The 68206-nt window shown below is 40.2% G+C and overlaps 2 protein-coding genes across 12 annotated transcripts in view; both read left to right on the forward strand.

The window, feature by feature from the left end:
• LOC140562345 (protein phosphatase 3 catalytic subunit alpha) overlaps positions 1-21321 on the forward strand; it is a 106462-nt gene extending 85141 nt beyond the window's left edge. Inside the window, exons 9-14 of one of the 2 annotated variants that reach the window (XM_072687892.1) lie at positions 5033-5158; positions 5451-5522; positions 9396-9480; positions 10517-10614; positions 17943-17972; positions 20881-21321. In XM_072687892.1, the coding sequence (XP_072543993.1) occupies positions 5033-5158; positions 5451-5522; positions 9396-9480; positions 10517-10614; positions 17943-17972; positions 20881-21080 (611 nt within the window). In that variant the 3' untranslated portion in view covers positions 21081-21321. The remainder of the gene's footprint in view (positions 1-5032; positions 5159-5450; positions 5523-9395; positions 9481-10516; positions 10615-17942; positions 17973-20880) is intronic. The other variant, XM_072687893.1, reaches the window with a different exon arrangement.
• Positions 21322-32400: 11079 nt separating this feature from the next.
• LOC140562348 (uncharacterized) lies at positions 32401-60646 on the forward strand. Of its 10 annotated transcripts, none has more exons than XM_072687897.1 (19): positions 32401-32608; positions 35403-35441; positions 36055-36093; positions 36699-36737; positions 37351-37389; positions 38812-38850; positions 40273-40311; positions 41747-41785; positions 42394-42432; positions 43392-43475; positions 44781-44813; positions 47174-47209; positions 47904-47939; positions 49770-49802; positions 51640-51672; positions 52934-53044; positions 54110-54134; positions 55467-55546; positions 58669-60646. In XM_072687897.1, exons 1-19 carry the CDS (start codon positions 32557-32559, stop codon positions 58680-58682), a joined length of 849 nt encoding a protein of 282 aa, XP_072543998.1. In that variant the 5' UTR covers positions 32401-32556; the 3' UTR covers positions 58683-60646. The 10 variants fall into 10 exon arrangements, with proteins under 10 accessions (XP_072543998.1, XP_072543997.1, XP_072544002.1 ...); XM_072687896.1 differs by having other exon boundaries at positions 41747-41776; positions 43374-43475; XM_072687895.1 differs by having other exon boundaries at positions 32402-32608; positions 43374-43475.
• Positions 60647-68206: the final 7560 nt, after the last annotated feature.

A 68206-nucleotide genomic window follows, 5' to 3' on the forward strand; every position in this document is an offset into this window, starting at 1 on the left:
ACGAGGGCTACCTAGATACGTTTAACGAGGGCTACCTAGATACGTTTAACGAAGGGCTACCTAGATACGTTTAACGAGGGCTACCTAGATACGTTTAACGAGGGCTACCTAGATATGTTTAACTGAAGGCTGACCTAGTGCTGGTTACTTTTCACCAAAGGCTAGCTAAAAAGTATCTACCACTTGGGCAGCTAGTGTTAGCTGGTGCTAGCTAGTACTTTTAACGAAGACTAGCTGAATACTTAGTAGAGACCAATGGCTCACTCACTATTTACTGCCCTAGTGCTAAATACTTTAAACTGGTGCTGGACATTTTTTAACAAAGGCTAGCGAAACACAGCGAAACTGCTAATAATTTTTTACTAATACTAGCTAGATGCTAACAAAGCAAGTGCCAGATGCTCTTAACGGGAGCTAGCTAAACGTGCCAAGGTTGGGGAAAAAAAAAAGAGCAGCCTTCACCTGACCGGCCCACTGACCAAATTCCCAAACTTCCCAGTGACCAGTGATCAGACCCTCGTTAGGTTGGTCAGGGTTTGCAGTGTTTGAAGTCATGTCAGGAAGCAGAGCTATCCCTTAGCTTTTGTTTAAGTTTTCTAAAGCCAGAAGACCGTCAGACCAGAGACGAAGCTGGAAGGGAAGCTGACTGTGAATCAACTGCGCAGTGGTTGTGAGCTGAGAACAGAGCGCGTCCTTCAGAGATGGCCACCTCTCAAAGAAGCGCTCGCTTTTGTTTTGACGCGCTCGGTTATTCTTAGCTTTCTTTAGTTGTTTTGCTTTGCTGCTCACTAATCTTTCTCCAGCTTTAATATCTGATCCAAGCTCTGCGAAGGCAAAGGTAATGAGCTCAAAATAGCTTTGCCTTGCTTTACAGTGGGAGAAGAAAGCAGCCACTACCCCCGGCTTCGCTGGATAGATGGGAATACATTAATGCTGTTCTGGTGGAGGTGGCGTGCGTTGCGGCAACGTAGCTGCAGTATTACCATTGCGCTCTAATCGCTGTGTCCGTTTCAGCTGTTCTGCTTCAGTCCGATATGTTTATGCTAACATGCTGTGCAGCATTTTCCTTTCCACTGCAGGGTTCAGTCCCGACCAGCAACCCTGGATTCGCTATTGTATAATGGCCAGCTATTAAACAGCTGCTATGTTTGCATTGCCGTGCCGTTTTCACGATTTCACTATTTCACCGACGTCGGCTTCGTCACGACTTCAGCACATTTGTTGTAAGGCTGAATGAAGCAGACATTCATGATGGAGGATTGGAGGTGATGGGGGATCGATCGCAACGAAGTTGGGCTGTGGTGTGGGTCAAGATTGATGGCTGATCGACCGCTGCTGTGAATCCACCGGCAAGGGCAGGGCACCCACTCTATCTTTCACTCCCCAGGCCCTCCAGCTGTCTATCAGCCCCCGCCCCGCATGCCACAGCTCTGCCCATGCAAAAGGAGTCAACAAGGCAACCCACTGCCAAAAGCACGGGCAATCCTGTGCCGGAGAACGGAGAAATGGTAGCCGCGAATAGGCGGTTCTGCTAATGAACAACTAACCAGTGTTTTGGTCTTGGAGTGGAGGAGTGTAGCACGAATCAGCAGGGGTAATGGCCGCCGTCCCTGCCAGCACACTGAGCTTGTTCCAAACATTGATTAAAGCACGGAGGGTTCCTCCATCTGTCAATGGCACAACAGTGGGGGATTCCAGATAAGAGATGACTCTGAGGCTGGTCCAGGATCAGTATTAGGCTCTAGCCGCAGAAGAGCGATAGTAGATGATTCAGGAGCAGTGCGTCAGTGTGCTCTTAAGAACCTGTTTGAGGACTGCAGAGAAACATGGAGAGGTTTTCATCACAGTCACCATAATGTTGAGAAATTGTCGCAAGGTTGGACAACATTGACAAAACTCCCGTTTAGCCTGAAGAGACGTTCACTGCATTGTGGTGCAATGTATCCATCATTTTATATATTTGTGCTGTATTTGTGTAAAAGGTGAAAAAATCTAGTTATTCCCCCTTAAGATCACAAGTAATCCGTGAATAAACTAGAGTCTATTGCAGTATGTGCAAATCTTCTGATTGGTCGGATAGGAACGTTAGTTTTGTGGGTGTTTGGGTGAGTCCAAAAACATTCGGCTAAATGGTGGAATGCAAGTAGGTTTGGCTATAGAAGCGGTGTCCACAAACCTTTGGCTAAAATGCATGCATCCATGTTGTAGCTAAGTGGTTGCTAAACAGTTGTTAGGATATATTTGGTGTTTGCTATGATGTTGCTAAACGGTTGGTAGGTGTTTGCTATGGTATCCCTGGTGGTTGCTATAGTGTTGCTATGGTATCCCTGGTGGATACAGGTGGAACACTTAAAATTAAGAAGATACTAAAAATAATGGCCTATTTGTATACCTGGTGGTGGCTATAATGTTGCTATGGTATCCTTGGTGGTTGCTATAATGTTGCTGTGGTATCCCTGGTGGATACAGGTGGAATACTAAAATTAAAAAGATAATAAAGAAATGGCCTGTTTTTATACCTGGAGGTTGCTATGATGTTGCTACGGTATCCCTGGTGGATACAGGTGAAATACTAAAAAACTGAAGAGGAACAGTAGTGTTATGTATTGCGCAACACACTGAACACAGAATAGCGAGCTTCACACTAACTTTACTATGTCCATAGCAGCTTAGCTTAGCTTATCGTAGCTTAGCTTGATTAAGAGCAGGCACGCTCTGTTCTGAGAGAGGTACATCTCACCACAGGTAGCTTATTGTGCAGCACTGAACCACCACTGAACGTTCAACCAGTGCGGCTCAATATTTCCAGCTGTGGTATTTATTTATTTATTTATTTATTTATTACACACATTGGTGGTAAATGTTAGCACAACATGTCTGGTGCTCATCACAGACTCAGGCCTGCATGAAACTTGCATCATGTTAACACTAAAGAAACAAAAAAAAGAAAATGTTCAGTTTACCATTAGGCTGAATAGTACTTTAGCCTGAGTCTGTAGAAAATGCAGGCTTCTGTGGGCAGAGCACTGATGGATCACTTGTTAAAGGTCTGATTCACTGTTGTCTTCAACATAAAGCACATTCCAGCATTCCACCACCGTGTCCCTAGAGAGAAGTGGGTTGTTTACCTGCTCGCAGGTCATGGGGTCATTTGGGCTTTCCTGTGCAGACTTGTAATCTTGGGTCAAAGGTTTAGTCATGGCCAGGTCAGTTATGATGACTGTGCTCTGGAATGAGGGAGGGGTGACCCTGGATCGTACTTACACTCTCTGATGTTTAGTATGCAGCAGTGTTCCCAGTGTGACTGCAAAGATACCACTGTGGTACTTTAAGTGTCCATGTGTGAAGACAGGTAGCTGATTGGCTGATTAGGACAGTGCATATTTGTATTATAGTGTAAGTTATGACTGAATAGACATGCTGTATATCCTCAGCCTCTAAGTCGTGTTTGCTAATATCAGCAGTATTGAGGAGTGCATGACTGTATTGTTTCATTGGAGCTGTTTGGGTGGGCTCAGGAGCCACCTTGTGGTTAAATTCAGAGCTGCATTTATTTAGCTTTTTTTTCCCCCTCTTCCTTATTCGGACCCACAGAAGGATGTGGACTCATTAGTTCCAACTGTTTATGAATATAATATCATATTATTAGTTAGATATTAGTAGATTTAACATTTCTAGCATATTTCGTGCATTACCCAAGAGAAGTTTGACGTTAAGTAGAGACACATGCCCTTGGGTCTTTTTCGTCTGGCTTGCAGTTGACAGTTGGCCTGCACTCCGCACCACATGACAACCTGCTATTCTCACTCGAGAATGAGACTGTGGGTCAGGGGAAAGTCCCTCCCAGGGAGCTGGAGAGCGCGGTGTCTGCTTTCAGTATCTGGGGCACACAAGGAGGAGTCGCCACGGCTGCTCCAATCTCTGTAGACGCAGATTGGGAGCAGTCTTGAATCACGCAGATAAGACTTGAGTGCTCAGCCCTTTAATGTCGCTACTTCAGTCTTTAAGCTCCTCGTCTCCTTTAACTACATGATTACTCGGTGCCGCTGCTGCAGATATCTTGATATGTAAAGGACAACAACAAGCCTTTATTTAGGTCTGAAATCTGTGTGATATTATTGCAGTGCATCCACAAATAAGGGTAGCATCATGGTAAATGCACATGATTCCTAGAAATCTCCAATTACACAAGTGCTCAGTGTGGATAAGCACACAACCTAACCTAACCTTACCTCTACTATACCCAGCACCTTGCTACTGTCATATTCAGATCTTGGCTTTGTGCTCTTTATCTCATAGTTAGGTTGTGTGCATGTCCACACTAAGCACATTTCTATGCATCTTGTGCATTTACCATGAAGCTACCCTTATAGTTGGATGCACTGCAATAATATCACACAGATTTCAGACCTAAATAAAGGCTTGTTGTCATCCTTTACATTTCAAGATATGAAGAAGGTTAACACTCACTCAGGGGGCCCATATCCTACTGTTTTTTGTTTGTTTGTTTGTTTTTCTATAGTTGTCTTTGCGATGCATATGCTGTAACACTCCTGAGAACTGTGAAGTGAGTGGGCTGGTCTAAGCTGCAGTATGCTGAATCAGACATTTTGACGGATGATGTAAAACCGAAGTGCGCTTTTCTAGGTGTTCTATAGTCAGTGCTGTTCTGCCTTTCTTTTCATGGGGCTGCCCAGAAGCCATTGTTGCATATAGCTGCTTTAAAGGCTTTATAATTTTATTAGACAGAAGGTAGAAATTACTTATCTTGCTTAAGAATTACTACCTGTCTGACTCTGTAAATAAACAAAGGTCTTGAAAGTCCTGAAAAAGAGAGAAGTGAAGGTGACCTGCACGACACAACGCTGTTCAATGATGCAATTGTGTGTGTGTGTGTGTGTGTGTGTGTGTGTGTGTGCACGTGCACGTGAGAGAGTGATGTAGAGCATGGAAGCACACTGAATGCTGATGATGTTTGAAATGACACTGTTTACAATACATCCCCCTCTCCTCTTCTTCCCTGTACACATAGCTGCTGTGCTGAAATATGAGAATAACGTCATGAACATTCGGCAGTTTAACTGTTCCCCTCACCCCTACTGGCTGCCCAACTTCATGGACGTCTTCACCTGGTCTTTGCCCTTCGTCGGGGAGAAAGGTTAGTCCTTCCTGAATGCACACAGACCTGATTAAGGTGCCTCATATAGTCTGATTATACTAAGGCATGGTAAAAGATTGCCCTCCACAGAAACCTCTGATGCTGTGGTTTGGTCTAGATGTTCACAGTGATTGGTTAGACATCTCTAATGTATTTTGCCGCCTTCTGTAAGATGACCGATTCCCAGTATGCAGTAACTGTTAAGAATCCATATACTGCGCACTGTTTGGTAGACCTTTCACAAAACAGCTAGATGCATCATGTTCTCTTCCTCTGTTCTTCTGGTCTTCAGTCACTGAGATGTTGGTAAACGTACTGAGCATCTGCTCCAATGATGAACTGACCACAGATGAGGAGATTGATGGTAAGTGAATACATACACAGTACACACTTGCCCACAGGAGGACCTCACTGTGTCCAGATTCTTCACATTAATGCAAACCTTCAAAGCAAATCGACCCCTATTCTTAGATTCTCAGGAAGAAGAGCAGGATTCACTTGCCAATGCAGCTCTAGCAACGTCTGCAACCCCCTTCCACATCTAACATACCTGCTCTGAATTAAACATGAACTTGAACTCTGGGCCAGCCAAGAGCTTTCAGCTTAATATAAAAGCGAGTAAACATCAGTTACGTTGAGTCATTTGTGTAATGCTCATTAGCAGCTGCTAGCTTTCACTCATTAGTAGCAGCACTATGGAACTATGGAAGGTCCATGGATGGGCTAGTGGGCCTAAGACCTAGCTTTCACTCATTAGTAGCAGCACTATGGAACTATGGAAGGTCCATGGATGGGCTAGTGGGCATAAGACCTAGCTTTCACTCATTAGTAGCAGCACTATGGAACTATGGAAGGTCCATGGATGGGCTAATGGGCCTAAGACCTCATTACGATGATGGTGGACCATCTAAAAATCACTGATGATGCATTATCTGTAATCTGTTTTTTTCGATATTGGCCACAAACGCCACTGTTAACTAGTGCTGTAAAGCTCTAGTCCCACTGTCCATCCATGGCACTAACCTTTTACCATCAAACGTGAAGAAACAGGGACCTGAATCAGATAGTTCTGTATGAGGAAGTGCTTCAGCACGCTGGGATGTGTAGCTGCTCTCGTATTCTGTTTCATAGCCTCTTGATCTCCTCAGCAGCATTTCACCTGGATCACGCTTCATGTTGAAACAGGACAATCCAGAGGAAAGCCAGTAGGAGAGCATGCAGAGTTTAGTGCACAAAGCAGGACACAAATCTGCTGAAACTGAACATCAAGCTCATTTAAACTCGTTTCATCTGATCTTACTGTCTGAGCAAGCTCGGGGTGTCCAGGGCTGAACGGCTAAGATCTAACGAGTCCACCATCCTGTAACACTAACATCTCTTCATGCTTTTCATGCACTCTTCCACTTCTCCTCTCTGAAACGTTAGTCTGAGTTTACACTTCTTTTACGGTAGCTCGTTTTCTCTTTCTTCTCTTCACTGATTTTCTCTTCATCTTTTTCCTCTCTTTCTCTTTCTTAGATTACCTCACTTCTTGTTGCTTTATCTAATCAGTTTCTTTTCTATTTCCACAGCTGTTCTGTCAGGCATTTTCTTTCTTTTTGCTGCACAGGTCTCTCTTTCTATTGCGTTCTCTCTCTCGTTTTGTCTCCTTCTCTTGCTTTGTCTTTCTTTCTCTCACTCTCTCTCTCACGTTCTCTTTTTCTCTCTCTTTGTCTCCTTCTCTTTTTCTGCTTCTTTTTCTGTCTCTTTCTCCCCCTCTCACTTAGCTCTCTCTCAATTTTTTTCTCCCCTTCTCTCTATTTTCTTTGACATGCTTGCTCCCTTTTCCCCTCATTCTTTTTTGTTCTTCTTTCTCTTTTCTTTCACTTTTTTCCCCTCTCTCTCTCTCTCTCTCTCTCGCTTTCTCACTTGCTTTCTCTCTCTCTACATTTTTTTTCTCCTCTTCTCTCTATTTGTCTTTCTCTCATGCTTGCTCACTCACTCTCTCCCTCGTTCATCTCTTTTCTCTCCTCTTTCTCATTGCTTTCTTTCTCTTCTCCCTTCTTTGCTTTTCTGTTGTTTCTCTCTCTCTCTCTCGCTCTCTCTCTCTCTCTCTCTCTCTCTCTCTCTCTCTCTCTCTCTCTCTATGCAGTCTTTCTGCATCTCTCTCTCTTCTTTCATTCCTCAGCCATCCACTGATCACTCTTCTGTTCTTTTTCTGTTCTCTTCTGGTGGGGGTGTTCTTGAGAAGGACAGCTAATCTATCCCCCCAAGAAAGGTACAGCCGCCCACCTGCCGTGCTGTGTGCACTCTGCAGCCTTGCTACCTGTTTGTTCCTTTTCCTAACGGTTTGTGTAACAACATGATGGAGCGCTGTTTCTGACAGGTGCTCATACTAACACTGCTGCCTTCCTTTTGTGTTCCCCTAAAGTAGCTCACTAGCAGTTGTAGCTGATCTGAAGATAGAGGCGTTTGTGTTTGGAGTGCCTGCATTGATTGTCAACACAGTTAGTGAATGTAATAGATAGTAATGGTGGTGATATCACATCTGTACGGTAGAGCGCTGTTGTCTGTACAGTGAAATTGCTCGGACGGCATAATGGATCGGAATGTTATTACTCTATGCTAATAGATTGTAGATGCACATCACTGTACAGTTTATATCCTCCATTCCTTCAGTGGTAGCATGCTTAAGTGCCTTCAGTTCATTCAGTCTCTTCCACATCCATCTTCATTGTCCTTTTATCATCTCCTCCAAACTCCTCCAAGACTCCTTTAATTAAGTTTTTTAATAAATGAGCCGCTGAAGGTTCAAGTATATTCAAAGAGATTCTCCATTTGTAGAATGGTACGCATCCTGTAAGATACCAAAACAGTCTGGTGGTTCAAATAAAACTGGGGAATATAAAAATAAAGAGGGTATGTACGTGAGGTCACCAGCGGCGGGAGTTACTGCAGCCACGCCCTCTGAGCTGTAGCATGGGAAGAGCTGTTGTGCGACTGACTACAAACAGATTCAGCCAGAATTTTGAGCTGTCCTTTTACAGACTGCTGAAAGCTCAAGAGGAGCTCACTGTGTAGTGAAGTCACACTCTGAAAAAACAGGTGGGGAAAAAGACTAGGTTTGTAGTTGTGAATTTAGCAACATGCTAAGTTTGATTAAAAGGGAAAGCAAGCAAAAACCCAAATGAACCAGTTTACTAAATGAACCTGAAAACAGTGGAAAACACTCCTCTGGGCCATTCACTTAGATATGAGACTTTATCCTCTAAATAGGTGTAATTTGTGCCTGAATTAGCTGGCTACACATCATTGTCCATGGACCATTGGTTCTTTGGGAATTTGGATGAATTGCTGTTGACTCTAAATGCCTTTAACTTCAGTAGATAATTAATAATTGCTTGAGTGGGCGTGCTCCAGCAGGAAAATGACATCAATTTCATACCCTCAATTGATTGAGTATCGCATAACTCATTTTTGCAGCATTTTCAATTCACGAAAACACAGTATGTTTTTTTTTTTATATATATAAATGGCTTATACGCAAGGATTAATCCCCCCCCCTCCAAAAAAAAACAGGATATCATCTTGCATACAGTATCGCAAAAAAAAAAGAAAAGAAAAAAAAAAAAAAAAAAAAAAAATCGCCCCTGTCTAAAGTGCATCATTTTTCAGATGGGCCGAGTTTTCCACTCACTGGTATCTGCTAGCATCTTGATTAAAGTGAACAGAGTTATTAATTTGAGTGTGCGTGTGCAGCGCAGTGCTGTGATTAGCCTCTGCGTAACCCTGGCTGTAAGAATCAATGGCAGGCTAACTGAATGCTTAGCATGCGTTTCACTTTTGAAGTCTGGAGGCGTAGGCTGCTGTAGGGAAGGACCGTATTGATCTGACTCCACTGTGCTGAGACAGCAAATTAAAGCCCGTTCCCTTGAAGTAAGCTTCCTGTGTTTTTGATGCTTTGGGGTAATTGTACTCTGAGGCAGCGTTCAGCTAATGCAGCTGTTTGTCTTTTTGGACATTAGGCCAGAACTCAGCGCAGTAAATACAGTGCTGAAATGGTTGTTGTTGCAATATCTGAAGCAGTTCACTTAGCTAAGATGTTTTTTTTGTATTATTATATAGCAAATGGTACCAAATGGAGGTGTGCTCTGGCTTGCCTCAACCTCCTGATGACCCTCTGTGTGTGTGTGTGTGTGTGTGTGTGTGTGTGTGTGTGTGTGTGTGTGTGTGTGTGTGTGTGTGTGTGTGTGTGTAGGTGCCACAGCCTCCGCACGCAAAGAAGTGATCCGGAATAAGATTCGTGCCATTGGAAAGATGGCCAGGGTGTTCTCAGTGCTACGGTAAGAGAAGGTTGTTGTGAATTTTCAGGGTGAATCTACAAACTGACAGGGCTAAACTATTTGTTTGGCTATCATTGCTCTAAGGATCTGATTGCATTCATCAGCAAGAGCGTTACTGAGGTCAGAATGTTTGATGATCACCACCCCACCTCATCCCCAACTCATCCCAAAAGTATTGGATGGAGCACCAACCATCATTCCAGAGTTCACAGTTCCACAGCTCAATGTTGGGGGAGCTCTATACCCCTCTAGCCCACACCTGGCATTAGGAGCCGTGGTGCCACTAGGTTCATAGTATCTGCTCCTACTCCTTATTGGCAGTACTTCTCTACATGGACTAGACAGGCTGTGTGTGTGCATTTGCACATCTGTGTCAGCAATGGGTGCAGCTTAAAGTAGCGGAATGCATTCATTAGGAGGGGTGTCCACAAACATTTGGAAAAGTAATTTTTCGTATGGTCACAGATATCAAAAACATCTTTGTTTTTGCTGTTTTCCACTTTTTGACATACAGAAATCTGGCAGTTGTTTTTTGCATGTGTCCAAATCTCGGTCATGAATGGACCAACAGAAATGCTCCAAAATGGGAAAACTTGGAATCAAATATTTTTACATTGACTTGGTTTTTCCTTGTCCTGTGAAGTTGCCTTTTTGGAGATTCAAGGTTTTTGTGAAGTAGTTATGAGATTGAGGAGAAAATAAGGACACTGCAAAGTAATGCTTATGTTCTTTTTGTTGGGGCATGTAAACTTTTGCAAAACTACATTAGTTTGGTCCCAGAGAACTTTAAATAAGCTTGAGTCTGTTAACACGTTTTGTCCCATAACAATATCTGAAACATCCGAAAGAGAAATATTTGCTGTCATTTTGGATAAATCACATTTATACAAATCATCTTTTTTCCCTAACCAAAACCTTCACTTTAGTCCCTGAGGTGCTTCGCATCTAACAACCAAGAACATAGATGGTGATTCCCCCCAGGTTTGTTTCAGACCTGTTGGAAACAATGGAGTGTAACTGTGCTCCTGTGTTTCAGAGAGGAGAGCGAGAGCGTGCTGACGCTGAAGGGTCTCACCCCCACTGGCATGCTCCCCAGCGGTGTTCTCTCAGGAGGCAGAGAGAAACTCCAGAATGGTAAGACAAACACACCCTCAAACACATCTCTACATAAGGCCAGTTCCTCCTGTTTCCTCTCGACTTCCTGGCTCTTTATAACACTTTGAACATGGTGACTTTTCCATATCACTTGCTGTTTGTGCTGGTTTACATCAATCATACATGCATGTAACTGACCTGAAATGAGCAGAGACACGTGTCTGGGAAAGTGCTCTAAAGGGACCAGGAATGGGAAAAGGTGGGACTGCTCTTAAAGATTCACATCTAGGTCAATGTTTAAGGTCCTAAATTCTGCTTTTAGGGAGCTAAAGTTAATATGAGGCCTATCCACTTCTGTATTATTCATCCAAATAGATCAGAAACTCCTGTGTTAAATTCATTTTTACAGTGTTTGTATTTAGCAGGACTGTAGGCGTTGATTTCACACCTACACTCTTACAAAATAAGGGTGCTTTGAACGGTTCTTTGAGGGATGCCATAGAATAAACCACCTTTGGCTCCCATATGTAATAGAGATGAGTGAATGTGAAGATTCTTTAGACCTTTTAAAAGGCGCTTTACACTCACTCCTCAATATTACAAACATATTTCCTCATGGAACCACAATTGGGTCTATGGCATCCCTCAAAGAACCATTTGAGGCACCTTTATTTTTTAAAATGTACAGGATTATTATAGCGATCCTATTACTAAAATAACAGAAGAGCAGCTGTACTTAAAATGCACATATTCTGTACTTGGTAATTTGCAAATACAGAGCAAAGCCTGCTGATTGGGTTGTGCAGGTGTGTCCTCTATGCTTTACTCTGTATTTTCAGTCGTTATGTCCATTAAACGAATGCCGGGTATAACATATGTACATTACGAGTAAGGTTGCTCTCCTTTTGGCATAATTCCACTCCATTGTTTCCTTCTGTGTGTACTGATGCGCCCTCTACTGCTGGTTTGTGGAATAAGCAGTGCTGTTTACTATTTCTCTCTCTTTTTCCAAGACTCTCTCTTTCTGTGCCATCAGTTGGTATCTCAAACATTTTCTTCTCTCTCTTTTTCTTCCTAGAAACTACAGGCAAAGTGTGTTGTGTGTTGTAGACATGTTTATGTGAGAGAAACACAGGATTCATTCTGCCTCGCTGAATTCCAAATATCCATGTATCTTGCATAACATAATGGATATAATATCACCGGATCAGTGCTTCAGCGTTCAGCATCTGAGCTGTATATTCAAGTACAGTGTTGTAGCACCTGTAGGGCATTTGTGGTTCATCATGTAAGAAGAGCAGGTCTTAGGAAGCGTTCATGATGATGTCATTGAGATGGTGAATCTGTCAGCTCGGTGACAGCCTGGAAAGAGGTGGTGAAGTTCATCTGGCTTCCCTTTCCCCTTCCCTTTTGTGAACCAAAACGTCCATGTATTTGCCACTTTTAGAGGTGCTGACTTGGAGGCTGTTTACACCTCCCATCAACATGCGCTTCCAGTGATTACATCACATGCTAAGATCAGGCCACAGTGGTCATTCAACACAAAAACGGATTCCTATTTCTGGATTCTCATCCAATTACGTAAGCGCAGCACTTTTCCTCATATGATTGTGGCATTATATGGGAAAGAATGGTGTTCTGTGCTTTGTCCATTTTTACTTTGAGTGGTCCCGTGTAGATGATCAGTGCTTAAGTTTTAACACAGTATCGGTAGCATATCAGTGAAGTGGTGAAGCATTCAAATGCAAAGGTAAATAACTTGTGCTGTTGAAGATTCTGTACATTATTTACATTAATTAGACTTTCTTATGTTACGTCCGTTTAAGCAGATTCAGTTCAAGTCTAACCCTGGCCCAAATTTAGCTTAGTTAAAAATCCACTTGCAGAATGTTTGTGACAACAGGTCTATTTGGATACTCCAAAAAACCTAAATTCAGCAGATTCTAAAGAATCATTATTTACACGCTTAGCGTAAGCATACTATTAAGCTAACAATACCTATTAAGTACACTGCCATCTTATAGCTCAGATTACTTAAAGAAAAAATAGTGTACTGTCTTACTTGATATCTTAAACAAATAAAGTGTTACTACATTTTTCTGAGATTTTAAGCCAATCGTGTGACTTCATACTAAGATATGCATATCCATGTGTTCTCATAACCTGGAGGCCATTTTGTCTGAAACTTTTGACCAAAAGTCAAAAAAAAGTCCCGTAATCCGGCTTTAGATTTGGATAAGTCTTACTACTTTAGACTACGCATAGTATGATTTGGATTCTGGATGTGGGAAATCAAAAGAATCATATGTTTTGTGCTACAGTAGGTAGTTAGCATACTAGTCATAGGAAATTACAAGTATATATATATTTATATAACAGGTACTGCATGTACTAAAACAGTTGAAGTCAGTGTAACACATCCATATTGTATTTCCATAGTAAAGCAGTGTACAATATGATGAATAACCTACATCATTTGTCACAAAATATTGTACTTAAAATTTGGGGTACTTACAATTTATTTAATTTTTTTAATCAGTAAAATGCTGCTGATCCAGCTAAGCTCAGTGTGCTCCCTTTAAGTTCATTTACATTGAATATCCATGTAAATATTTCATAAACACATTCTTTATAGTCTTGTTTAAATTTCATAAACACATTTAAAAAAGACATCAAACATTCACTGGCGATTGTTACTGTAGTCTTAAATTAATTAACCCAAATCAAATATTTCCCCTGCGTTAAGATGCCAAAATCTAAGAGGCTGTAAATAAATCCAAGTAATAATGGGATACATAATTAGCCTACCACACAGTGGGATAAAAAGACAATGGGGTAAAAGCACCATTACATTTGCTGCTGGAGTCAGTGTCTTCATCAGTGCTCTAAAAATGTCTAAACGTGGAGCTTAATAGATACGCTTACCCTAATTAGGTCTCCTGATGATCTACTGGATGTATTCAGATGCTTCATTACTGCTGCACCATTTATATTGCGTTGCCATGCTACTGAGAGTCAAAATAGTGTCACCAATTTAAATTTTCTCACCAGTCTTGACCATTTCATAAATAGCAGCAGCTGCTAGACAGAGCCTCCAAAGTCTCCTCCTTTACCAGGGCAATAGATTCCTTGCCCATTTAAAAAAAGCGCTGTATAAATAAAATTGAATTGAATTGAATTGAATTAAACAACATATGTGCTAAATTGCTGTTCACACGGGAAATTACAATCCGGATCTCAGGTTGACACACTGGGGTCCCAATTTAGAGAAAAGTGTAAATGGAATGGACTAAATGGAAGTTTATCTAGCAACAACCCAGACATTAAACATGTTAATACAAGGTGTAAACAAGCTCATTAGGATGCTGGACACTGTGCACTTATTATTAATAACAGAATTTTAGGGGGCAATTTCAGTATTTAATATGAATCAGTTGTTTCCTCCAACAGTTTTGTTAATACATCAGCTTTTAGTAATCCCTGACTTTGGGAATACAGATTTATCCAAGGATTGGTTCTATCATTATTATGGGTTATTAGCAATCTGCTTGGTTATTCACACTCCAAAGTTTTGATGGATTTCACAAACAACAAGACTTCATCATTTGGTGAGGTTTTGGGTGTGGATCCCATTGAGACAGGCAAGAGTCAGAGTGAATTCCTGCCTCAGCATTGGTAGAAGTCAGCGAATTGCTTCTGCTGCAGTGCTGTCGTGCTCAGCAGCACACTGGCAGTGTGTTTGTGAGTGTGCTGTGTGCTCTCTTCTATTGCTCCCTGTAGCCCCAAAACAAAGCCTCCTTCTGTTCTTCAGCTTAGCAACAAGCTCCAGACCTTCCTGTCCTGACGTTTTTTTTTTTCATGCAAGATGTGTCTGTGTCTGTACATCTCTTCTAGGCTTTAAATGGGGTGTAGTGTGGTGCATTCTTTGTGGTTGTTGTTGATGATTGATTATCATTCTTGTTGAAGTGCAGTAGCAAACGTACGGTAAGTTGAAAACGTCCCACTCTGGAGATTCCCTTTGAGGGCTTTGTAATAGATCTTGACAGCGTGTGGTCCGAAATGAGAATTATTATTATTTCACTGCATCCAGTAATAATTCAAACAGAGTAGAGTTCTGCTGTCGCTGCCACAACAGAACCTCTACCTAGTGGTAACTTTACAGTATAAGGGGAAGTGGTCTTAATGTTAACATATGTTCATGTAACACACAGCGTAAAGAGAGGTTGCCACTTTCAAATAATGTGGAACAGCAATGATGCATACATTACTAATAACTCATAAAGTTCTGCATTTCAATTCAGTCAACACTACATATTGAGTTGAGCTCAAAACAATTAATAAACATGTCCTTCATCCACCAGCTTGTTTCCTGTTTAATCCAATATGTAGGTTGGAACCTTCCCTATTACATTATGTGTCCCGATTGGGAGATCAGAATTTCTTAATTTCTCCAAGTTTGTTACACATAAGGAATTTTACTTGGTGAGAGCAACACATGTATTACATGTAATAAACAAACAGACACTTAAGTGAGGAAAAAAAACACTAAACAATAAATAGAATAAAGAATAATATGTTTAAAAAGTACTAAAAGTAATAAAGAGCTGTAAAAAATCAACATCTATATACAAACTATTATGTACAGATTAACATACAGTGAGTCCAAGAAGTATTTGATCCCTTGCTGATTTTCTTCGTTGGCCCACTAATAAAGACATGATCATTCTATACTTTTAATGGTAGATGTATTCTTACATGGAGAGACAGAATATTAAAAAGAAAATCCAGAAAATAAATCTAAGGAATATATATTAATTGATTTGTATTTCATGGAGTGAAATAAGTATTTGATCCCTTAGTATTCATTAGCAGTTCTGGCTTTTACAGACCAGTTAGACACTCCCAATCAACTTGTTACCTGACCTGAAGCCACCTGTTCTCACTAATCACTTGTGTGAAAAACACCTGTCCACAGAATCAGACAGATCACACAGATTTCAAGTCTCCAACATGGGTAAAACCAAAGAGCTGTCACAGGACCTCAGAGTCAGAATTGTTGACCTTCACAAAGCTGGAATGGGCTACAAAAAGATTAGTAAGGTGTTGGATGTGAAAGTAACAACTATTGGTGCAATTATCAGAAAGTTTAAAGAGTATAACATGACAATCAACAGACCTCGGCCCGGTGCTCCAAAGAAGATTTCGCCTCGTGGGGTGGCAATGATGCTGAGAACCTGCAACCACTCGGCAGGAGTTAGCAAATGACCTGAAGGCAGCTGGGACCACAGTTTGCAAGGAAACAATTGGCAACACTTTGCGCAACAATGGATTCACATCCTGCAGTGCCCGAAAGGTACCCCTGCTGAAGAGAGCACATGTGGAGGCGCGCCTCAAGTATGCCAATGATCATTTGAAAGATGAACCAAGTTATTGGGAGAAGGTTTTGTGGTCAGACGAGACCAAAATTGAACTTTTTGGCCTCAACTCCACCCGCCATGTGTGGAGGAAGAAAAATGCTGCCTATGACCCCAAGAACACTGTGCCCACCGTCAAGCATGGAGGTGGAAGCATAATGTTTTGGGGGTGTTTCTCTGCCAAGGGTACAGGGCTACTTCACCGCATCACTGGGAAGATGGATGGAGCCATGTACCGCACAATCCTGAGGGACAACCTCCTCCCCTCTGCCAGGGATCTGAAAATGGGCCGTGGTTGGGTCTTCCAACATGATAACGACCCTAAACATACAGCAAAGGCAACAAAGGATTGGCTCAAGAAAAATCACATTAAGGTCATGGAGTGGCCCAGCCAGTCGCCAGACCTCAATCCGATCGAAAATCTATGGAGGGAGCTGAAGGTCAGAGTTGCCAAGCGACAGCCCACCAACCTTCATGATTTAGAGAGGATCTGCAAAGAAGAGTGGGCCAAAATTCCCCCTGGTGTGTGTGCTAAACTTGTGGTTAACTACAACAAACGTCTCACCGCTGTGCTTGCAAACAAAGGCTTTGCCACTAAGTATTGAGTGTGTTTGGCAAGAGGGATCAAATACTTATTTTCCTCATTGAAATACAAATTAATTAAAATATATTCTTTAAAATTATATTCTGGATTTTTGTCTTGATATTCTGTCTCTCCATGTTAGAATATATCTACCATTAAAAGTGCAGAAGGATAGTGTCTTTATTAGTGGGCAAACAAAGAAAATCAGCAAGGGATCAAATACTTCTTGGACTCACTGTACATCTGTACAGCTATGCAAATGTTCTGCATGTTATGTATCAGTACTGTGTTGTAGTGAAGTCCAGTTTGGTTCAGTGAAATTTAGAAGCTCAGTTTAGTCATAGTTTAGGGTGTGAGGGAGTTGATGAGTTTAGACAATGGAGCGCTTGCTTGGATTTGAACTTATGATATTCTCACACTTGTTGAGCAGTAGTTAGGACATTGTATCACTCCAGAGCTAAATACACAGTTCTGAGTAAGGTTACCTTTAATGTACATGGCTTCTTGGGTCTGGAGTGGCACAAATGTCTAACTGCCTGCTTGTCAAGAGACAGGGGTCCAATGAACACCATAGCCCTTCATAGTCCGGAGTCTGAGAACAGGCAGGCCTCCCTCTTTGTGATAGGTGGCGTTTTAGCCTGCAGATTGGAAAAGAACAGTAAACCGATTGGCCCTAAAGATCTTTCACAGTGTTTAAGTAATTTAGTTGCAGAGCATTTACTCAACTTAATATGCGTTTGTGACCAAACTGAGATGCAGATCTAAAAAAGTAAATTGAGTTAACTCAAAAAACACTCTGTGATTAGTTACTCTATCATTTAAGGTGGAAAGCCAAACAGTCATAGTGCACTCATACCTAGTTAATAAACCTCTCTATCTGTTGGATCACTAGTTCCTGGCAATCATTTCAGTTCTAGCCCAAATCAGAACAACACGAGACCGACTCAAGCCGTCAGAAGCTGTTTTGATTGCATTTTGATAACCAGTGTGCCTCTCTCTCAGCCTCCCCCCCCCCCCAGTCTTCCATTCTATGTGGTGTTTTAAAGTAATGTTGCTTTTTTGTGAATCCCACCCAATCCGATCACTCCATATTTCAGTATCGACCAGTTCACCGTTTACCTTCTTCCTCCCTCTCTCTCTCTCTCTCTCTCTCTCTCTCTCTCTCTCTCTCTCTCCCTCTCTCTTTCTTTCTCTCTCCCTCTAACGTCCATGTGTGCCCTGGCCGAGGGTCGGACCACTGTTTTTTAAATGCTCTTATGTGTCCGTTTTGCTCTTTTTGCTGCTCGTTGACTTGTTCCTGGACAAATGTAACCTGCTCTGCTCACCTCTCTCACTCGTTTTGCAACCCCCTCCCCCCTTCTTCTCTTCAGCTACTATTGAGGCTATAGAAGCCGATGAAGGTAAATAGGCCAATGCCCCCCTTTCCCCTTTCTGTTGCCTCCTTGCAACAGACAAAGGGCTTCCAATGGGGTCATCCATTTCACTGTAGCTTGTGTAGAGTGTGTTGGGTGTTTGGGCAAACAGATTGTGCTGTAGTGTTCACCCAAAGTAGAGGGAAAAAAATGAAAGTAGTGAAACAGGCCACGCTTGCTTTAAAGGGGAAATGAGCGTTTAAATGTCAGCAGAACAGGATTAGATGTTTAGGGGTCTTCAGCAGCATGTACCATCACATGTGAAGTAGTCTGAAGATGCGTACATCTAGCAAGACAAGAATTAGGCAAAGTGCAAACAGTCAATCCCCTTTAAAACAACGGCACTGATGCAGTTGTGCTTTGTTTTTGCCTAAATGTTCAGTTTCACACACAGTCATTACAAAACGATCACCGCAAGAACAACCTCAACTGCGCTCTAAATAGTGGCTTTGGCTGCTATTTATGTCCTAACTGTTAGCGCTTAAGCATTTCCTTTAGACAAAGAGGTGCCCACTGTGTCAGAAGTGTGTTTATTTCATTTATTTATTCGATTACTATATTTTATTTCTTTTTTTTTTTTTTTTTTTTTGTTATTTGGCTTTTTTTCTTCTTCTATGTGGATAGTCTGTGGCTGTGCTGTCACTGTGTTTCTCTTCTTCGCTGCTAATAACCTGTGTCTGCCCTGTGCTATGCAGCAACATAAAACCTATACTCATCCTACAACATGGCCCAAAGCCCCCCCCCCCCCCCCCCCCCCCCCTCAACGCTTAGTTTGAGCAGTTTCGGACAGTTTCCTCCAGTTTGCTGCATGCTTCAAAACAGGCATAACGTGGTTAGCAAGCAACTTGGTTTCCTCAGTTCCCTGTGTGGTACCACCTTTCCTTTCCGCATACGTTTACTCCTTGTCTCCATTTTTTCCCCCCTCCTCCGTTATTTTGGTGGTAATTTTTGGCTCTCTTTCTCCACCTTATTTTCTCCTGTACCTTACATTTCCCCCTAAGCCTATGTAGTGTTTGTTTTGGAGTGTGGTGGGAAGCTCTGTTCTTGGTGGCCTCCCGCTGTGGTTTCCACTGGGCAGTGCGAAACAGCACAAGTCTCCGATTGGCCGAAAGGGAAGTAGCCCTGCGGAAACCACTCCAACCTCACGGCCCTCCAGAACTGAGACAGCCCAGCATCGCTCCTGCAGCAATCTGTACTCCAAAAACAATATTGGTGAATAGTGTGAATATTGTGGTGTTTCCTTTTATATGTGACCTTGCTCAGGAAATCTATACCTTCTCCTAAAGTGACTTTACTTCTTGTTTTTTTTTGTTTTTTTTCCTCCTTATTTTTTCACCATTTGGAGGGTCATGAGTTACTTTGGTATTTAGAAGCTCATGAAAGATCAAGCTTTATGATGTTTCATCTCATTAAGTTAAAAAAAGGATGAACGAACAGTAAACAGTAAACCAGCTGCCAAAGGTTTTCAGTAATGAAGGCTTTCAGTAGTGAAGATCTTTGGATTAGCATATTACAGTAGATACTTGCAGTTGACCTTTCTGTGCTCTGCCCACAAATGCCATTTCATGGCAACTGTTGTCAGATTGGACAAGCTGGACACAATGTTGGGAGAAATGTCATTCAACCTAATGAGAACTTGTCAAACTAAGTGATCTACATTTTCAGGGTTATTGTTATTAGTTTGGTGTGTTTATTTTTATCTACTTATTTCATGTGTTAGACCAACCCCTTGAACCCCAGGATAGAATATCTTATTAAAAAATAAATACTTACATTAAATAAAATTAAAAAATAATTATTCAATTAATACTTTTATTTCAATTTCCATCTATAATTTGGGTAACAGGGTTGTAAATGTCATTGAAAAGCAGTGAAGGGAAATGTGTAGCAGGTAACAAGGTTAAAGAAAAGTGTTGAGGGGACAAAATACATTTTTTTGCAAAGCATAGGAGACCAAAAATTCACACATTAATGCAGTAAAGAATTTTAAAAGTATGTAAGTTCTTCTAGTTTGAGATAAAGTGTAGCTACAGTGGTAAAACACTGCTGTGTGAAACTACTGTAGGAAAATTGTTTATCTGAGAACATGCAGTGAAGGGCACTTCACCTATGCTTGAAATGTCTTTCACCTTTATGTTTAGTAAGGTAAGCGTCCATCATGTTATCTGAATATTGATTGACTCAAAAACTTGATGGCAAATAGAAAGAAAAAAAAAAGCAAAAACACATTTTTGTTGATTAATTTATTATGATTAATGAATTATGATATAATGATAATTTGCCAAATAAATAATTTAAATTAAAATAGAATATGGAGAATAAGATGTTTTTGCTCGAGCGCATGACATGAAGTAGGAGGTTACAGTGAACTGATGAAGATATTTAAACATACCTTTCTTCATATTGTCTTCATATCTTATCTTCATATTTCATCAAAATACAAAACACAACCTGAGATATACAGGTTAGTTAGCAGATCATTCTTAACCCAGTATATATGTCCCAGTACTTTTGATTTACCAGCCTGCCTAGATTTGATCATGTAAAACAGCACAGTCCACAGCATTTTCTGGAAACTGGAAGCTGGAAGCTCAACACTCGCTGTGTAAAGCTGTAAACTCATCAGGTCGAGTGGGATTTTTGCCAACAGTTCTTTAAAGCTTGTGCAACCACTGTGACACATCTGTCAGGACAAACCCAGAGAAAAAGTGTGTGTGTGTGTGTGTGTGTGTGTGTGTGTGTGTGTGTGTGTATGTGTGTGTGTGTGTGTGTGTGTGTATGTGTGTGTGTGTGTGTATATGTGTTTGTATGGTGGGGTTCACCATGTCCAGATGTAAATAATGTCCTGTTTTAACATCTCTCCTCCTCCTCCCCACCCCCACCTCCACCTCCCCAGCCATCAAAGGCTTCTCGCCCCAGCATAAGATCACTAGCTTCGAGGAGGCGAAAGGCCTGGACCGCATCAACGAGCGCATGCCACCCCGCCGCGACGCGCTGCCCTGCGACGCCAGCCTCAACTCCCTCAACAAGGCCCTGTCCTCTGAGACCAACGGCACCGAGGCCAAGGCCAGCAGCGGCAGCGGCAACATCCAATGACGCGCCTGCACCGCCCCACCAGTGTTGCCGCGTTGATGAGGCTCCTCCCTCTCTTTCTCCACGCTACAGTCAAAGGAAGGAGCGCAGGGTGTGGGAATTGCGAGTCTTGAGAGCGAAGAGGAGGGCAGAGGAAGGAGCGTGAGGAGAGAGGGAGGTGAAGTGGGGAGAGGGATGGATGGATGGATAGATAGAGAGAGGGAAGGGGAGAGAGAGAGAGAGAGAGAGAGAGAGAGAAAGAGAGAGCAGAATTTTCAAACATGATTCAGAGTGACACTCTCTAGTCTTTGGATATGCCTTTAAAAATATTTTGCTTGTAGAAACCATGAAAAGTTCTCGCCGGTTCACTCTTTTTCTGAATGAGTAAGTGTGTGTGTGTGGGTGGGTGGGTATTTGGGTGGGGGGGGTAGTCTTGGTTGTGGATGAGGGGAGCAGCAGCAGGCAAACTGAGATATCTTATGTGAAAAGGCCTTTACTCATTTACTGGATAACAGATTTTTTTTCTTTTTTGTGTGTGTAACTTCTTACTAATTATTGTACGTTTACAACAATACAGCACTAAAAATGGACAGAACATAAAAAAAAGTTTTTAACATAAAAAGGGTGTACAAACTAAATAAGGACTATTTATTGATACCTTTTTTTGCTACTCTTATAAACTAGCTCTAAAGTAAATTAGGCAGTCTTAAAAGAATGTTGCAACATTGTTGAAATGCCAAAAATGGAACGTTTTATGGTTTTGTACAGATTATGCTTACCTCAGGTTTCTTTGGTGTGTGTGCTTTGATCCTGTTTTCTGTATAATGGCTAATTAGCTCGATAGCAAGTACCCATTTTCTTGGAGTTTCAAACTGGAATTTACACCTATCATTTGCAGAATAAGTTTTTTTTTTCCTCTCTTTCTGTTTTCGTTTTATTCGAGATGGGGAATAGATTTATTGTGGCTTGCTGGAATTTCTGTGAGTGTTCCATTTTCTTTTTAAGTATTGCGAACAAACAAACAAAAAAACATATATATATAAAGCACCTATATTCTGTACAAAAAAGACAAAAAACTAAAAGCATCTGCCTATGCATGTTTTATAAGATTTATCAAAGGAAATATGAATGAAATACCTTGGCTGCCGAGGCCGGTTTTGATCTGTAGTGTGCTTAGTCGATATATACTGGACATGTATACCGCCAGTCTTTACTATAACACCAGGATAAAGCTTCAGGCCTTCAACTTCTTTTGTAATGAAAGCATCAGACTATTTAATATTGGATGAGGAATCATGGTTTTTAACGCTTGTAAGCACACATGTAGTCCGATTTAGCATGTTTAGCTGTTCTCGTGACATAAGTTTGTGGTTACATGTGGAACTCAAAATGCATGATAGCTGTTGATGTCATAAAAGACATTTAGACCTTTTATTGTTTTCTGTTTTGTAAACGTGCCACAGAAACGTGTAATTTGATTATTATTATTATTATTATTATTATTAGGAACTCTGCTTTGTATATCAGTTACTAGTTTGTTACTGCTCAATACTTTAAGAAAAACAAAAAACAAAAACAAAATACTCCATCATTTTTTTAACAATTGCTTAAGTGCCCAAGTAATTCACTACACAACATTAAGCCTTGCTTTTGTAATTTAACTTCCAAACTGTTGGCAGATGACGCATGCACTCACAAACTATTAAAAAGTATTTTATAATACTGTTCAATAAAAATGTGCATGAAAATAAATCTCTTCTGGACTTGTCTTTGTGCTCGAGGACTGTTGTGGTAATGGGGGGTGGTTAACAGGTTAAAGATCTAGAATTAAGAGTGAGGTAAATCTTTTAATTATTCAATGAATGTGTCACTTGAATATCTTGTGAGATTCAATGTTTTCAATCAGAAAAACATCAGTCGAAAATGACAAGTGAAGATTAAAAAGTATTAAAAATGAGTGCTGTCAATGTTAACGTGTTAAGGCACACAAACTGTAAATGCGTTCACCTGTTTTAACGCAAATTAATCATCTTACCAAGTTTGGCCCCATCTTCCTCCCGTAGGGCACTGTCTGTACAGAGCCTAGTGACGTATTGGTGATTTTACTGCGTCGCTACTGTTGAGCTCAGAGGGTAGATTACATCTCATAAGTTTTATATCTAGCAAACTCTCATTCTCCTACTCCTCCCTCATCTCTCTCATACACACACACACACACACACACACAGAGCTGCTCCTCTCTTAGCTCTCAGCTTAATTCAACCCTGAACTGGACTGATCATCCATTTATCTCATAAAAAGCATTTTCTCTTTTAAAGCTTCTGTGTCCGAGTTAAATACAGAGAAAAATACAGAGATAGCCACACATTTATTTAAGGACGTACTAGCTAGCATTTTGTAACTTGTGATCAATCATAATCACTGAATATTGTTGTGATTAACGAGATGAAACTTTTGAATAGACTGAAACCACTAATTAAAAGTCATATCCACAATGCCTTGTATTTCAAAAGTGACGAACCCATCTTGAGGCAGATAACTTGACAGAAAACCTCCATCAATAGAGCATGGTATATTATTGATCCTTGAGGAACTTTCTGTTTTTGCAGAAAACCATGTTTAGTTGTATATTTGAGTCTTTAATGATGTGTAGTTATTGTATATATTATATAGAACGAATTCTAGAGTAAATAGTAATGGTCAAATTCTGCAGTCAGGAGTCTACTCTGTGCTTTGCAGTGTTTTTCAATTCATGGTAAATTGATTTCAGTTATGTGCTGTTGTTCACATATCTGCTCCTTTTGCTCCTTCCAAATTTCCACTGAATTTGGGTCCAGGTCCTCTGAAGACAACTTCTTTCCTTAAGTACCTGAGAGGCAAAAAAAGATTGGAGCAATAATAACAATGGGGTGGAAATGAGGACTTGGCAGCCTTCAAGCCATTAGGTGTTTTCTTTGCTGCACATGATGAAGTTGACAAAAACATTCAGAGCAAATTTTTGGACCTGCTTCAATCTGTAATGAAAACACCTCGGCTGAATTGGTGGAAAGGATGTGGTGTGGGCTAGCTCTGCTTATATCCTGTAAATATATCCACAAATCAGAGGGTAGAAAGGCAAAATCAGCTTTGTTGATGTGCTTCAAAACTGAGAAAATCAAGACATAGTTCTTCATTTAGAGTTTGGGTTAACGTCGCCTCACGTTGTCTGTCTTAATGCCTGCGGCCTGATCAAAACCTGGCTTCATGGATATGCCTCAATTTTGGACCAAATGATATCCTCAGTCGTGGTTTAAAGTTCAGCTTAATCTGGGTCTGGGAAACTGGCCAGTCAGTATTGGCCTGCACATACATTAATGCAGTGCCTTTAAAAAGGATTTATCTCTTGGAATCATGGTCAATAAAATTAGACCTTTTTAATCAAGAATCTACAAATAAATGTCAAAGATAAATCTGATTTCTACAAAGTAATGTCAATTAAATATATAAGGTAAAATAAGTGACTGACCACATAAATATTCACCCCCTTTAAAGCGACTGGAGAGACTCTGCATACGGCAACTGTTGGCCAGGTTCTTCACCAGTCCAAGCTTTGTAGGAGTGTGGCAAAAGAGAAAGTTACTGTTTTTTTCCAAAAGCATGTGGAAGACTCCAAGGTGAACTGGAAGATATTTGGCAGACACCAAACGCTGCACACCTATAACCATGTTGGTGGTGGCAGCATCATGCTGTGGGGAGGCTCTGGACGGCTTGTAAAGGTGGAGGGTAAAGTGAAAGCAGGGAAATATAGGGGAATTTTGGATGACAATCTGATTCCGTCTGCAGGAGAACTTTGACTTGGAAGGTTTATTTTCCAGCAATGAAAGCTACATAGAAATGTTCTAGAGCAGCTGAGTCAAAACCCAGATCTTAACCCAATAGAGAATTGCAGTGTGCAGATGTACAAGCCTGACTAATATTATATATATATATATATATATATATATATATATATATATATATATATATATATTGTGTGTGTGTGTGTGACCATGAATTAATTCATAAAAGCAATATAAAGGGGAAAACATTCAAGGAGGTGAATATTTCTTATAATTGTTGTAATTCATGTAAATACACACAACCATTACATTTTCTCAGCATTTAAGATGCCTAGAAAAGGATTTGGATCATAGATAGCCTGGCTAATAGGCCGAGATCTTAAAAGAACTAAGGAAAACTACAGCATGAGCAAGGTCTCGTTTTTAGACTCTGCTGCACTCTTGCTTATCAGTGCTTGGTCCGTTGTGTGAGAGCCAGAGGCTTTCTGTGGCGTCAGATCATTTTTTCCAGAGGAGTCTGTTCCATTGGGAAGATGCAAGCTCTCTGGGAAGCTATTGATCTTTCCAGTACTGGAGGAACCTCCTGCCCTGATTTCAGCCTTGATTGCTGCTATCTAATCTTCCATACAGATGTGGAAATGCAGTTAAACGCCCTTCATGAGTTGTTTGCTAAGACTGTCTGAAGGAGATGAATGAATAGTTTTAGCTTTTGTGATTCATGCCCTTCCGTCTCCACCAGTTTACAAAAACACAATTGGACAGACAGCTGAATTAGACAACCTTCCTGTCTAAAAAGAGATTTCTCTAGGCACTGACCTATCCTTGTTCTGCCCACAAGAGTTGTCTTTAATAGTTCATTCACAGATGTGTATTAAACAGCTACCCTCTAAAGCTGTGGTTGGATTAGCTTTACAGAATGCTTACATATAATATTCAGACTAATTGGACTAATAGGAAATTGTAGAGAAAAAGTATTTATTGGTCAATACATTCATCATGTGTCATTAATTATGGATGTCCAAAGCTTATGAAACTATATTATAACTTTTATATGATTCCTTTTCTATTTACTTTAATTAGGATTTTTGCCAGCTAATTTATCCCACAGTTTTCAAGATAATAACATGGTTCCAACAGGCTGTTCTGATTGTGCGATTGAGGTTTGTATACTGCTTTTTGTTTGGACATATTTCTCCACAGCAACAGATGGAATGAATGGTTTACAAATGTTTGTACTTATGACACAATCATGCAAACACACCCCTACACCAAGCAACCACATAGGGTACCGCAACAACCTGCTAGCAACCACCTGGGATCCTATAGCGACTGCCTAGCCGAAATGTTCCCTGGAAATGGGGACCATTTAAGCTGTGTAATCATTGTGCTGGAAATGCACTTTTCTAGTTTGAATCGAAACGTATGTTGTATGGGCGTGAAAGTTTAGGCAGAGGTGGCAAAGAAATGAAGTACAAGTAACAAAAGTCAGAATGATTCTAAGGGCCTTCGAATGACAGAGGTCCTAAAACATGGATTAACTGATTATTTTGGCAGAATTGTTGGAGTGGTGGAGCCCAGTGTAATATCTGTTCACAGGGCCCAAAATCTCTGACCACCCAGCCTAGACCAGCTGCCACCTACCAGTCCGACCATCAGGCCCCCCACCCACCACCACCCATAGCAGACCAGCGGCACACCCTCCTACCACTGCTACCTGTTTAATGACCATGTTAAAACCTAATTGGACTCTTAACTATCTACCACTATTAATATCACCACTATTAACTATCTACACCATGACTAATATATTATGATTATGATCAGAGCAGTTCAACAGTATAGATGGTTTGGTAACTTTTATCAATAATGTTTAAATAGCTCTGACCAGAGGAGGATGGGTCGGGTCCCCCTTGTGAGTCTTGGTTCCTCCCAAGGTTTCTTCCTCCAGCTCTGAGGGAGTTGGAGGAAGAAAGTTTTCCTTGCCCCTGTTGCCGTTGGCTTGCTCACTGGGGGTCTTGGATCCTTCATGTCTTCTTACGTTATTTCTTTTTTTCTGTCTTTTACTAATTACTATTTATGTAAAGCTGCTTTGTGACGACAACAGTTGTAAAAAGCTGTACAAATGAATTTGACCTGATATATTAACCCTAATCTCATTTTGAAGCCAGTGTGCCAGAACACTTAGAACACATAAGAACACATTTTTGAGTGGAGCATCAATAGCTGAATTTTAACTTTTTGGGGGGCGGGGCTTCTTAGACATCCAGTTCCTTGATGCCAAATGAATCAGTCAGCAGTTTATTCACTGCACTTCCGGCTCCCAGCAGAACACGTCAAGATGATTGTCATCTTTTGCCACATCCAATCTGTTTCCTGTGAGCTGGTATTCTTTGCCAAAGAACAACATCAACAGTTTACTCTACAGGAGCGCTGTAGGCCCTGCTGTCACTGAATGTCCCCTGGCCTTTCTCAAGTATACACGCGAGACACAATAGATGCAGGAAGGAAGCAGAATTCTTGCATCCTGTTTTGGGTCAAGAAGCCCTAACCATTAACTCAAATTCTTGCACCAACACACACACACAGACCCCCACACCCAGGAAAGGCTTTAAACAAGCTAAATCAGAGCTCCATGGCTGAAATTACTGACCGATTCACATGGCAGCAGTCATGTGCTCAATGTGCTTCACACATTTTGGCTCAGTATAGATGCCCTCAGCCATGCGACTGTACCACATTCTGCAAAAAAGTTCCTCATAGACTGAGAAAGTGTAATGCACTGGTTTCACTGCCAGCTCAGTTCAGCTCACATCAGGACAGCTCAGTTGTAGTTATAGTGTGTGCAAATGTTACAATTTACTCCATACACAGCTTTAAAATTGGTTGTTAAAAAAAGTGTGGTTAATGGTCACAGTGGTTGTAGCAGTCTGTAAAAAGTGTGATTAACTGATGCAGACAACTGTACAGTGGTGCTTGAAAGTTTGTGAAGCCTTTCCATTTTTATAGATTTCTGCAAAAAGTTGCCCTAAAACTTCATCAGGTTTTCACACAAGTTCTAAAAGTAGATAACGAGTATATGAACCTTCGCATTCAATATTAATTCAGTTCAATTTATTGTCAATTTAAGTCATTATACTAATACAGACTTGTACAGTTCTACCAAACACTGTTAGGCTGGGTCTCCTGTGTAGAATAGGTAGGACATACAATAGTGCAAGGACAATAGACAGAACACAGGACAGGGTGCCAAGTACAAAGACAATAAATACAAAAATATACAAATATGAAGATGTGCATGAGCAAGTGTGTGCATGAAGGCTGGGTGATTAAGATCCAAACTAAGTTACTATAGTAATAGTAAGTGGAATAAATATGTAGAGCAGTCATGTGCTGTGCATGTAAATAAGGAGTAAAACAGGGAGTTTTATGCAGCAATAACTAAACGTTTCCGTTAAATGTTGATTAGTCCTGTGCATCATCTGGAAGGAATTTCAGAATTTTCAAAACAGCTTCACTTCTGTTATGTTGGGGGTTTCCTCCCATGAACTGCTTGCCTTAGGTCCTCCCACATTTCTTCTGGATCAAGGTCAGGACATTGACTTGGCTGTTCCAAAACATTACCTTTGTTCTTCTTTAACCATTCTTTGGTAGAAAGACTTGTGTGCTTAGGGTCGTTCTCTTGCTGCATGACCCATGTTTTTGCGATTCAGCTCACTGACATTTTTCTTCAGAATTTGCTGGTATAATTCAGAATACATCATTTAATCAATGGCAATTAGCCCTTGCAGCCCAGATGCAGCAAAACATGCCCAAACCATGATACTACCACCACCGTGTTTCACAGATGGGATAAGGCTTTTATGCTGGAATGCAGCGTTTTCCTTTCTCTAAACATAATGCCATAATTCAAACCAAACAGATCACAAAACATTGTTCCAGTAGCCTTCTGGCTTGTCCATGTGATCTTTAGCACACTGCAGACAGTTTGGAGAGCAGTGGCTTTCAGCGACTGCCTTGCACACCATTGTTGCTCAGTGTTCTCCTGATGGTGGACTCATGAACATTAACACTGTGATGTTTATGACCTTGCAGACTATTGCCACCTTGCTCTTGGTGTGAACTTTGTTGGTCGTCCACTCCTTGGGAGGGTAATGATGCTCTTGAATTGCTGTTATTTCTACACAATCTGTCTGACTGTGAAATGGTGGAGTTCACTTTAGAGATGGTGTTGTAACCTTTTCCAGCATGATGAACATTGGCAATTCTTCTTCTAGGGTTCTCAGAAATCTCCTTTGTATGTGCCGTGATACACTTCCATAAACATGTGTTGTGAAGATAACAACAGATCCCAGATTTGACAGATCCCTGTTTGTTAGTTATTACCTCAAAATAACTCAATCAAAATAAATCTGATAAAATCGAGAGCATTTTCTTCTTTGCATTGCTGTGTTATCAGAACCAAATTGTGTCTGTGACCTCCACGCTGAAACATTGGTCCAGGTACTGTTAAAATGGCAACACAAGATGCTGGACAAATATATTGGGACACCTATTCATACACTGTTTTTTCTGAAATCAAGGGTATCAACAAAAGAGTGTATCCTGCTTTTGTTGGAGTAACTGTCTCCTGGGAATGCTTTCTACTCAATGGCATGCAGTCACCAAGGTCAGGATTTTAGATGATCTCCACCCCACCTCATCCCAAAACTACTGGATGGAGCACCATCATCATTCCAGAGAACACAGTTCCACTGCTCCACAGCTCAATGCTGGGGGGCTTTATACCCCTATAGCCCATGTATGGCATTAGGCATGGTGCCAACAGGTTCATGTTTATCTGCTTCATGGAGTCCTATTCTACTGGAAGTACTTCTACACAGGTAGTTAACAAGCTGTGTGTTTATGTGCATTTGCACATCTGTGTCAGCAATGGGTGCAACTAAAAGTAGTTGAATGCATTCATTAGAAGGGGTGTCTACAAACATTTGGACACAGTGTATATTTAACTTGAAACTGTTCGGCTATATCAAAGATCCATGTTACATTTTACCCTGCATTAGTCTGTAGGCCTCTCTCCATTGCATAATGCCCTCATGCATAAAACATAGTACTTGTGTGGGTGTAGTATATTTTATTCATGAGGACATTATAAACACAATTGATTCCTCTACTCATCCTTTAGCCCCTCATCAGTGCTCAGTTTCTGACCACATGACTCTTGTTGGATGGATAGATATGTTTATAGACCACTCTCAACATTAACAGTGATGCTGTGGTGGCATCGCTGCCATGCCTTCTGATTCTCTTCATGTGGAAACTATTCAGTGTACATTCAGTGCAATAGATTTACAGTGTAGTCCAGCCATGCAGTTCTAATAGAGTTCTGTCCTTCTCCCCCATGGCTCCAAATTTGGTTATCGCAGTAGAGAATCACACAACATACTCTCCTTGTTCTGCATCCTGATTGAGAAGTCATGTTTTTGTTGTTTTGGGTGTAGACCTCTTACATAAGCATGTCTCCATGTAGCCTCTGTATGGCTGAAATCATTACAACCACACCCACTTTACAAAGGCACACAGTGCTTAACATGATTCCAGGAACTTTCAGCCCTCTTTACGCTATTCAACCCAAAGGTACTCTGTACTTATTACTCAGTTCTTATTATAAAGACTTATCACTTGTTAATCACCAAACAATTAACTATTATAAAAACGAGTGTACATTTTGTTGCTATGAGAGTAAAGAACTGACCCCCTTAGGCCCTGAAAAAGCCTAGGGATCGCTGGCAGGCCAAAAGTATTGTTACAAACTTCTATTAGCAAGAAATAGCCCCACCCGTTTGTCCCTGTAGTTACTGAGTAATACACCTTAGTGTGTAATAAGCCTTTCTGCGTTAAGGGGTTCAAGCCTTTTTTATTTGATGTATGATCAGTATGGCTTCTAGCTCATGAACATCAGAAATCCTATTCAAACAGTATAAATACAGTGTATCTCTTAGTGTAATTCAGCACAAGCAAGCACAATCATAGGGAAGGCCGCTGACTTGACAGCTGTGCAGAAGACCACAGAAGGCCATTGCTGAAAAGGCTGGCTGATCGCAGAGTGCTGTATTACAGCATATTTTTAATAGAAAGTTGTCTGGGAGGGGAAAACGTGGTAGGAAAAGGTGCACAAGCAACAGGGAAGACAGCAGCCTTGAGAGGACTGTCAAGAAAAGCCAGTTCAAGTACTTGGACTAAGGCTGGTGTCAGTGCATCAAAATCCACCATGCACAGACATCTCCTGGAAAGGTGCTACAGTCCCTAATATTTAGCCACTGCTGAACCAGAGACAACTGGACTGTTGCTCAGTGCTCCTCTTTCCGATTAAAGTACATTTTGTGTTTCATTAGGAAATCAAGGTTCTAGAGTCTGGAGGAAGAGACTACTTGCAAATGGTTCGCTGACCATGATATTGCTGCTTGATTGACAACTCTCAAGACTTATCTATGAGGTATTGTCAAGGGGAAGAAGTGAAACACCTGACCCAGCAATACAGACGAGCTAAAGGCCACTATCTGGGCTTCAGTGACATCTCAGCAGTGCCACAAGCTGATTGCCCTCCATGCCACACCACATTGATGCAGTAATTTATAGTAAAGGATCCCCAACCAAGTACTGAGTGTGTAAATTAACTCACTGGGTAATTTCTGTTAGATTTAATAAAATATTCAAATAATTTGAGAGACTGGATTTCTGTAATGAGCTACAAGCCACACTGATTAAAAATAAGACAAAAATAATGAAAAATGTCACTTTGCATTTAATGAATATAAAATATGACAGTTTATCTTTTTGACTGAAATAATGAACAAAAATGAACATTTTCACAATTTTCTAATGTTTTTTTTAGCTGCAGTAGTATATATGAGCTTTTCTCACAGTTTACTTTAGGAGGCTTAGTTGTAACCTTTCAATAAATCTAACCCTACCGTGTGAAGGCTTCCCTTTAACCTGCCTTGCTGATTGGATATATTCTTTATAACAAGGCCATACTTTTAGGCACTATAAAAGGGAATGACGATTGTAAATTTGATGGAATAAAAAATACTTATAATGTAAAAATAAATAAACATTAAAACCATTGTCTGTCCGATAGCTGTGAACATTCACACTAAAAAACATGTTCTATTGTTTAACTATGTACAAATGTTCGTATTTCACCACCAACAACATTATTATCTGCCACTATAAGGAACTTATGTAGTCATGAGAGGAACTGAAGAATTGGCCCACTTACAAACAATGTGTTTAAAGGTTTACTACCTGAACTAACAGGAGCAGATCCATCCATCAGAACAATAGCACAAGTTGGTCTGGACAGGAAAAAAGTAACAAAAAGTAACTGGCATAGAAGCACAAACACAGGGGTTGATGACCGAGTTCCTGCCCAAAAGGTTTGGAATTCTCACCCTGGCTGAACCACTCCCTAACAACACCAACTCCCATCTAATTCCCTACCCCTCAATCCAAGTGGAAGCTGCTGTACTTCCTCCACTTTGCTAAAGGAAGTGCCAGAATAAGCAGCCGAGGAGCTGGACGTAAGCACCTCTCCTTTTGACCGTTGGCCCCGCTGAACTTCTACTGAAGCTGCGGTGTGACACCGCCGTACCACTGGTGCAGCGTCCAGAAGAATAAACACCATGGCTACCAGGCTTACTGTCCTCATCTTCATCTCTTGTGTTCTGTTACTAAGTAAGTAACCTTTTTGTTATAAGTGTGCTGTGAGATGATGAGTTGATGAGACTGCGTTGTCTCCAGAATGATGCTCATTTTGAAGTAAAGCTGCTTAAAGGAGTTCTTTGGTGTGATTCCACAGAACCAGTCTTGTTCCCTGAAGAAGCATTTTTGTAAATGGGTTGTGTAACTGTGAAGAACCCGAAAGATTAAGGAACATCCACATGATGTAAAGCTACTATGCTGATTGAAAGACCATTTAGAAACCTTCATTTTAAAGACAGTGTGTGATGAAACAGTGTAGTAGACACAGTCTGTTGCTTTTTCTTTAAAGCAATGAACCAAAGGCTTGTTGTCAGTGCACCTGTACAGACAGGCGCTTCCATCAATAAATGATCAGTTGATAGTGCTTTGTATTTGACTATGATCCACTTGTGATTGTTCATTACCCTAACACCAAAATAAGGCTAGTGATTCCCTCTCAAAGCACTCTGTGATGAATAAGTCTGGGTGAGGGGTGTCAACCTTTTGCTTCTTGTGGTTACTAGATGTCTCAACAGGTTAGTAAAATGCCCCACTGACCTTTTAAGGGCATTTTACAGACTGTCATAAGTAAATGTGTGGCTGGTTGGAATTAGGGTTAGGATTTGAGTTACTGTAAGAGCCTAAATCTGCAAGTCAGTGAGTCTAAAGTTCAAAAGAATCGGTTTTCATGTCAGGGCCTGTTCTAATAGTATTCAGCAATAACGTACACAGTGTAAAGTGACATCACACACTAGATGACAGGTTATTTGAGATGTTTTGTTCAATATTGCAGCTTTATGTCTTATAAGCTTATGTCTGTATTGGGTAAATGTTTTTTTCGCCATCTGCAGAAGGTTTTACACCAGTGCAAAGATTGTTTCATATGGAACAGTGGGTTTATATAGTACTATATATTTTCAGTACTATATGAAACCCTTTTCATATAGGGTATAATCTAAACCTACACAGGTTTCAAGCTGTAAAAAATGAAGAAATGTTAGCCAGACAACACAACGTGTCTCAGCGTCTATTTCAGGTTCTTTTCGTGGGTCGTGGGAACTTTTGTTTTTACTAAAGAACTCTTGAAGAACTACTTTTTAAAGAGTACTAGCGTTAGTATTAGTTTTGGGATCATTACACATGCATCTTCAAATGTTGTTTTGCATTATTGAAAGCAGTGATTGCACACCCAAAATGGTACTGCATGTCATTACTCCAAAGATTTTATTCCCGGTCATTTTACAGCATTTCTATTGATCAGTATAAAGAACAACTGCTAAATTCACATTATGTCAAAAAGTAAAAGTGCAGATGCAGATGCAAGTTTTCTGCGTGACAGCGACGATGCGCATTACAGCAAACACAATCTACTAAAGCCCGATCTTGGAAAGTAAAGGGTGCCGAGCTGTGTGCATGTTTATTTTGTTTGTGAAAGGGCATCAGTTTAGAGTGGTAATTCTCTTCTCTGGGGTATGATTGGCTGTGGAGATAGCTGGTGGGAACTGCTCTGCCCACTCTCTCTCTCTCTCTCATGGGACAGGAGTATTGTCCAGAAAGGGAAACCTCAGTACAGCGAAATCTCTGGCAAGCCTTTCATCATAAATCAAAAAGATAACCAGTAAGTTGGAAAACACAGGGGTTGAAGAAGCTGAAAGCATGGACACGCTGATCCACACTGCTTGTTTATCAGAAAAACAGAAGGTGAGACTTTAACAGCAGTTAGTGATCAGGTACGCACTTACAAAGACAAAGGTTTTCTAGAGCACTCTTGGCTTGGATGAAAAAATTCTTATTTGTATAAAACCTTCATGTGGAGCTTCTAAACTTCAGAAAGGTTCTTCGCTCTCACATCTCATTATCCACTAAATGGTTATTTAGGGAACAAACAGTGGTTCTACTGTGGCATCACTCAAGAGAAGCCCTTTTTTTCCACACTCCTCTTTTTCAAGAATGTAGTCCCACCCTACACATGCCAGTGCCATCATGATTGGCCAAAGCTAGACAGATTCAGGCCTTCGCACTCATGCCTGAGAGCATAAATCAAGAGTAATTATAATTAGCATTGGGCCAGACAACAAGGGAACAGAAACAGTGTCCATCTTGGAAAGGAAACACTGACAGGAAGCAGCCAATAGCCTCTCGGGAGTGAAAAAGGGCTTCACAGGATGCAGCTTTTCACAGTTGTACTCATAGGCAGAGGATGTGTGGACTGGAGGATGAGGGAATGCTGCTTTTTGGTCATCGGATGCAGAATGGAAGCCCTTTAAAGCCTTTGTTAAAGTCTGTTCCAAAGAAGACAAACTGAAAGGTTCACTCTCTGATCTCAAAGTCAAAGCGCATGCGATACGCTGGTAAATCCAATGCACAGATGTTGTATTGTATTGTCTATTAATTGTATCATGTATTCAGATCTATACCAAGAAAGGTATGCAGGCAAAACGTGTGCAAATATATGTAGAACCAGTGTTTAATGTCTTCAAGGTTAGTACTAGTTACAAATATTACATTATTACTTAATTGCTATTTATTGATCTCCAACAGACCAAGAATGACCAGTGGTACTGAAGTCTGTCAGATAAGTTGAAGGTGCTAGGTTATTCAAATGCACAGACCATTTGAATCAGATCAGACATGCTCATTCAGCCCTGATCAACTTGTGTTCATTGACATCTTTGGCCATGACTATGACTACTATGACTATTTCACATATGAGACAATAGCAGGGCAATTTGTAATGTAATGCAAATGAGTAATGTAATGTAATGTTGGTCTTCTTACCATTTAACAGGCAATTCAGTCACTTCAGTGAAAGCTGGGGGTGAGTCTGGTGAGTTTCTTCCAGTACAAACATCTAAACTTCTATAGTACCCTCACTATCACCTCGAACTAGCATGTGCTAAATTAAAGGTTTCATTCTGCGACACTAAAGTGATTTTGGCTCAAAACATCTTGCACTAGAGCTACCGGGCTAATGTAGCTAAAAACTAATGGAAGAGTGTAGCCACTTCACAGGCGTCATAACTCTATCACAAATGTGTCTGGTCATGTTTGGTACCAGTCACAGATCTTCCCCCCAGGGGGCATACAATCTATCCAAAACAGACAGATTTGGTCTGTTTGAGGAAGTTAGCACACAGTTAATGTAACTCTTCAAGGTTAGTACTAGTTACAGATGTTATTACTTAATTGCTATTTATTGATCTCCAACAGACCCAGGACGACCAGTGGTACTGAAGTCTGATAAGTTGAAGGTGCTAGGTTATTCAAATGCACAGACCATTGGAATCAGATCAGACGTGCTCCTTCAGCCCTGATCAACTTGTGTTCATTGATATCTTTGACCATGACTATGACTCCTATGACTATTTCCCATATGAGACAATAGCAGGGCAATTTGTAATGTAATGCAATGTAATGTCTGTCTTCTTACCATGTAACAGATTATACAGGCAAAACTACTGAATCAACGAAACTTGATGGTGAGTCCGCTCTGTTTACTCCAGTACAAACATCTAAACTTCTATAGTACCCTCATTATCACCTCAAACTAGCATGTGCTAAATGAAAGGTTTCATTCTGCGACACTAAAGGGATGTTGGCCCAAAACATCTTGCACTAGAGCTACCGGGCTAATGTAGCTAAAAACTAATGGAAGAGTGTAGCCACTTTACAGGCATTACTAGATTTACAGATTAATGAGGCTGAATAAATAAAAAAGCCCAAAATGTCTGTTCCTCATGAGCAGCAATGGGTATAAAATCTGTCACAAATGTGTCTGGTCATGTTTGGTACCAGTCACAGATCTAATATCACTTAAATGCTATTCAGCCATCTCCAACATACACAGAATGACCAGTGGTACTGAAGTCTGATAAGTTGAAGGTGCTAGGTTATTCAAATGCACAGACCATTTGAATCAGATCAGACATGCTCATTCAGCCCTGATCAACTTGTGTTCATTGACATCTTTGGCCATGACTATGACTACTATGACTATTTCACATATGAGACAATAGCAGGGCAATTTGTAATGTAATGCAAATGAGTAATGTAATGTAATGTTGGTCTTCTTACCATTTAACAGGCAATTCAGTCACTTCAGTGAAAGCTGGGGGTGAGTCTGGTGAGTTTCTTCCAGTACAAACATCTAAACTTCTATAGTACCCTCACTATCACCTCGAACTAGCATGTGCTAAATTAAAGGTTTCATTCTGCGACACTAAAGTGATTTTGGCTCAAAACATCTTGCACTAGAGCTACCGGGCTAATGTAGCTAAAAACTAATGGAAGAGTGTAGCCACTTTACAGGCGTCATAACTCTATCACAAATGTGTCTGGTCATGTTTGGTACCAGTCACAGATCTTCCCCCCAGGGGGCATACAATCTATCCAAAACAGACAGATTTGGTCTGTTTGAGGAAGTTAGCACACAGTTAATGTAACTCTTCAAGGTTAGTACTAGTTACAGATGTTATTACTTAATTGCTATTTATTGATCTCCAACAGACCCAGGACGACCAGTGGTACTGAAGTCTGATAAGTTGAAGGTGCTAGGTTATTCAAATGCACAGACCATTGGAATCAGATCAGACGTGCTCCTTCAGCCCTGATCAACTTGTGTTCATTGACATCTTTGACCATGACTATGACTCCTATGACTATTTCCCATATGAGACAATAACAGGGCAATTTGTAATGTAATGCAATGTAATGTCTGTCTTCTTTCCATGTAACAGATGATACAGTCAAATCTACTGAATCAACGAAACTTGATGGTGAGTCCGCTCTGTTTACTCCAGTACAAACATCTAAACTTCTATAGTACCCTCATTATCACCTCAAACTAGCATGTGCTAAATGAAAGGTTTCATTCTGCGACACTAAAGGGATGTTGGCCCAAAACATCTTGCACTAGAGCTACCGGGCTAATGTAGCTAAAAACTAATGGAAGAGTGTAGCCACTTTACAGGCATTACTAGATTTACAGATTAATGAGGCTGAATAAATAAAAAAGCCCAAAATGTCTGTTCCTCATGAGCAGCAATGGGTATAAAATCTGTCACAAATGTGTCTGGTCATGTTTGGTACCAGTCACAGATCTAATATCACTTAAATGCTATTCAGCCATCTCCAACAGACACAGATCAGCCAAAGGTGCAGAAGTGTCTTAGGTTATTTAAATACAGAGAATTGGTACGTGATCAGAATTGCCTCTACTCACTGTATTGGTTAACAAGTGAATACAGAAGAATGGAGTCAAAACTAGACAGCCAAATACACTGGTTATGAGTATGCTCGGTGTATCCCAGTTGCAGCTGACCAATCTGCTACAGTTACCTTCACATCTCTTTAGCTAGTAGGTAAATTAAACAGTAGCATTAACCATTGCCTGTTTGCTGTCTGAAATTGCTTTCTTTAGTTTGCACTGGTTTTGCTGCAGGGCTTATGTAAAGGTGCAAATATTTTACCGTAAAATGTGTCCTCTGCATTTGTCCAATCTGTGGTAGCTCAGGGTTAGCACTTCAGCCATGGATTGAGGGAGGAGACAGCCTTCACTCTCCCCACCCCATGCCGTGCAGTAGTAGAGTTTTCTGTGACCCGAATTCGAACCTGGGGTAGCTGCAGCCATAACGCAGAGTACTAACCACTATACGATCATGGTGAGCTGCCGAGCAGCCATGGCTAAAGAAATGTAGCCGAAATGCAATGGCAGCATAAAGATACCTGCAGGGGCATCACTCGAGATTTCTGCAAAGCTTTTACCTGGGGTTCTGGAGACTCTAGGGGCTCTTTCCCCCTTAGAGAATTAAAAAAGGCCTCATATTTCCTCCCAGGGGGCATACGATCTATCCAAAACAGACAGATTTGGTCTGTTTGAGGAAGTTAGCACACAGTTAATGTAACTCTTCAAGGTTAGTACTAGTTACAGATGTTATTACTTAATTGCTATTTATTGATCTCCAACAGACCCAGGACGACCAGTGGTACTGAAGTCTGATAAGTTGAAGGTGCTAGGTTATTCAAATGCACAGACCATTGGAATCAGATCAGACGTGCTCCTTCAGCCCTGATCAACTTGTGTTCATTGATATCTTTGACCATGACTATGACTCCTATGACTATTTCCCATATGAGACAATAGCAGGGCAATTTGTAATGTAATGCAATGTAATGTCTGTCTTCTTACCATGTAACAGATGACACAGGCAAAACTACTGAATCAACGAAACTTGATGGTGAGTCCGCTCTGTTTACTCCAGTACAAACATCTAAACTTCTATAGTACCCTCATTATCACCTCAAACTAGCATGTGCTAAATGAAAGGTTTCATTCTGCGACACTAAAGGGATGTTGGCCCAAAACATCTTGCACTAGAGCTACCGGGCTAATGTAGCTAAAAACTGATGGAAGAGTGTAGCCACTTTACAGGCATTACTAGATTTACAGGTTAATGAGGCTGAATAAATAAAAAAGCCCAAAATGTCTGTTCCTCATGAGCAGCAATGGGTATAAAATCTGTCACAAATGTGTCTGGTCATGTTTGGTACCAGTCACAGATCTAATATCACTTAAATGCTATGCAGCCATCTTCAACAGACACAGATCAGCCAAAGGTGCAGAAGTGTCTTAGGTTATTTAAATACAGAGAATTGGTACGTGATCAGAATTGCCTCTACTCACTGTATTGGTTAACAAGTGAATACAGAAGAATGGAGTCAAAACTAGACAGCCAAATACACTGGTTATGAGTATGCTCGGTGTATCCCAGTTGCAGCTGACCAATCTGCTACAGTTACCTTCACATCTCTTTAGCTAGTAGGTAAATTAAACAGTAGCATTAACCATTGCCTGTTTGCTGTCTGAAATTGCTTTCTTTAGTTTGCACTGGTTTTGCTGCAGGGCTTATGTAAAGGTGCAAATATTTTACCGTAAAATGTGTCCTCTGCATTTGTCCAATCTGTGGTAGCTCAGGGTTAGCACTTCAGCCATGGATTGAGGGAGGAGACAGCCTTCACTCTCCCCACCCCATGCCGTGCAGTAGTAGAGTTTTCTGTGACCCGAATTCGAACCTGGGGTAGCTGCAGCCATAACGCAGAGTACTAACCACTATACGATCATGGTGAGCTGCCGAGCAGCCATGGCTAAAGAAATGTAGCCGAAATGCAATGGCAGCATAAAGATACCTGCAGGGGCATCACTCGAGATTTCTGCAAAGCTTTTACCTGGGGTTCTGGAGACTCTAGGGGCTCTTTCCCCCTTAGAGAATTAAAAAAGGCCTCACATTTCCTCCCAGGGGGCATACGATCTATCCAAAACAGACAGATTTGGTCTGTTTGAGGAAGTTAGCACACAGTTAATGTAACTCTTCAAGGTTAGTACTAGTTACAGATGTTATTACTTAATTGCTATTTATTGATCTCCAACAGACCCAGGACGACCAGTGGTACTGAAGTCTGATAAGTTGAAGGTGCTAGGTTATTCAAATGCACAGACCATTGGAATCAGATCAGACGTGCTCCTTCAGCCCTGATCAACTTGTGTTCATTGATATTTTTGACCATGACTATGACTCCTATGACTATTTCCCATATAAGACAATAGCAGAGCAATTTGTAATGTAATGCAATGTAATGTCTGTCTTCTTACCATGTAACAGATGACACAGGCAAAACTACTGAATCAACGAAACTTGATGGTGAGTCCGCTCTGTTTACTCCAGTACAAACATCTAAACTTCTATAGTACCCTCATTATCACCTCAAACTAGCATGTGCTAAATGAAAGGTTTCATTCTGCGACACTAAAGGGATGTTGGCCCAAAACATCTTGCACTAGAGCTACCGGGCTAATGTAGCTAAAAACTAATGGAAGAGTGTAGCCACTTTACAAACATTACTAGATTTACAGGTTAATGAGGCTGAATAAATAAAAAAGCCCAAAATGTCTGTTCCTCATGAGCAGCAATGGGTATAAAATCTGTCACAAATGTGTCTGGTCATGTTTGGTACCAGTCACAGATCTAATATCACTTAAATGCTATGCAGCCATCTTCAACAGACACAGATCAGCCAAAGGTGCAGAAGTGTCTTAGGTTATTTAAATACAGAGAATTGGTACGTGATCAGAATTGCCTCTACTCACTGTATTGGTTAACAAGTGAATACAGAAGAATGGAGTCAAAACTAGACAGCCAAATACACTGGTTATGAGTATGCTCGGTGTATCCCAGTTGCAGCTGACCAATCTGCTACAGTTACCTTCACATCTCTTTAGCTAGTAGGTAAATTAAACAGTAGCATTAACCATTGCCTGTTTGCTGTCTGAAATTGCTTTCTTTAGTTTGCACTGGTTTTGCTGCAGGGCTTATGTAAAGGTGCAAATATTTTACCGTAAAATGTGTCCTCTGCATTTGTCCAATCTGTGGTAGCTCAGGGTTAGCACTTCAGCCATGGATTGAGGGAGGAGACAGCCTTCACTCTCCCCACCCCATGCCGTGCAGTAGTAGAGTTTTCTGTGACCCGAATTCGAACCTGGGGTAGCTGCAGCCATAACGCAGAGTACTAACCACTATACGATCATGGTGAGCTGCCGAGCAGCCATGGCTAAAGAAATGTAGCCGAAATGCAATGGCAGCATAAAGATACCTGCAGGGGCATCACTCGAGATTTCTGCAAAGCTTTTACCTGGGGTTCTGGAGACTCTAGGGGCTCTTTCCCCCTTAGAGAATTAAAAAAGGCCTCACATTTCCTCCCAGGGGGCATACGATCTATCCAAAACAGACAGATTTGGTCTGTTTGAGGAAGTTAGCACACAGTTAATGTAACTCTTCAAGGTTAGTACTAGTTACAGATGTTATTACTTAATTGCTATGTATTGATCTCCAACAGACCCAGGACGACCAGTGGTACTGAAGTCTGATAAGTTGAAGGTGCTAGGTTATTCAAATGCACAGACCATTGGAATCAGATCAGACGTGCTCCTTCAGCCCTGATCAACTTGTGTTCATTGACATCTTTGGCCATGACTATGACTACTATGACTATTTCACATATGAGACAATAGCAGGGCAATTTGTAATGTAATGCAAATGAGTAATGTAATGTAATGTTGGTCTTCTTACCATTTAACAGGCAATTCAGTCACTTCAGTGAAAGCTGGGGGTGAGTCTGGTGAGTTTCTTCCAGTACAAACATCTAAACTTCTATAGTACCCTCACTATCACCTCGAACTAGCATGTGCTAAATTAAAGGTTTCATTCTGCGACACTAAAGTGATTTTGGCTCAAAACATCTTGCACTAGAGCTACCGGGCTAATGTAGCTAAAAACTAATGGAAGAGTGTAGCCACTTTACAGGCGTCATAACTCTATCACAAATGTGTCTGGTCATGTTTGGTACCAGTCACAGATCTTCCCCCCAGGGGGCATACGATCTATCCAAAACAGACAGATTTGGTCTGTTTGAGGAAGCTAGCACACAGTTAATGTAACTCTTCAAGGTTAGTACTAGTTACAGATGTTATTACTTAATTGCTATTTATTGATCTCCAACAGACCCAGGACGACCAGTGGTACTGAAGTCTGATAAGTTGAAGGTGCTAGGTTATTCAAATGCACAGACCATTGGAATCAGATCAGACGTGCTCCTTCAGCCCTGATCAACTTGTGTTCATTGACATCTTTGACCATGACTATGACTCCTATGACTATTTCCCATATGAGACAATAGCCGGGCAATTTGTAATGTAATGTAATGTCTGTCTTCTTACCATGTAACAGATGATACAGTCAAATCTACTGAATCAACGAAACTTGATGGTGAGTCCGCTCTGTTTACTCCAGTACAAACATCTAAACTTCTATAGTACCCTCATTATCACCTCAAACTAGCATGTGCTAAATGAAAGGTTTCATTCTGTGACACTAAAGGGATGTTGGCCCAAAACATCTTGCACTAGAGCTACCGGGCTAATGTAGCTAAAAACTAATGGAAGAGTGTAGCCACTTTACAAACATTACTAGATTTACAGATTAATGAGGCTGAATAAATAAAAAAGCCCAAAATGTCTGTTCCTCATGAGCAGCAATGGGTATAAAATCTGTCACAAATGTGTCTGGTCATGTTTGGTACCAGTCACAGATCTAATATCACTTAAATGCTATTTAGCCATCTTCAACAGACACAGATCAGCCAAAGGTATAGAGGTTTAGACCGGTTTGTTATGTAATCAGACTTGCCTCTCCTTACTGTACTGGTTAAGAAGCAAAAACAGAAGAATGGAGTCAAAACTGGACAGAGAAATACACTGGCCATGATGTTGCACATTTTCATAATGTAGATATTGTAGTCTGTGGAAATAATAACTAATTAAGAAAAAAATGCATTTAAAAATAAAAGTGGTGTTATGTTTATCTAGCTAAGCTTTTAGACTGCTTACCACAGTTATGCTGAGAGATGAGGACAACTAAACTACCTCTACAGTTTGTACTCGCTCACCAACAGAGGCAGCGCAGTGTTACAGCAGCAATGGCTTAATCTCCCCATAGTCCTAGTGCCTTGCTACCTTACTATATTTTGGAAATGTGATGGCACTGACGAGTAATGAAGAAGTCAAAGATGTGGAATTGTATTCACAGCATTGTTTATGAGCATAAATCCGGATGCATATATCATATATCAGTCAAAGGCTAGAAATGCATCATGTACATGTACATTAGGAACATTTGAAGTGAGTAATGTCAATCTTTCTACCATTCAGAAACTAAGTCTATTGCAGGGAGTACTACAGCAATGAGTACAGCAGCAATGAGTACAGCAGCAATGAGTACTGCAGCAATGAGTACTGCAGCAAAAGGACCTGGTGAGTCTGCTCTGTTTATTCCTGTAGTACACAACTAAATGTCTACAGTAACCTTTGCTACCATCTTTGCTCATCACTTTAATGTTAAAGGAAAAACAAAATTCTACAAAGGAATGTCAATTAAACTAGTCACCTTTGGCTGCAATCAAAGCACTGTGTGTGAGTCTGTGTGGATAGGTCTCAATTAGGCTTGTACATCTGGACACTGCAATTTTACTCCATTCCTCTTCGCAAAACTGCTCAAGAGTTGTCAGGTTGCAACAGGGATTGGGCGTGAATGGCCCTTCTCAAGTCCAGGCACAAATTCTGTATTTTACTGATGTCTAGGAAGTGAAGCCTTTGTTGTTCACCAAACATAGCATCTAGTCTAAGGTCAAAAGCTCTATTTTGGTCTCAACAGTTGTCCTATGCAGAGTCTCTCAGGTCAGCGGCTGATGTATTTAATTTCATTAGAATAGTCATGTGTCTTGGAAGCCTTCTTCACTATTCTCCTTCTTGCAAGGTCACTGCTCAAAGCAGATTTACACATGACATTTTTCATTCATTTACTTTTTTAATTTTTACCCAGTTTTCCTCCCTGTTTATCCAACCCACTCGTTAGTACTCTCCCACTGTCACATGTAATGCTCCTGACACTGGAAGGGTTAGGACTGACACATGCGCATCCAGCCACCCCCTTCTTTTCGTACCCTGCCAATGCAACCAGGCAACCAACGTACTATGAGAAAAGCGCTGGGCACACAGTTCTGATGCATCAACTAGCTGACAAAGACAAGAGTCTTTCCAGACAGGTGCCTTTATACTACAATTACTTGCGACTTGTGATTCACTGCACTCAGGTGATCTCCATTTCACTAACTGTAAGAATACTTGCACCAACCTTTGGACCTCTGTTGAATTAGGGGTGAATATTTGCAGTGAATTATTGTATGTATATATATATATATATATATATATATATATATAGAGAGAGAGAGAGAGAGAGAGAGAGAGAGAGGGAGAGAGAGAGTGAGAGAGAGAGAGAGAGAGATTTTTTTATTAACATTACTTGTAGAAATCTATTTTCTCTTTGACATTAAACACCAAATATGTTGACCACGATCCCATTTCTAAAAGCAGGAAAACACCCAAGGGGTGAATCATTTTTATAGGCACTGTAGACAGGTGTCTTCACTTTTTACCTACTCTTTTACCTAACTATTTACCTACTCACTCTGTATATGATGTACTGAAAAAACAACTAGCACACTACTTCTTAATATATGAGTAATGTAATGTAATGTTGATCTTCTTACCATTTAACAGGCAATTCAGTCGCTTCAACAGTGAAACCTACTGGTGAGTCTGGAGAGTTTCTTCCAGTACATACATCTAGACTTCTATAACTATAACTAGCATGTGCTAAATTAAAGGTTTAATTCTGCGACACTAAAGTAACGTTGGCTCAAACATCTTGCACTAGAGCTACCGGGCTAAGGTAGCTAAAAACTAATGGAAGAGTGTAGCCACTTTACAGGCATTACTAGATTTAGAGCTTAGCCTTAACTCAAACTGTTGAATGTTGAATGAGGTCATTCCAAAAGCTTATTATTAGCCTATTATATCCCCTCCATGACCACCTTTAATGTGTTTGTGTGCACTGTCCTCTTTTAGCACCCAATTGTGCCCAAGTCTTAACTGTCTCCCTGATGGTTTGGGGTTGTTTTGAAGAATTCTAGGGTAGTTTTCCTGCACTATTCCATTCGCTTTGTGCACTTTACCAGTTCCACTTGCAGCAACACCGTCCAAGAACATGATGCCACAACCACTATGTTTAACAGTTAACGCTCCTTTACTCTTCCAAACATACCTTTAGTCTTTGTGACCGAACTATTTGTTCTGGTCTGAGAAAAGTGAGAGCTTTTTCTTTGTCGTTGTGGTTAGCTGAAAACATTAGCTTCCAGAATCTTTCAGGCCTACTGTCATCGTACTGTGCCATTCAGACAGATGAATGTAAAGAATTATCAGAAGAGTATGGGTCTACCAGCAGTGGCAAAAATCCAAGTTTATAGGAAATTCTCATCAGAATTGTAGAACATGAAACTGACTGACAGGGACTGACAGAGACCAAAACCGAGTAGATCCCAACACACTACCTGGTATAAACACAAAAGGGCAGGAAAAGAACAAAAGACACCAAGAGAAGGCTGGCTACCCCAAGTGGCAGGGGAAGATTGGGTAAATAAGAGGGAAAGTGGCTTCCCTAAAACAAAGCTATGTCTAAGGCGAGACATAAACAAAATACAAAGAAGACCAGAATTACTGTCCTACTTTTATGTCAGTGAGTAGAGTACTTGAAATATATATATATAGCTTTGGGGTTTCTCTTTTTGTGGGGGGGGGGGGGGCTCTTAAATAGTCCTCCTCTCAGGTATAGGCCACCAGCTGATACCCTCTGATGGCAGTAGGTGTAACTTGCCTGGAACCAGTCTTTAAAAAAGCAGTGTTCTTTTAGAAATTGACTTTGAAAGATCTGCATTGAATCCTAGAAGCAATTCTTGCTTGCAAGCAAAGCGATTTCCATTCACTAGCCATGAAATCTGTTGGCAGTCCCTGTCCATCAGTTTCACCTTTCAGACACAATTCTGATGAGAATTTTTCTGTAGACTGGGATTGTTACCACTGCTGGTAGACCCATATGACCATATGCATCAATACTCCTGCAAATGCAGCTACTTCGCACTATGGTTTTGGGCACGCCCACATGCAGTTACTCCTTATCTACTTTGCGACGTAGTTTCCATACAGGTTTTAAAATTATGGGTGTTAAATGGTTGAATGGTATTGTAGTGAACTTTTACAGGATTCAGAAATGGGTAGTGAAGAGTGGGCCTCTAACTAGCTCAATGTGAAAAACACTTTGTATGTAGTTAAGGACTGTAGTCAGGTTGAACATGCTATTGATCAACCTCTTGTATTCTCATAGCATCATCTTCTATGAATTTTATGAACATTAACCAGATGTTTCTCAAACGGATACACACTGTATGTCCAAAAGTATATACAAATCAATATAGTTATATATTTCCTTCTAATCAGCTATCCTCATGTGCAGCAGTTGATGATACAGGTCCATAGAAATGCACTGCTTATAGAACACCACACTCTGCAGTTGCAGCACATGAGCCTTGGATCACACTGTCCAATGCCAAGCATAGGTTCCCCAGCTTTCAGATCCAGAACTAATCATACAACATCAGTACCTGGCCTCACTAATGCTCACTAAAGAAGTTGAAATGCTCACTAAAGGAGAGGCTATTACTACTCCTATTAATTAGCCATTCAAGCTAAGACAAGCTTCCTATTAATTAGCCATTCTTTTGTTCTGCACTTGGACACATTTCCCATCCTGTCCTTCCTAGGTTCCTGAGTGTATCAGGCAGTTTAATCAGTGCAATGATGAACAGGTTAAAATAAATAAAACTAAATATTATTAAATAAAGTATACTCTAAACTTAACCCTATATTTAACCTTATAAAGAGTCAGTGGAGTTTCAACAGGTAGCTGAAGTAGATAACAGAAAACTGAAGGTTTGGACATGGCCCTCATTTTTTTTTCCACCTGGGTAAACAGAAATGTAGTAGAAGTAATAGAAGTTCTCTCTCAGGTGTGTGTTGTTTATTTTTTAAGTATATGTACATTTTTCTTTCTTCCATAGTGAACCAGACTTCACCAGCTTCATCTAACAATACAGGTATTTCAGACGTTTCTCTGTATGTTCCCTACAGGGAAATTGCTAATCAGAGGCACTGGGTTTTTTATTTTTTTATTTTCCACACCTACAATTGTACAATTTACACAACTCTCTCTAAACGTCATATCCAAAAAAACAAAAAACAAAACAAAACAAAAAAAAACAAATATATATATATATATATTTCCAATTTTATTCCAGCATTGCAAGCCAGAGACTCACGCTTGTAGCTTGATCTTTGCAGCCAAGTATGATTATATTCAAAGCTCATAACTAATATTTTATAACTATAATCTTAGTAGATAAAATATTAATTTTCTGGTAACACTTTATTTTTATTTTTTTTTATTGTGTCTTATTTTTTTGTCCCACACAAATGGCTTATAGATGATCAACTTATCTTAAACAACATTCACCTAAATATCTATTAAATGCAGCTGAACTTTAAATTAAATAAAGTATACTCTAAACTTAACCCGACCTTTAACCATGTCAAGAGTCAGCTGAGTTTTAACAGGTAGCTGAAGTAGATAACAGAAAACTGAAGGTTTGGACATGGCCCTCACAGTCCCCCAACTTTATTTTTTTCCCACCTGGGTGAACAGAAATGTAGTAGAAGTAATAGAAGTTCTCTCTCAGTTGTGTGTTGTTTATTTTTCTCACAAGTATATGTACATTTTTCTTTCTTCCATAGAGAACCAGACTTCACCAGCTTCATCTAACAATACAGGTATTTCAGACATTTCTCTGTATTTAACTCTACTAAACATTCATGGAGATGTCCGCCACATACAGTAACGTAATTTTCCCTACAGGGAAATTGCTAATCAGAGTCAGTGGGTTGATATTTCAGTTTCCACACCTAAAACTGTACAATTTACACAACTCTTGCTAAACATCATATCACACAGTGATTTAATCCAGCGCAGTTTGATGATCTCAGATGCACATGATTCAACCCAACAGTAATTACCACATTTTTAGAGTCCATTACTTTGTAAAATCCCTTGATTAGCAGGCTGCTATTCTTGTTGCAGCATCAAGGAAAAGTTTGCCAAACATCATACAGTCTTTTCAGCTTTTGCTAGCGTAACCTCAACCAAGAGAAATACCTTACTTGTCTTATTTACTTAATTGTTATTTTCTGTAAGACCATGTCCAGTCTGAGACCTCATAGGGGCTTTAGTCCAGTGCTACCATATGACCATCACAGTGAGCACAGTGATTTCAATTTGGTTCATACATCATATTCTGATAGCATTGGACATTACACTAGTTCACTATGAAGGCACACACATCTTCCACCAATTTTTCACGGTTTCTACATAATTCAGTGGCTGATGTGTAAATAAGGCATTTAAATAGGCTTAGTGTATTTACTTTGATGATTTAAGGTAAAATCTCAGAAAACTTTTAGCCAACATCCTATCACAACTTCAGCAGCTGCCTAATGAAGTCACAGTCATCATTTGGGAGAACCAAAAAAGAGTTGGAGGAGGTGTTAAGGCCCCCGTTAAAACTGGCCTAGAGCCTCCCCGGTCCTCTTTTATAGCAATGGTTCTCAAAACAGTCCTCAGGGAGCCCCAGATGTTTAATTTTCCTGCTCTGTGTTGCCATTTGGGTCAGAGCAAAAGAAAATATACCACCTGGGGGTTCCTGAAGACTGGTTTGTGAATCTCCAATTTCAAATTTTATTCCAGCATTGCAAGCCGGAGACTCTCACTAGTAGCTTGATCTTTACAGCCAAGTATAATTATATTCAAAGCTCATAACTAATATTTTATAACTTTTAGTAGATAAAAATGTAATTTTCTAATAACACTTTTTTTATTATTGTGTCTTATTTTTTTGGTCCCACACAAATGCTTTATAGATGATCAGCTTATCTTAAACAACATTTCCCATAAATATCTATTAAATGCAGCTAAACTCTAAATAAAATAGAGTATACTCTAAACTTAACCCAATCTTTAAGCTTGTTAAGAGTCAGCGGAGTTTCAACGGGTAGCTGAAGTAGATAACAGACAACTGAAGGTTTGGACATGGCCCTCATAGTCCCCCAACTTAAACACCATTGAGTGGTGGCCCAATAATCTCACAGAGCTAGAAGGAAGAATGGGTGACAACCCCCTAAACAATAATTAAAAGACTCTTAGCTGGCTACAAAAAGCACTTACAAGCTGTGATTATTGCCAAAGACTGGTGTTACTAAATACTGACCATACAGGATACCCAAACCTTTGCTTCAAGCCCCTCCCATGTTTTGTTATTTTGAAACTGTAAAGGATGCTCTCTTTTCTATTCACAGTATATTACATTTTGACCGTGGCGTCCGGACATATGCATGCCACTGTAATTGCACTACTGTTTTAAGAGTTGCCTTCATGCACTCTGTGACTTTAAGGTACCCTTTTGGACCCTGTTGTTCCTTCTGGGGGTTCATTTACATTGTTTTCCACCTGGGTGAACAGAAATGTAGTAGAAGGAATAGAACTTCTCTCTCAGGTGTGTGTTGTTTATTTTTCTCATAAGTATATGTACATTTTTCTTTCTTCCATAGAGAACCAGGCTGATGCTTCACCTAACAATACAGGTATTTCAGACGTTTCTCTGTATTTAACTCTACTAAACAATCATGGAGATGTCCGCCACATACAGTAACTTCATGTTCCCTACAGGGAAATTGCTAATCAGAGTCACTGGGTTGATATTTTAGTTTCCACACCTACAACTGTACAATTTACACAACTCTCACTAAACATCATATCCAAAATCTTGTGATTTAATCCAGCACAGTTTGATGATCTCAGATGCACATGATTCAACCCAACAGTAATTACCACATTTTTAGAGTTCTCTACTTTGTAAAATCCCTTGATTAGCAGGCTGCTATTCCTGTTGCAGCATCAAGGAAAAGATTGCCAAACATCATACAGTCTTTTCAGCTTTTGCTAGCGTTACCTCAACCAAGAGAAATACCTTTAATGTCTTATTTACTTAATTGTCTTATTTTCTGTAAGACCATGTCCAGTCTGAGACCTCATAGGGGCTTTAGTCCAGTGCTACCATATGACCATCACAGTGAGCACAGTGATTTCAATTTGGTTCATACATCATATTCTGATAGCATTGGACATTACACTAGTTCACTATGAAGGCACACACATCTTCCACCAATTTTTCACGGTTTCTACATAATTCAGTGGCTGATGTGTAAATAAGGCATTTAAATAGGCTTAGTGTATTTACTCTGATGATTTAAGGTAAAATCTCAGAAAACTTTTAGCCAACATCCTATCACAACTTCAGCAGCTGCCTAATGAAGTCACAGTCATCATTTGGGAGAACCAAAAAAGAGTTGGAGGAGGTGTTAAGGCCCCCGTTAAAACTGGCCTAGAGCCTCCCCGGTCCTCTTTTATAGCAATGGTTCTCAAAACAGTCCTCAGGGAGCCCCAGATGTTTAATTTTCCTGCTCTGTGTTGCCATTTGGGTCAGAGCAAAAGAAAATATACCACCTGGGGGTTCCTGAAGACTGGTTTGTGAATCTCCAATTTTTAAATTTTATTCCAGCATTGCAAGCCGGAGACTCTCACTAGTAGCTTGATCTTTACAGCCAAGTATAATTATATTCAAAGCTCATAACTAATATTTTATAACTTTTAGTAGATAAAAATGTAATTTTCTAATAACACTTTTTTTATTATTGTGTCTTATTTTTTTGGTCCCACACAAATGCTTTATAGATGATCAGCTTATCTTAAACAACATTTCCCATAAATATCTATTAAATGCAGCTAAACTCTAAATAAAATAGAGTATACTCTAAACTTAACCCAATCTTTAAGCTTGTTAAGAGTCAGCGGAGTTTCAACGGGTAGCTGAAGTAGATAACAGACAACTGAAGGTTTGGACATGGCCCTCATAGTCCCCCAACTTAAACACCATTGAGTGGCGGCCCAATAATCTCACAGAGCTAGAAGGAAGAATGGGTGACAACCCCCTAAACAATAATTAAAAGACTCTTAGCTGGCTACAAAAAGCACTTACAAGCTGTGATTATTGCCAAAGACTGGTGTTACTAAATACTGACCATACAGGATACCCAAACCTTTGCTTCAAGCCCCTCCCATGTTTTGTTATTTTGAAACTGTAAAGGATGCTCTCTTTTCTATTCACAGTATATTACATTTTGACCGTGGCGTCCGGACATATGCATGCCACTGTAATTGCACTACTGTTTTAAGAGTTGCCTTCATGCACTCTGTGACTTTAAGGTACCCTTTTGGACCCTGTTGTTCCTTCTGAGGGTTCATTTACATTGTTTTCCACCTGGGTGAACAGAAATGTAGTAGAAGGAATAGAACTTCTCTCTCAGGTGTGTGTTGTTTATTTTTCTCATAAGTATATGTACATTTTTCTTTCTTCCATAGAGAACCAGACTGATGCTTCACTTGACAATACAGGTATTTCAGACGTTTCTCTGTATTTAACTCTACTAAACATTCATGGAGATGTCCGCCACATACAGTAACTTCATGTTCCCTACAGGGAAATTGCTAATCAGAGTCACTGGGTTGATATTTTAGTTTCCACATCTACAACTGTACAATTTACACAACTCACTAAACATCATATCCAAAATCTTGTGATTTAATCCAGCACAGTTTGATGATCTCAGATGCACATGATTCAACCCAACAGTAATTACCACATTTTTAGAGTCCATTACTTTGTAAAATCCCTTGATTAGCAGGCTGCTATTCCTGTTGCAGCATCAAGGAAAAGTTTGCCAAACATCATACAGTCTTTTCAGCATTTGCTAGCGTAACCTCAACCAAGAGAAATACATTTCATGTCTTATTTACTTAATTGTTATTTTCTGTAAGACCATGTCCAGTCTGAGACCTCATAGGGGCTTTAGTCCAGTGCTACCATATGACCATCACAGTGAGCACAGTGATTTCAATTTGGTTCATACATCATATTCTGATAGCATTGGACATTACACTAGTTCACTATGAAGGCACACACATCTTCCACCAAACAAGGTTTCTACATAATTCAGTGGCTGATGTGTAAATAAGGCATTTAAATAGGCTTAGTGTATTTACTCTGATGTATTTGCAGTGTTGTGGACAGGAACCAGGGGTCCTGTCACAGATACAGCCATTTCATTTGTTATCCAAAAGCACCAGTGAAGCTTTGGAGTTTTTTATGTAATGCTACAAATGTTATGCAAATGCTACTATGTTGCTTTACAACACCCTGCATTTTACAACAACACGTTTGCAACATGTTCTGCGGGGGAGCTTTTAGAGGTATTGAACAGGCGCCCGGTTCCTATGACTGCGGTTGTAAGAATAAGTCCAACTCAGTAAGTTTCTCTACAATGATGCATTCATTACCAAATTTGAGTGACTTTGTTTATAATTGAAAATTTTAAAGATGCAGAAATTTTTAAATAAACAGGGATTTGGCTTATGTGAGTGTGTTGAAAGGTTCTTTGGGGAAACAAAAGTGGTATTAAATAGGGAATAGGAAAATAAACACCTCTGTACTACGTTGTACAACAAGCAAAATATTGTAATACACTAAAACCTGAATTTCATCTTCTTATACAACATGATGCTCAAGCAGAGATCATATTCAGAATGTGAATCAGTATGTCCTGTCACTTTATCCATACAGCAGATAGTAGATATAGTGTTGTTGTTTTTTTTTCAGATGTTCCCGATAATAAAAAATACCTTTGGATTCTGATGCCTGTGGGAGTTGCTACTTTGGCTGCAGCGATGTATTTCAGGTCCAAATTTTTCAAAGTCCACCATCACCCAGGTATTTATCAAAAGCCTCAAATATGACATATTGTTACTTTTTTAATAAACACACAGTCACTCTCAAACTGAAATCTGATATACGATCCTATATGCATAAATCTATAAGGATTGGCCATATATTTCAAAGTATGTGTACATAAAGGGACACAAAAGAGCAAAGGTACTGAATGTTCCTAGAGATACGGTTAGACAAGATTACAGTTACAGGAACACTGGCTATGCTACCTTGATCTATCAGAAGGAAGAAGCCGGCTGCCACCAAATTTCTGAGGTGGCAGGTGGTCAAAAACCCTCAAGTGACTGCAGAAGACCTGCAGGAAGATTCCATTTCAGCACACTAAGGAGCATTCTCCATACCAATCTGCTCAAATCCAGATAAATAAGCCAGAAAAGTTTTGGGCTCATGTTCTGTAGAGCTATGGATCAGTTGTATGTCTGGATGAGGAAGAAGAAGCATATGCTGAAAAGAGCACCCTGCTTTTCCTCATCTGTCACTGGAAACTTGCAGTCTTGGACCATCATGCCTTCTGTGAGGAAACTAACATCTGGGCATCATTGGAGCTTCCTAAAGGACAATGATCCCAATCATACAAATTCCTGTAGTTTTCACTTTAACAGTGTCATTCTGTGTGAATGTGGAGAAAGCATGTGTTCTGTTAGTTGTGTTGAACTACTGAAATTGGTCCAAACTACATTTTGACTGGATCTGTATATATTTCTGAATGTGGAAATATGGCTGAAATGCAGTATATACTCTATATTTGAAACGTTGAAAGGTTTATGTTGTATATGAGGGAATTTTATAGTTTCTAATATGTGCCATATATTTAAAATCTGTATATTGCCATGTATCAGATTTCTAGATTGACTGGTTATAGTTTGCCATAGTCTGCCAAACAACAAACTAACTAATTGAACATTTCCAGAGAAAAGTGCTTCTGTGGTCAGAAATTGAGCCTTTATGAAAGGCTAGATGATTACTAGCATAAACAGTGGAAAATGATAAGCTATAGATTGATATTGGCTTCATCTCTTTTTCTCTCTTTTTGTTTTTCCTTTTCAGAGACAACAGATAATGGAACTGAGAAGTGAGTATTTGAGTTGATTGGGAGATCAGACACTAAGGCAGCTTCTTGCAGCACCATGTTAAGACCACCTCATGGCCTTCTCTTCTTGCAGTGCTTAACCAAAGTGCTGAACTTATTAGTTTCTTTGTGCTCTCTTAATGTATGTTCACCATGCAGAGGTTGAAGCAACCAAATATATGGATTAGAAGCAACCATCTCTACTGTCATTGTACAAGCACAACAGTACTGAATTGGAATTTCCATTCTGGATTCTATTAGTAAAAACAGGATTTAACACTTCTTTAATGCAGTCTTTGATGTGGAAATGTGACACAGAGAAGAATTACAGTAGAAGTAGACTAGTTCGTGTGTTTAACACCTGTAACATTAATGGCTGGTTTGCGAATATACTAAGCAATGTAAACACTGAGGTAAGATTAGCTTTAAAAGTCATTGGGCCTGCAGTCCAAAGAGTCTTAAACCCTTCAGTGGTTTGGAGGACTGAGGTCTGATTCCGCTCTGATTCCTGAGGTCTCCATTTTCCTTTGGACTTTTTTGCAGTTTGATACATCACATCCTTCTCTGGTGCCTCTATGCTTCTACACATGTGGGCAAAATTGTTGGTAACCCTTGGTGAATGAAAAAAAAACCCACAATGGTCACTGAAACGTCCCTTTGGTCACATTATTTTCAGAGCTACCATCATTTCTGTCCAGGCCTGTTTAATAAGTTTACTTTTTAAAATAATTCTGTTAAAGCATGGTTTAAAATCAATGTCGGATTTTCATTGGTTAATTTTCATTGCATTTTTATTTATTATTACTTTTGTCAGGTTCAAGTTATTTCTGTGATCATTGTGGGTTTTTCTTTCATTAACCGAGGGGTACTAACAATTTTGTCCACGTGTGTATATGTGGCATATACAGGTCTGCTAAAATGGATTCAAACATTCAACAATGCCATATGCCTCTAAAAAGACAACCTGCATGACCTTCCCTTACTCTAGAAGGTCCTTGCTCTAGTATGTTCATCAGCCTTTTTTCTTCTGCTGTAAAGTGCTCCTTGGTCCTTAATGTTTATATGAATGAAAACAGTAAGCCTGTACTACTGTTACGTTGCCATCAAGTCCTTGTGTTCTTTAGTAAGACTGCATAGGCTTTTGTTTGTTGCCTGTTGAAGATGTTGAAGGGCCTTTAGTGCTGTATGTCTGGAGACTGCAGCAGTGATTTCCAGTCCTGCTGTTGGAGCACCCCTAATGCAGAGTTCACACTACACTACGATGATGTTATATGGTGAAATGTGGTTCTGTCTGTGGTGCTAACAGCGTTCTGTCATTGCTTCCATGTCACTTAGTGCTTCGTTCCAGAGGACGGAAAGTAACAAAGATGGGGTCATGCTGCTGGGAGTGAAAACATCAGGTGCTGAGGAGAACGGTATGTTACTCAGTTTTGTGGTTTATAAGAGCAGCGATTTTAATACCAGCACTGATTCAGTTATACAAAATATTGCACCCATAATTCTTATACAGGTTGAGCTTTAGACACCACAAGTAGATCCCAGAATCTAGCTCTGAGTTGTCCACAATGAATATTAAATGTGGTACACCTTTATTTTTGTTCACGATCTAATCTGATATTTATTGGGGTTTTGAAGGAGAATTTTCAACCTTCCCATAAAATCCAGTCGCAGAGAGTGGTTTAACCTCTTAAAAAGCCTATGGACCACCACTCTCTGCGACTGGATAGGAAGGTTGGAAATTCTCCTTTTTAATCTTTGTTAAAAAATATTTTTTAAACTATTACCAAAGATTAGCCCAACCCAAGTCCCTGCAGTTACTGAACAATACACTTTAGTGTGTAACAAGCCTTGGAGCGTCTTTACCGTGGGGTAATGGGACCGTTGGGTCATTATGTCTACAACACAAATATAGTCATCGTTTTTAGCCATAGAACTAATATTTACTGTCCAAACCCACCAATGCATGATTTCCTATTTATTTGATTTTTTCAAAGCCCATTTCCAAAAAATGGGACCACCACCAGGATCTTGGCCTAGCCCATTCCTAGAAATCGATAGCCAACTTCGACCAGGCACTTCAAAAACTTCAAAAACTCAGCCAGTCTTTACACGCTCTCCTCACTGATTGAGTTCAGAGGCATCTTCTGAAGCCAAAGCAGCTCTGGGAGTGCTGGAAGAAGGAGCAGATCTAATCCTGTTTTCTCCTCCAAATTGTTCCTTTCCTCCCCCTCAGCTGCCCACATTGCTCCCTCTATTGCTTTTTTATCAGGGGCTCCGCTTCCATTTACTTAGAGGAAACCGAGTTCTTTTAATATCACATTGTTGCTTCGGGCTTGGCCAAGGGAAGGTGTTTCCTGCTGTTTATCCCTCCACCTCTTTCCCCTCACTCCACCCCTTAAAGACCATTGGAAAATGGCCACTTCCTCTGCCATATATTGCCCGTTTTGGAGAGGGGGCATTGTGTGGCACTGGAAGCTCGCAATAGCCTTTTTGTGTCCCTAGACTGTAGCCCTGTAGTCTTTCGCGCTTTCCGAGAAAAAGGGAGGGTTTTTAACGTCACTGTTGTCGCGTGGATTCCACATGGAACCTAGAAGCATTATCACACTTGCAGCATCTTTACCTTTGAAGTAGAAACGCAGGCACTAGCTTTAATCAGTGTTTGTGGCTACGTGACAGGGGAAATGGTGTCAGCACGTAAGAATGTGTCTCCTAGGACTTGACCAAGTGCTGTGACTCTAAACAGCTATTGTTGCAGTCAATACAGCATTGTGAGTATCTATGTGTGTTCCTATTTACTTATTGTTGGAGCGTTGAGTGGCTCCACAATATTGTGCTGAGCAGTGGTCAGTTGGCAGAATGTCAGTACATAAACACAGCACGTTCCATGCTCACGCTTTTGTTTGTCTGTGCTCATCCACACGCTACAGGAACGTTTAGCAGAAAAAAGAAAGTAAGAAATGAACATTCCCAAATCTTGCAACACTGAAGGCGCTTTTATGAAATCTAGAACTCAGAGAACTCTACATAATTTTACTTTACAGTGGACGTATGGAGTGAAAATAGGCTGTAGATACAAAAGCAAATGGCTTAAAAATTTTTTTTTTTTTTTTTTTTACAATGTTTGGGACATTTTGTGAAATGCCAAAAAAGTATCCTGCTTTGGGTAGGAAAGATGGACTGTGTTCAAACAGTTCTCAAAGCTTGACTGCAAGGGATTTTGCTCTTTCACCATCTACAGCACATAATATTGTGGAAAGATTCAGGGAATCCAGGGAAATCTCAGTTCATGTAGGGCAAGGCCGGAAACCATTGTTGAATGTGCATGACCTTCAAGCCCTCAGACAGCGTTTCTTGAGAAACAGTCATGCTACTGTGATAAATATAGCCACATTGGGCGCAGGAGCTCTTCGGAAAACCGCTGTCATTTAACACACAGTCTACCGCTGCATCAGGAAATGCAACTTGTTAAGGCACTCAAAGCCATGCATCAGATCTCTGCGGAAATGCCACTGAGTTATCCAGGCCTGAGCTCATCTCAGATTAACCCGAAAGACAGTGTAGACATGAGGAGGTCAGATGAGTCCACGCTTCTTGTATCAAGCACTCCACTCCAGTTAGTATCCTCAATTTCTAAACTAAAAAACTAAATAGGAAATCTGATGTAGCATAGCTGTAAATATCCTTTTGTCCCAGTGTTTTTTAGTGTGCTGCATTTGTTCATGTTTACAAAATACAGTTAAATAAGTCAAAGTAAGTTTTAAAAAGGCATGAATGTATTAACCAATAACAGATTCTTGTTTTATTGCCTTTTAAATGTCCTAACTTTTCTTAGTATGAGCTGATCACATGCTGCATAATCAGGCCAAAAACTTTAACCTAGCAGCTAATTGACAGTACTGGCCCTCGCACATAATTAGCATAGGTGTGTCCAGTTCAATTTTACAGTGATCAAAATTTATGATACACTTAATTGTCTACATGAAAATGTAATGAGAGAAAAGTATGTTTTTCCTCTCATTTCAGTGAAAGTTAAGTAAAACATACAAATCATGGAAAACTTATACGTAATTACACTTCATCAAGTACTCACCACCTCTGCTAGAAAGGCTTGTCTGTGAGGATGCGAAATCATAATCATAGGCTTGTTTAAGGAACAAGATGACTTGTGGACAGGAGACCTTAACACAGTGGAGATTGGCTATGATGTTTGTGAACAAATGACTAAGATTTTCTGACCATTTGAAAGTTCCACAGTGACCTCTAGTGGGGACAATACCAAGTTGCATTAATTTCCTTCTAAAAAATAAAAAAGGCATTGTGTGGAGGTTCTTTAAACTGTTAAACCAACTGTTCTTTACTCTTTCTTGTTCCGATATATATATATATATATATATATATATATATATATATATATATATATATATATATATATATATAATTTAGGGAACCTTTATTTTTGTGTAGATATTGCTAAACACAAAGTATTAGCAAAATTATTGTATCCATTGAAATAATCTCTCTTAATTTTGTGATGTAGCTGCAGCAAAATAAGCAGAAGGAAGATCTGAGGCAAGAAGCTAAAGAAGCAGAAGATGGAACCTGGGACCTACACTGTCACTACACTGATTAAAATGGAAGACAAAGACCAAACGCTCGGATTATGTTTGTCTGGGATGTGGTGAATTGGAATGGTAGATTTTGAATGTATTTGTGTACAGTGAATTGGAAGCCTGGGTTAATATAAATAAAGCTGGGCAAAATAAGCTTTGTTGTTAAGCCAACATTTCCAGACAAAAACAGCATGATTCAGGTGCATTGCTGTTGCAGGAAAGATATGTCTGTTGTGTTATATGTTCTTATTATCATATCATTTCAGGGGGCCACAATTCTCACACTAATGTTTTAGAACACTCTCAAAATGCTTTTCTTGTTTAGCCATTCTAGCACTGACTTTCTGACAGCTAACTGACCTGTCAAACCTGCAGCCCTGAGTCTTCTGTTCTTTACGGCTGAAACTGAGACTTGGTCCAGTGTTAAGTTTTTCAGAAACCTGTCTTCTGGTTCTGTTGAGGATTTGAGTCAGTCTGACCTGTTCCAGACCTCCTCAGTATTTTCTCAGTTTTTAATCTTTTGATGGTGTAGAAACTGTTCTCATCACACTCTCTAGAGCTCTAATAGTCTATCTGTGTTTCTTTAAGTGTCTTTTTCAAGCTATTATGAAAGCAATACAGATATGCAATGCTTTCTAATGACTGTGGTAGAGAGTGCACAGTCACAGTCTGTTCCAACACTGCTTTTATGCTACAGATTTGTAGGTTCATAATTGGAAATGGTGTGAATCAATTTTCCAGGTTTAATATACTTCCATTGCTACAGAGCAGCAGTAAAATGTTAACCAATGACTTTCCTAAAAATGTATTTTCTATGTTTAGTTCATTTTGTATCCTTATAAGGCCTGTCCGTCTACTGCTTATCTTTGTACCATTTTGGATGACTACACTTTGTAACATTTCAGGTTATTCAATGAACTTGAACAGATTAAATTTCAATAAAACAGGACAAATTGGGGGTGTTCTAAAACTTCAACAAATATGTATACAAGAATTGTTTTTCCACTTTTAACAGTTTACATCTCAATTTTTCCCAAACTGGAGAGTAACGATAAAGCTGAACAGTCATGGTAGTCAGAGTGAGCTTTTTTGGAGCTTCTGGAGTGTTCTGGTTGGCATTTCAAGACCACAGTAATCGGCTACAACCATTAATGACACATTTCTGTTGAATTATGATTGCATCATTTTATACTTTGCCCCCGACTATTTGATTATTACAGATACGTTTATGGTTGTTTGGTTTCACTTCAGAGTCGTGATTGTGCGGAAAGCATGACTACAGTAAATGAGGATCCCGCTGCAGATGGAAATCATAGACTATGATTGAAAGCAGTCTCCTCAAAGCTTGAAGTAGAGTTTGAAAGACAACGTGCTACTGATGCAGATTCATGCTTTAACCAGATTTTAATTCATTCTTCACACTTTAATAGTGATGAGTTGTATTAAAGTCACAGCTGAATTAAGTTAGAACTGCTTATTAAGGTTTTGTTAGACAGACTCTTTACAGGGCATGTTTTTCATAATGGTGAAAAAGTGTTTTGTATATTTTGTCACCATATCATGCTTGTGATGTACATATGAATCATGTTTTTATTGGTTTTCATTACATTGTTATTTCTTATCATGTCATTAATTCTGGAAACTACCAGCATTGACACAGTCTACCATACACTGAATTGAATACTACTACAGATTTACACATTACACATTTGTCTAATTTTTTCAGTATAACAGTTTAATCAGATTTGTAAAAACTTGGTACCATTTAAGCTGAAGAAACTATAACTCTAAAGCCACTCTTGCCTAATGTATTTAAAGCACACATCAGGTTTTATTGTGACAAGCTTCTAAGCATTTCACAATGTGTTCTCATTTTCAGATTAATAAAGGAAATGTGTAAAATAATGGAGTTGCATTATTGGGTGCTGATATAAGAGTTTGTGTCTAATCTGTTGACATTACCCACAAGCTATACTCTTAAAATGGGCTTCTTCAAAAATGGTTCTAGATAGAACCATGACAACTCAAAGAACATTTTGAACATTTTGAAACTTTTGCCTTCCTTAAATGGTTCTTTAAAGAGTGTACCATAGTAGTAGTCACAAACCAGATGTGGATTTATGAAGAGTGTGGGATAATTGCTAATAGCTACGAATGGAATGAGTTTTTACCTTCATTGCACACAGGGTGAACCACAGGCCTAGTCTCAGACCTATAATAATGACTTCATAAACATTGCTTCCCTGAATTGGATAAAGGCCATTAGCAAGTCACTAGAGGTTTTTTTTTATCTATGCTCCATCCACAAATGTATCCTTCCATAGAAAATGTTGCAAGGTTGGACAAACTTTACAGAACACCGGCAAACATTTTTTATCCAGCCCAGTGAATTTAGGATGGCTACAGCTGTAGGTACATCAGCTCCAAAATGTTGGATTTCCAAGTTGGACTATGATGTTGTAAGTAAAACTAGTCAACAAAAAGCTACCTTCCAGTTTTAGTCCAAGAACGATGATATCCAGCTATTTAGTTGCTTTAGTCATGGGAAATGGGATTCCAAGCACATAGCATCTTAAGAATTAAGGTGTTTAAATAAGAACCCATGTTTGTAATAGAGTCTGAAGAACCTTTAAAGTGGTGAGGACCTTTTGCAGCAAGTGAAGGTTCCTTTGACCTTTAAAAGCTTCTTCACATTCACACATTTTACCAAACATGGTGGTTCTTCTATGGCACCACTTAATGAACCATTTGACATACCTTTATTTGTAAGAGTGTAGGGTTTACTTCCATGTCACTGCCTGTTTTCATGCTCACCTTCTGTTACCACACTGCAAACAATAAAATATCTGTTCATTAGAATTCATTTGCTTGTTAGCACATGAAGTATTTGTGTATGTGTTGAAAAGAAAAGAAAATTTATCACATTGCAGTGAAACAGAGAACATACACTTTTCTGGTTCAAAGATGAAAAATGACAGATTACCAAGGCAGCAGTCTGAGTTAAGGTACTTCATTGTCATTCATCAGAAAAATGAAAGCCTCATTGTGTAAGACCTTTAAAATACCCTTACCAACAGATGAGAACAGCAATTCTATTCTTTGGTAGAATCTCAGAAATCAATAAGTTTTAGAGCCACCAGAGTAGAGGTGTACTGAGTAATGGACTTCTAACACATTGAGTGCCTCCTGACGGCATAACGGTGGTGCCCCACAGGCCATTAATGGCAGACGGGAACAACGGCTTTGGCAAGAGGTACAGAGCAATCAACACGCCAAAGTTATGGACCAGTTAACCATAATGAACACCTTCCATCACCTAATACAGTCCATGCCACAACAACTCTCTAGTGTCATCTGAGCAAAGGGTGGTTCTTCTTACTATATTAGGTGTAGCGGTTATAATATTCTGATATGGCTGTGTATCTTCACAGGCTGCACCCACAGTTTGTTCAAACAATGGCAAAACTATTCTGACAGCCTATTTTAAGATGTGGCAATGAATCCAGCTGCTTGGATTCCTAATGTTTATTTGGTTAGTTAGTTCTAAATTAAACTGTTAGATTATCAACTCATTTAAGCCAAGCAGATCACCAGGAGAAGCTGGCTCCCACTCCCCCAAGAGCTGGGCCTACTATAGACTGCCATGTAAAAGAAGCAGCTGAAACGGACCAGTGGACAGCTGTGTACATGCATGGCTCTGTGGTGTGAGCTGCTCACATTACTGGCACTGCACCAGGCAGGGGAGACCCACACCAGATCTTATGTCCCGACAATGCTAACACAAGCAATTTTTCTGCACCTGAGCCAGGAAATACAGTACAAACACTGACCCATGTACTAAAGTGCTCACATCATGGAAGGCTGAATTTGATATGTTTTTTAGTCTTGATATTTACAGTGGGGAGAACAAGTATTTGATACACTGCTGATTGTTCAGGTTTTCCCACTTGCAAAGCATGTAGAAGACTGTAATTTTTATCATAGGTACTCTTCAACTGTGAGTGATGGAATCTAAAACAAAAATCCAGAAAAATACATTGTATGATTTTTAAATAATTAATTTCCATTTTATTGTGGGGAATAAGTATTTGATACACCAGAAAAAGAAACTTAATATTTGGTACAGAAACCTTTGTTTGCAATTACAGAGATGAGACGTTTCCTGTAGTTCTTGACAAGGTTTGCACACACTGCAGCAGGGATTTTGGCCCATTCCTCCATACAGATCTCCTCCAGAGCCTTCAGGTTTCGTGGCTGTCGCTGGGCCACACAGACTTTAAGCTCCCTCCAAAGATTTTCTATTGGATTCAGGTCTGGAGACTGGCTAGGCCACTCCAGGACCTTAAGATGTTTCCTACGGAGCCACTCTTTAGTTGCCCTGGCTGTGTGTTTTGGGTCGTTATCATGCTGGAAGACCCAGCCACGACCCATCTTCAGTGCTCTTACTAAGGGAAGGAGGTTGTTGGCCAAAATCTCACGATACATGGCCCCATCCATCCTTCCCACAATACGGTGCAGTCGTCCTGTCCCCTTTGCAGAAAAGCATCCCCAAAGAATGATGTTTCCACCACCATGCTTCACGGTTGGGATGGTGTTCTTGGGGTTGTACTCATCATTCTTCTTCCTCCAAACATGACGAGTGGAGTTTAAACCAAAAAGTTCTATTTTTGTCTCATCAGACCACATGACCTTCTCCCATTCCTCCTCTGGATCATTCAGATGGTCATTTGCAAACTTCAGACGGGCTTTGACATGCGTTGGCTTGAGGAAGGGCACCTTGCGTGCACTGCAGGATTTTAATCCTTGACGGCGTAGTGTGTTACTGATTGTTTTCTTTGAGACTGTGGTCCCAGCTCTATTCAGGTCATTGACCAGGTCCTGCCATGTAATTCTGGGCTCATTCCTCACCTTCCTCAAGATCATTGATGCTCCACGAGGTGAGATCTTGCATGGCGCCCCAGACCGAGGGAGATTATCCGTTATTTTGCATTTCTTCCATTTTCTAATAATTGCACCAACAGTTGTTGCCTTCTCACCAAGCTGCTTGCCTATTGTCCTGTAGCCCATCCCAGCCTTGTGCAGGTCTACAATTTTATCCCTGATGTCCTTACAAAGCTCTCTGGTCTTGGGCATTGTGGAGATGCTGGAGTCTGACTGATTGAGTGTGTGGACAGGTGTCTTTTATACAGGTAACGAGTTCAAACAGGTGCAGTTAATACAGGTAATGAGTGGAGAACAGGAGGGCTTCTTAAAGAAGAGGTAACATGTCTGTGAGAGCCAAAATTCTTACTGGTTGATAGATGATCAAATACTTATTTCCCACAATAAAATGGAAATTAATTATTTAAAAATCATACAATGTATTTTTCTGGATTTTTGTTTTAGATTCCATCACTCACAGTTGAAGAGTACCTATGATAAAAATTACAGTCTTCTACATGCTTTGCAAGTGGGAAAACCTGAAAAATCAGCAGTGTATCAAATACTTGTTCTCCCCACTGTACTTCCCAGTTCATACACTACATGGAAACTAAGCAGCAAAAGCCAATAATTTTCTCTTTCTATCCAAGATCCAAGGAAGACAAGCATTCAGGCTTTTTTCCTGTCCTGGCATCGAAGTGGTGGAGCGAACTTCCCTTGGATGTCTGAACAGCAGAGTCACTCGCTGTCTACAAATGAATACCCAGCTCATCCAGGAGTACTTGGGCAAAGTAGAGTCGAGTATTGAGGTCTCCATACTGACTTTTGTATTTAATAGATCTAAACTTGGAGGGATCTTTTGGATCCTAGCCTTTATAAACTAGCTAAGGGTATTTTCTGATAAACAGTGAAGCACTTTTGTAAGTTGCTCTGGAAAAGAGTGTCTGCTAAAATAATGAGTATTTCATCATGGTCTGCTTTATAAATGAGGTATAATATAAGGCAATCGATCAGAACAGAGGTTGAACATATATTAAAGGTGTAGTCTTATAGTTTTATTTATTTAGATAAATAGAGGTCAGAAAATATTGATGTAAAAGGAATTGGCCAAAAAATATGGACCATTTACCAATTTTTAGTCGTTTTTTTGATAATACTATTGTGTTATTAATTTGAAATAACAGAAGATGAATAGATCATATTATGGTTATTTATTAGTTTTGGTAAATGCTTATACTGTATATTACTCTCTCAGAGAGCACAACTGGCCTTGCTCTCTCCAGGTATAAGTGATAACACCCCTGATCGTTTTGATGATTTTCCTTTATAAATCATTAGTTGTTCGGAACAGCAATTTCAGTTAACTATTTCATATAGCAGACGAACACGGTGATATTTGAAAAGTGAAATGAAGTTTATAGGATTTACAGAAAGTGTGCAATAATTATTTAAACGAAATTAGGCAGGTGCTTAAATTTGGGCACCCAAAGAGAAAAATGACATCAATATTTAGTAGATCCTCTTTCTGCAGAAATAACTCTGGTTAAAGGTATTTTGGACAATTTGTTTTTACAACAAATCTCCAGTTCAGCCAGGTTTGATGGTTTCTGAGCATGGACAGCCTGCCTCTAAATCACACCACAGATTTTCAATAATATTCAGGTCTGGGGACTGAGACGGCCGTTCCAGAACATTGTACTTTTTCCTCTGAATAAATGCCTTAGTCCTTAGTAGCCTCTTGTTGAAGTATCCAGCCCCTGTGCAACTTCAACTTTGTAACTGATTCTTAAACATTGTTCTCAAAAATCTGCTGATATTGACTGGAATCCATGCGACCCTCAACTTTAACAAGATTCCCAGTACCTGCACTGGCCACACAGCCCCACAGCGTGATGGAACTGCCACCAACTTTACTGTGGATAGCAAGTGTTTGTCTTGGAATGCCGTGTTCTTTTTCCACCATGCATACCGCCCCTTGTTATGTCCAAATAACTCAATTTCAGTTTCATCGGTCCACAGCACCTTATTCCAAAATCAGGTTTCTTCTGCATTACTCTCCCATACAGCCTCTCCTTGTGCAAAGTGCACTGAATAGTTGAACGATGCACAGTGACTCCATCTGCAGCAAGATGATGTTGTAGGTCTTTGGGGCTGGTCTGTGGGTTGACTATGACTGTTCGCGCCTTTGCCTATCTGAGATTTGTCCTGGCCTGCCACTTCGGGCCTTAACTAGAACTGTGCCTGTGGTCTTCCATTTCCTCACTCTGTTCCTCACAGTGGAAACTGACTCCCTGAGAGAGCTGTTTCTATCCTTCCCCTTAACCGTGATGTTTAACAATCTTTGTTTCCAGGTCATTTGTGAGTTGTTTTGAGGCTCCCATGTTGCCACTCTTCGAAGAAGATGCAAAGAGGAGAAAAACTTGCAATTGGCCACCTTAACCTCCTTCTCATAATTGGATTCACCTGTGTATGTAGGCCAAGGGTCAATGAGTCTACAACACAAATGTTGTTTTCCAATAATTAGTGCTAAAGGTATTTAAATCAATAAAACGACAAGGGTGCCCAAATTTAAGCACCCACTGTGCACAGTACACTTCTTGAGATGAGACTGTTACAGTGCACTGAAAATCCAGCATCTTGTTTTCAGAATGGCAAAACATCAGAACCACAAAGTCGTGCACTATGAAGTGAACAAGGCACAGATTAAGGGTGTGTTTACACTTGTTGCTCGGTTCTGTTGATCCAGACTGAGCAGGAAAATTAAGCACTGGTAGATTTTAGTCCTGGTCTGCTTTGCGTTCATACTGACATGTTTGACAATCGAACCAAAAGAGGAAAAGGTGACATGTGATGCACATGTGTCAGAAGGCTGCAAGCACAGGTCAGCATAAGGCCAGTGTGTCCGAGGGTCCAGCATGATCCACACAATAACTAGCGGAGAAAACTTTAAATCTAACCCCTGGATCCTTAAACCTGGCTTATTAAATCACCTCGTGTTTCTACCTTTATTAATAAATGATTTTGATCATATTCACATGCTCATTTGTTAACGTTACTGTTGCTGCGTCCCAACTCTCACACACGTCTTTACTTTACTAAGGCAACTCATTCTAATGGGAGCTAGTGTTGGAGCACTGTGTAGTGTAAAGGCAGTGTGTGGTTTGGGACACAGCCCCGCTAACTCAAGCATCAGACAGAAGTTAAAGCACAGGAACGAGGGCAGGTCTTGTGTTCATACTTGAAATAAACTGCACCAGAAATGGACGGACTTAGACAGCTACTGTTCTCCTCCATGCGTGTTCATCAGCTGTCAATCTCGTGTTACATTAGCAGCAGGTCATAGAGATGCAGTGGCTCACTCACTGTGACTCAGAGGAAGCACATGCTGGCCTTCACCCTACTAGCTCTGGTTAGAAACCATCTAGAGTCCTAGGTAGTTGGTGGGAATTGCAAAAAAACAAAAAATTAAGAAAAAAAAAATCTTCCCCAAAAATGCCCAGTCATCATGTCTGCAAAATGTCTCCACCTAGATTCGCTACTTCCATTTCAACTTCACAGTGGAACTGAAAGAAAGCCAAATACTCCGGTACCGAGGGGTTACACACAACCACACAAGACAAAAATGCCTGGGAGACCCCTCTGCTTTCCACCCAGGTCCACTGAAGCCACAAGAGGATATTATACTTGGGACTCATGGTGGGGAAAACATCACCTGGCAACAAACTCTCACTACGGACAGATCAGGCTCAGCTTACTCAGAATAGTTAAGAGTTGGTCCAGGGTCAGCCTAGATGAGCGCTCTGCCAGCTCAGCCTCAGACTGCACTAAGCCAATGTTTGAGATTGTACGCTCGGGACAGTGATATCTCTCAGCTGTGGTACTCCATCAATGGCAAAGCCTGGCTCACATCTCCAGTCCTAAAAAAACAGATCAGAGACTGTCTCATTGTACAGCCTACTGCTCAGGGGCTCAAGAACCTCCTGTGGACTAGTGCTAGCATACAACTGAAAAAGGACCATCGCTGGCCTTGCACTAGCACTTTTAAAAGACCACTGTGGCCATAATATTTCAACTATGGTGCTAAAATGGTGTGTAGCAGCAAACAGCATAGCTTTAGCCATGGCAGACAGTCATCCTTAAAAGGCAGCAGCAGGCATTTCTGTTTATACCAGCAACCATATGTGAAAGGAGTTAGAATCGTTCCCATGTAAATGAAGCTCAGAATGGTGCTTATACACATAGTCACGCAAGTCAAGCAAAGCAAATGCATTTGAATCCATTTCAAGTGCCGTGTAGAATCACTTGATTGTTTCTAAGAAATCTCAGAGGGAACTTAATGAGCCATGACTGAGTGAAGGATGAAAACAACCACTGAACAACCCCCCCCACCACCACCACCACCACCCCCCATTCTTTACAGGCACATTTGAAGGGATGAATGAGCATAACATGGACAACCCAGCTCATTGCTCATAGCAAATGTTTGTAGACACTGTAAGTTGTAACCAGCTTACTCCTGTATAGAGGCATTGCCAGTAGACTAGA

This window comes from Salminus brasiliensis, chromosome 9 (assembly GCF_030463535.1).
Source record: "Salminus brasiliensis chromosome 9, fSalBra1.hap2, whole genome shotgun sequence".
In the NCBI taxonomy this organism is placed as follows: domain Eukaryota; kingdom Metazoa; phylum Chordata; class Actinopteri; order Characiformes; family Bryconidae; genus Salminus; species Salminus brasiliensis.

What these genes read in the sequence shown, in the direction of transcription:
- LOC140562348 (XM_072687895.1), top strand. Translation starts at nt 32,557, where the DNA reads ATGGCTACCAGGCTTACTGTCCTCATCTTCATCTCTTGTGTTCTGTTA. An exon ending in TGAATCAACGAAACTTGATG is followed by an intron (nt 42,433 to 43,373) that starts GTGAGTCCGCTC and finishes TCTACCATTCAG; the next exon opens with AAACTAAGTCTATTGCAGGG. An exon ending in AGCTTCATCTAACAATACAG is followed by an intron (nt 47,940 to 49,769) that starts GTATTTCAGACA and finishes TTTCTTCCATAG; the next exon opens with AGAACCAGGCTGATGCTTCA.